Source organism: Diadema antillarum, unplaced genomic scaffold (assembly GCF_040938485.1).
Source record: "Diadema antillarum isolate AM-2024a unplaced genomic scaffold, OU_Dant_1.0 seq00000838_RagTag, whole genome shotgun sequence".
Lineage (NCBI taxonomy): Eukaryota > Metazoa > Echinodermata > Echinoidea > Diadematoida > Diadematidae > Diadema > Diadema antillarum.
Window position 1 is genome coordinate 1 of NW_027271714.1, and position 67,157 is coordinate 67,157.

Consider the following 67,157-nt stretch of genomic DNA (forward strand, 5'->3'; position numbering starts at 1 on the left):
CTCCCCTTAATTTCCAAAGCAAAAAAATATATAACTACAAACGGCAGTTTGGAGACTTAAAATTTCAAAATTTTCAAGCTCGCTCGCTTCGCTCGCTCGCATTTAATCGTTACGCCATTCTCCTGATATTACTGCCAGCAACTGCCAGCAGTTGCACCCGGTGCAACCCCCTTAATTTCCAAAGCAAATATATATATATATATATAATATATATATATATATATATATATATATATATATATATATATATATATAGATGTACATAATAGCTACAAACGGCAGTTTGGGGACTGTAAAATGTCAAAATTGTCAAGCTCGCTCGCTCCCCTCGCTCGCATTTAATTGTACAGTTATGCAATTCTGATGTTGCTTCCATGAGGTGCGCCCACCGAACTAAAACATAGTGGAATGCGTGTCCCTATTCCCAACATACACGAGACCGTGCAGCCAAATTACCATGTTGCGTCGCCATCTTGTTCGGTCAATTTTTCCTTTGGTGGCTGCGTATTTCCTGGGAGAACACGCATTCCACCATGTTTTAGTTCGTTGGGTGCGCCCCCCCCCCCCCCCAATGTACGTCTTGACCCACGGTACGCCACTGAACACCCCCCTCTAAAAAATCCTGGGTACGCCTATGTTTGGAACAGTCTCTCTTCATCAGTAATCTTGATCCTTCGTTTGAATTTCAAATCCAGATCCCTTTAAATGATTGACCTGAAAGATCGGTCTGTATCTTGTAGTCTTGGGTGTGTTCTGCACGGAGACGATCTCTGGCTTCACAGAATCCCCAAAGGAGAGCCATTACCGGTGTGTCAAAGAAATTATTGAAAAAATTCTTCCAGACCTTGACAGATTTGTCTGTCTAATCAAATGGAAGGTGGTATTTTTAGGGGAAACCTTCAAAAAGATTTACTTTCAGTCAAAGAGTGGTTTAATCTTGGAACAGTCTCTCTTCATTAGTAATCTTGATCCTTCGTTTGAATTTCAAATCCAGGTTGGGCAGGCACGGGTCCTCCCTACACCAATCTCTTCCCTAAAGAATGTAATTGTCCATTCACCCACCTTGCAGGTACGCTGTAACTAGTAAGTTTTAGTTAGGATCATGTACAACTCGAAAGAATGACTGGAAGTCTCGACAGGACTACAAGTACCTACAATTGTACTGTAGAAGGTATACTGATGCTGATGCTGATTCTAACTTGGGTTTACTTGAGTGTAGAGACATAGAACAAACACCCACATACGTACGTAGCTGCTTAAAGGTCCTGTTTACCTTTGGGAGCAGTGATTTGAAAAATGTTCAAGATATCACTTTTGATGCATCAATGTGTAGGTCAGTTGTATCACAAAACATCCTACCATGTAAATTTCTAGCTATAAAGCCTAAAATATAAGGAGATATCACTATTTTTCTCATTAAACTGTATGGAACTGTAAATGGTTTAGTCTGGAAACATTTTTATTTATCTATTGTTAAAATTTTGTATATTTAACAATACTTAACATTGATTATACTGGTTCAAATTTTTACATTTGTTGTTTCTATCCCTAACTCACATTTTAGAACTATTTTGAAGCACCAATGCTGGGTTTTCATTTCATCTGCAAATGGTAAATTATGCCTTTGAAGAGCTGCTATTGTTGAGGACTCGTTAGCGGTAGTCACACTGGCAATAGATCGCAAAGTGCAAGATTGCGAAATCCTCGCACAGTTTGTTCGTTCGTCAACACTGGCAGCCAGAATACTCCAAGTTAAAGGTCTTGAATCTAAGGTCGCTGGTACAAGTGTGCCAATTCATGAGCTTACGATTCCATGTACAATTTGGAACTGTGACATTGTAGGTGTACTGTATTGTGAGGCAGTTTCCTGCAATAAGCCCATTTTTGAACACCTAAATGTAGAGCTGAGATGTCAGTACATGTGTGTACATAAACTGAAGTACATAATGCAGTCAACCTCGCATAATATGTCTCGAATCAGTTGGAACTGAAAAAAAAAAATGGTCAGACTTATAAAAAGTGACGTTCAAGATTTGTGTACCTAGGAGTATCTGAAGAATACATGCAGGAAAATGCAGAAATTTTATGTGCTTTCGAGTTTTAAGAGTAATGTTCATCTAGAGGGAGACAAACTGAAGAAACTCACACTTGAACCTTCACCCCTCTGAATAATATCTGCCCAACGGAGGAGAAGACGCGACCCTTTCTCAATGCTGTCCTGTCCAACAAGAGCTTTCTAGTACCGATGTGTTGGCTCAGTGAGTAGAGCGGCTGCCCTCACAATCGGGAGGTCGTGGGTTCAAACCCCGGCCGCGTCATACCAAAAGACGTTGAAAGATGGGAGTTGCTGCTACCTTGTTTGCCATTCAACAGTTGAAAAGGTTAGAGCAACGTCGATCTGGCGCTGCTCAGTGGCTGCCGGGCCCACGATCAATTGGGCAAAAAGAATTTCCATTCTCGGACAATGAAATTTGGAGTTTATATCCAAAACAATTATTATTATTATTAGTATTAAAAATATCTTTCTTTCATTAATGTTCAATCTAATCCGACGTCAAGGTATGCAAGATTGACTGTGTAGTTTCGCATCTCGTCTCTGCACAGTTCCTCAAGATGGAGTGGCCAGAGCTCATCGAACTCTTCATCACCTGCGGCATCTTCGATGTCGTAAACCTACTGCTGCGCGTCCAGGTGCCCGAGGACGTCGCCCAGAGCGACGCCAGCAGCATCCTGGGGGACGCCTGGGAGTCCGTCCACCTGCACAGCCTGGAACTGACCAGCAACATTCTGGGCAGCAGCTACATCTGCCCGACGGAGGAGAAGACACGGCCCTTTCTCAATGCTGTCCTGTCCAACAAGAGCTTTCTGGACGTCGTGGTCAAGCATGCCATGGGTAAGTTTCGCCCCTGGAGGGGAGTTTCTTGGTAGATTCATCTGATATTGGTGCAAGTTGGGTGATTTCTGAATCCATTACCAAGTACCGTATGTCCCCCAAAAAATTATAACGGGACCCTCCGCAACGATAACTTTAAAAATAGTGAATCAATCCACATACAATTTCAGGGTATAAAACTATAACTTGTTACTCACATCTACAGAAAATCCTATTTGATTTGCTTCAGTGGTCGGAGAGAAATAAGTTTTGTAGAGCATGTCGGGAATCCCTTCCCTCCAAGTTCTATGACCCTGTTTACAGTGCGGGGCTGGGCCGAGCCGCGGCCGAGCCCAGCCTCAATTGCGGGGCCAAGCCCCGCAATTTTGTCCATTTACACTGCCGGGCTCGGCCGCACTTTTAATTCAAACCTTTCAATATTTTGTCGTAGTGGCGCTCTGCTTGTAAACAAACGCAATTTGGTACAGTCCGGTTTTCAGACCCTTTGCCAACTGGATTCCATGGTGACGAAGTCGTTCGTGCAAAGGCCTTTGCCGAAGGAAAAATCCTTTGCAGGACAAAACCACCTTATACTAAACTAGTTTTCGACATTGAGGGGGTTAATATCCTGAATAACGAGATAGTACGGGCAGAAGGTTTGGAAGCCAGACTAAAATTGGCCGCGCATTTGTCCCAGTTTGCGTTTACACTGAGAAAAGGCCGGGCTCTGTTGCGGCTCGGCGGCGGCCGAGACCACCTCAGATCATGGCCAAATGCGCGGCCAATTTTGGCCCCTCATTTAGCCTTTTGCGCGTTTACACTGAAATGAAGGCGAGCCTCGCACTGTAAACGGGGTCTATGTGTTCACATATTATGCAGTTCCAAGAGCATCCAAGTGCTAAACTTGGGAGAATCAGACCCATGACATGCTTTACAATGATCCACATTTCTCTGTGACCACTTAACCAAATTGAATGGGGTTTTCTGCAAAATAAAGCTAAGATGTAATCTTGAAATATTTAGACAGTTTTATCATATTGGAAGTTATCAATGCAAAAAATCTGATTGTAATTTTTAGGGGGACATCTGTACTGTATAAGCGATATTAGCATGTCTATCCTTTTTCGTGAATCTGGACTTCCCAACAGTTTTGGCGGATGTATAAATCTGCGATCTTGAGCAAAGTCATGAACTCAGAAATGTATTTGTGCAATTCGCATTCTTGTTAAGAACAGAATGAATGATTTCGCTTGTTCTATTCGCAAATAGCACCCAGCTTACAAAATTCATGCAAATTGAAACCTCTTGAAGTACTGTGGTATATGCCATAAAATGGATACACACAAGGTGTAGAATACCCATGAAACTATGACAAAATCAAGAAAAACAAGAGAAAAACAAGAGCATAACAGTTTTTAAAGGGATCGTATGGTTTTGGTTGGGATCTAACTTCAGGTTTCTAACATTTTTTGGGTGAGATAATGAGAAATCTCTCATGAAATATGAAGTCCGTGAGCATGTAATTCCAAGAGAAATTCAAAGTTTATTTTATGAAAATTGGTTTTGAAAGAGTCGAGATACCAGCAATAAGTCCCCTAATAAAAGGTGGGACCCATTTATTACGATTGCTTTGATTTATAGTGACCTTTACTTTGTTTTTGGATGTCTCGTCCATTCCCAAACTGATTTTCATCAAATAAACTTTGAATTCCTCTTAGAATAATATGTTCTGTACTATTTCTCACCTTGGTTTCTTGATACACGTTTCTCACAAAAAGTTAATAGCACATTTCTCATCTCTACCAATACTATACTATCCGTTTAATACTGGCTTGAGAGTCATTCATTATTTGCTTTTGCTTAATACAATGTACGTATCACTGAACTTATTCGCATGGTGGAGAGCTTCATTTTGCAAGGGGATTCCATTGTTTGCCATTGACTTTTGTCCTGTGTATTGTACGTGCTAATCTGTGTATGTATTTCATCATTAAAGCTGTTAATTGTCACAGGAAAGCCATAAAAGTGCGAGAGAGTAACACATGTCTTTCTCATACATAGAGCATGTGTCATTTGTTTGACCTTTCATGGAAAATAATTGTCTCTTATATGACATAGAATCATCCCCACTGATAAACAATTTTTGCTATCGCCAATATAAATGCGAAAAAGTACCCGGATGTGGCTTTTTTGTCAAGATTTAGTGCACTTCCGGGACTCGGGCACTTCCGGTGCGGGGCATATTTTGAACAGCTCTAGCATGCGCGTACGTATACGTATCTAGCGTCGTGTTGGCCACGGATAGGCACCAGGACCCGAGCCAGGCCTGTGATAGCTAGCCTTGGTATATATAGTAGCCCTAGGCCTTGCATACAAGCTAGACATACTGCTTGATCATAGCGATCAACTCGCACATCAGTCATCTCTGCATGCCCCACGACAACACGGAAAATAATACTTGAAAATATTCACCCCCCTGGATATCGTCATGGAAGGTCCTTCTCAAAACTTCGAGAGGATGACCTTTCCCCAGCTGAAAGCGTTTTTGACGGAAAGAGGCATTCCTTGTCATGGAAACGTGCTGTGGAGTCACCCGGAAACTTCACCCATGTCATGTCTTGCATCCAGGGATGTTTCTGTAGATTTTTTTGTTTATTGTCGTGCGACCAACACATGGCAGCTTTGCAGTAATGACCCATAGTCATATTTACAGCAATTTCTCTAGAATGGAGAAATTTCAAATCATATAAATGCTAAAATTTATGTCGAGGAAACAGTAAGTACATGCCAGAATACAGTCAGCCGGCTGTATAGCTGTGAGCTGTATGTAAAGAGCATTCGCGTATCACGCGCGTACGAACAGAAGTGACTTGGCTCCTCAAACTATCCCATAATGCACCATAAATGATGCTTAAATCAACACTCTTGTACTTTTTGCGTATTGGCAATAGCAAGAATTCACAGACCCTTGCTTGTGTAGAAAGCGAGACTACAAGGAAGTAAGCTACAAACTAAGTCTCAATTTACATCAAATTTCAGTCATCCCCTAACTCTACATTTCTTGCTTTCATTTCTCTTTTTTTCCCCCTCAGAATCAACAAGACCTATGATGATTTCCTTTGCTCTTCACATTTTATATCACTGTGCTACGGCAGACGTTGCTGCAGCGAAAAAGGTAAATGGATGGGTGTTCTCCTGATTTCTGGGGGAAAATCAATGTACTGGAAAAAGTTGTAGACACCGTTAAAATGGCTGTCAGAAGTGAGGCCTTCTAGTTTTGGTATAAAATTCATAAAGTGGGGAAGATGTGAGTCATTAAAATAAATACATGACTTTTACTGTTAAAAGAAAAAATAGTTGAAAGTACCTGGTACTATAAAAAAAGATGTAGTTTTTATCACCCACTTCCTGCACAGACAGTGTTTTGATTTCAGCGTTTTGTCACAATCTGTACAGTCAGTCGTGTACAATGTAACTAGTAAAGTAGTCACTGTGACAACCAAACAACTGTCAACCTTGAAAAACAGTATGTTACATATCGTTGCTGGGGTAGCAAGACCTTGTATCTGAAATTTTGGTGAAAGTTACTTTTTTGGATTATTGGTTAAATAATCAGTTCGGTGATGTCCTGTCCGTATCCTAACTGTCTTGACCCAAAAATGAAGCCACCACGCCATGTCCAAGGAAAGGCTGTCCCATTCACTACAGTGCTTTGGCAGCCATGTTTTTTGGCTCTCCTGAACATTTGCCTTTTTGTTGATACAAGGTTCTTGTCACCCCAGCGACAATTTTTTTTTTTTTGTGGTGAAAGTTAAGACAAACATCACGGCAGGCAGAAGTTTGTGTTTGGAGTGCAAATGTGGGCGGAGTCCTTAGCTATTGTCCAAGGAGGCCGAGTATAAGAGAACTGAAAAGAACTATGCTCTCCCACATCCACCCACGCACACATAGAAACACACACACACATGCTTCACAAACAAAGAAAAAAAAAACAATTGTGGCTGGCTTGCAGCTGTGGTTTCTGACAAACAAGAAAATTATCAGCCACAAAGTCTCAACTAAAGACAGGACATTTCAAGTGCAGTAGCCTCATTAAGGAGAAAGACGAAAACATCTAACAGTAAAAGAGGAAAAGTAATTCAAGACAATGAGAAGTTTTACAGAGGAATCAAGAAAACATACATACTTTTTTTTTTTTTGCCATGATAGTGATCTCTGGCCTCGACGAAAAATTTCTGGGTAGCCTGTAGATTTTATTGTATCTCCTGGGTGTGAGCATTATGCTGAGATGGTGGCAATATGTGACCCTGCATCACAAAACCGACAAAAAGTCGCCAGACATGGATTTTTAGTTTAGGGCAGATTCTAAAAGAGAAGACTCTAAGCTTTAACCCTAAAATAAAGGGCCGGGCTTTTTTGGCTATGCTAAAACAGGGGGGCCGGATTCCACCCCCACCCCCCCCCCCTCCCTCCCCAAGATCTCGGCCATCGGTAATACGATGGTGATGAAATTTTGCATGCATGAGACCCACGTGATAATCTACAAAATTGTGTCATAAGATTTTTTGGAACAATCAATCTCTAATTTTAATTAATTAATTATGCAAATTAAGCTCAAGATTGTATTTTAACCTAATTAAAAGCATTGAGAGTCTAATTTTAGGTCTGTAAATCTGTTTTAGCATATTCAACAATTGTACATCACAAAAACTTCCAAAACTCATTTCAATTCTTATGTATTTTATTGTTTTCAGAATTTCTTATGTACCAGGGTATTTCCTTGTTTTTCAACTTGTGTTTTTTCCTTGTTTTTTTAATTAGGTGATCCGAGTATCCTTCGGATCACCTATTGTATCTGTACGGATTCTTTATTTCTGGACAAAAGTTGTGCAGCGATTAGCTCAGAAAGTGCTACTCCTATTAATTTCAAAATTATACCATATATGTATCATGTCACGAAGACGACAGATCTAATAAGATCATAGTGATCAGTCGACCGTGACGTCACTATGACGTCATTATATGAAAACACATTCTCATTCATATCTCATTAATGGAATGGAATTTTTCAATGAAATTTACGTCACATATATTTCAAGTCAAGCGGATTGTACCCATATTCTCAAAAATCATCTCTACCTTAAGACGTGCGCGTACGCGCGCGTTGAAATATTTGTATGCTCCAATCGAGCTCAAAATATTTTTGCATCCGTTTCAGACCATTTGCAGCATTTTTTGAAAAATTCAAAAAATTGGACGGACGCGTACGCGCGCGCACATATACGCACGCACAGCTCATATGCAATATAAATTTAACGGTTTTTCACACGGATCGGATGTTTGAGATGTCAAGGAATAATTCTACCAAGTTTCAAATCAATCCGACTCAATATGACGTCATACGGGCCCGTCAAAGTTGAAATTCCGCGCGCGCGTCAATGGCGATATACAGTTCAACTATGCAAAAAAATCGCCAATTTTAAATCCGATTTTACTCGTCAGGATGAACGGTGACCCCCCATTTTCTTTACATATTCTGAAAGCTGATGAGTTGTACATGTCATTTCATGCGGTGGCAATGCTGGCAAAATGATTAAAAGATATCAAATTTCTTAATAAAGTAAAAAAAGCAAATTTTCAAAATGACGTCATCAAAATTCAAGTTTATTCGAGCGTATCTCACTAATCCTTTGCCAATTTTCACTCAGATTTCAGTATGTTGTAGCTTATTTTTAATGTTCTGTCAAACATAAAATTACAAAATTTTGATTGGATGACGGTATCACCTCGTAAAAATGGATTGAATGTAATCTTGTCGAATTTGACCAGTTTACGTGTTATCTCTATGGGAATGCAGTTTTTCTGGAAATGAAAATTGACATGACTATCTTTATCGAGCACTAGCTCCCTTACCCTTCGGTAAATTTCTCCCAGATTTTAATATGTTGTAGCTGAGACTTTACGCTACCGTAAGTGTGCCCTTCGTTTTTTCATACGATGTCAGGATCACGTCAAAAATTTTGGTTGTAATTAAAGCTTATCTTCGATGTATTGAGATATTTCTTTCTTTCTGCAACTTTCTTTGCAATAACTCAAGAAAAACAGCCTCTATCACCCCCATATTTTGCACATGTTGAGTTCATGTCACGTACATTATTTCATAAAATAACAACTACTTGATCGCACACCATCTTGGGTATGTAAATTAGAGTGAAAGGTCATAAAAGTTTCATCCTGTATATTGGTAAATACCTGTCCTATCTTTCCCATATTTTGCACAGGCAAAGACCATGATACAAGGATCATTTCACAAAATAACCACTTTTTGATCAGATGCCATCTTGTCTGTGCAAATTGGGGTCAAAGGTCATATGTACTTCTTTCTGTATCTTCGTTATGACGTGTTATCTCTATGGGAGGGAATTTTTTTAAATGTGAAAATTGACATGATTGTCTTTATCGAGCACTAGCTCACTTACCCTTCGGTGAATTTCTCCCAGATTTTAACCCGTTTAGGACGGTTTGATTTTGCTACAACACGCATTTCCCATAGACACCTGCCCGAGTATACTCGGGACTCGTCCTCAACGGGTTAATATGTTGTAGCCGAGACTTTGCGCTATCGTTAAAATTCTCTTTGTTTTTCATACGATGTTGGGATCACGTTAAAAAACTTGGTTGAAATTAAAGCTTATCTTCGATGTATTGAGATATTTCTTTCTTTCTGCAACTTTCTTTGCAACAACTTAAGAAAAACAGCCCCTATCACCCCCATATTTTGCACATGTTTAGTTCATGTCACGTACATTATTTCATAAAATAACAACTACTTGATCGGACAACATCTTGGGTATGGAAATCAGGGTCAAAGGTCATAAATTTTTCATCCTGTATCTTGGTGAATACCTGTCCTATCTTTCCCATATTTTGCACACTCAAAGACCATGTTACAAGAATCATTTCACAAAATAACTACTTTTTGCTCAGATGCCATCTTGGGAGTGCAAAGTGGGGTCAAAGGTCATATGTACCTCTTTTTCTATCTTCGTGATGACGTGTTATCTCTATGAGAGGGAACATTTCTAGATGTGAAAATTGACATGATTGTCTTTATCGAGCACTAGCTCACTTACCCTTCGTTGAATTTGTCTCAGATTTTAATATGTTATATGCCTTCGTTTTTTCATACAATGTCGGGATCATGTTAAAAAACTTGGTTGAAATTAAAGCTTATCTTCGATGTATTGAGATATTTCTTTCTTTCTACAACTTTCTTTGCAATAACTCAAGAAAAACAGCCTCTATCACCCCCATATTTTGCACATGTTTAGTTCATGTCATGTTCATTATTTCATAAATTATAACTACTTGATCGGACAACATCTTGGGTATGTAAATTAGGGTCAAAGGTCATAAATGTTTCATCTTGTATCTTGGTGAATACCTGTCCTATCTTTCCCATATTTTGCTCACGTATAAACGATGTCGCAAGAATCATTTCACAAAATAAACACTTTTTCGTCAGATGCCATCTTGGGAGTGTAAAGGTGGGTCAAAGGTCATATGTATTTGTTGCTGTATCTTTGTTATCTAGTGTATACAGAATTTGGTACCAAAGATGGCAGACTTCCTTTTCTAAATGAGAATCCAAACATCACACGGCCAATGTCTCTAAACACAGATGAAACCTGTATGGTCATGCCTATTGCGATCAGGACTGGAATCATTGATTACAAAAAAATCGGATCACCTTAATTTGTCAGTAATGACAAATTAGGTGATCCGAGTATCCTCTCGGATCACCTATTGTATCTGTACTGAATCTTTCTTCTTTATTTCTTTCTCCTCAAATGTTGTGCAGCGGTTAACTCAAAAAGTCGATCACCTATCACTTTTAAACTTACACCATATATGTATCACGTCATAAGGACGACAGATCTAATGTATCATTGTGATCAGACAACCATGACGTCACTATGACGTCATTATCTGAAATCACGTTCACATTCGTATCTCATTAATGGAATGGAATTTCTCAATAAAATTTACATATCATATAGTTCAAGTCAAGTTCTATCGATATATCTCATAAAATTTGATCACGATCCTGGTAAATGAGCGCGTACGCGCGCGTTGAAATTTTAACATGCTCCAATCGAGCTCAAAATTGTTTTGCACACGTTTCAGGTCATTTGGAGTGTTTCATAAAAAATCGACGGACGCGTACGCGCGCGCGCATATACGAACGCAAAGCTCATATGCGACAAAAATATCCCGTTTTTTCACACAGATCGGATGTTTGAAATGTCAAGGAATATTTCTACCAAGTTTCAAATCAATCCGACTCAATATGAGGTCATACGGGCCCGTCAAAGTTGAAATTCCACGCGCGCGTCAATGGCGATATACAGTGCAACTATGTCAAAAAACCGCCAATTTTCAATCCGATTTTACTCGTCAGGATGGACGGTGACCCCCCATTTTCTTTACATATTTTGAAAGCTGATGAGTTGTACATGTCATTTCATGGGGTGGCAATGCTGGCAAAATGATTAAAAGATATCAAATTTCTTAATAAAGTAAAAAAAGTAAATTTTCAAACTGACGTCATCAAATTTCAAGTTTAGTCAAGCGTATCTTATCAATCCTTTATCAATTTTCACCCAGATTTCAGTATGTTGTAGCTTATTTAATGTTCTTTCAAACATAAAATTACAAAACTTTGATTGGATATCAGCATCACCTCGTAAAAATGGATTGAAAGTAATCTTGTCAAATTTGACCAGTTTACGTGTTATCTCTATGGGAGTGCAGTTTTTCTGGAAATGAAAATTGATACGACTATCTTTCTCGAGCACTAGCTCACTTACCCTTCGATGAATTTCTCCCAGATTTTAATATGTTCTAGCTGAGACTTTACGCTACCGTAAGTGTGCCCTTCATTTTTTCATACGATGTCGGGATCACGTCAAAAATTTTGGTTGAAATTCAAGCTTCTTTTCGATGTATTGAGATATTTCTTTCTTTCTGCAACTTTCTTTGCAATAACTCAAGAAAAACAGGCCCTATCACACCCATCTTTGGCACATGTTTAGTTCATGTTACGTACATTATTTCATAAAATAACAACTACTTGAGCAGACACCATCTTCGGTATTTAAATTAGGGTCAAAGGTTATAAATGTTTCATCCTGTATCTTGGTGAATACCTGTCCTATCTTTCCCATATTTTCCACACGCAAAGACCATATTACAAGGATCATTTCACAAAATAACCACTTTTTGCTCAGATGCCATCTTGTCTGTGCAAAGTGGGGGCAAAGGTCATATGTACATCTTTCTGTATCTTCGCTATGACGTGTTATCTCTATGGGAGAGAATTTTTCTAGATGTGAAAATTGACGTGATTGTCTTTATCGAGCCCTAGCTCACTTAACCTTCGGTGAATTTCTCCCAGATTTTAATATGTTGTAGCTGAGACTTTGGGCTATCGAACGTGTGCCCTCCACTTTTTCATACGACGTCGGCATCACGTCAAAAAACTTGGTGAAAGGAAAGCTTATCTTCGATGTATTTTCATATTTCTTTCTTTCTGCAACTTTCTTTGCAATAACTCAAGAAAAAAACAGGCCCTATCACCCCCATCTTTGGCATATGTTTAGTTCATGTCACGTACATTATTTCATAAAATAACAACTACTTGATCTGACAACATCTTGGGTATGTAAATTAGGGTCAAAGGTCATAAATTTTTCATCTAGTATCTTGGTGAATACCTGTCCTATCTTTCCCATATTTTGCACACGCATAGACGATGTCGCAAGAATCATTTCACAAAATAACCACTTTTTCCTCAGATGCCATCTTGGGAGTGTAAAGGTGGGTCAAAGGTCGTATGTATTTGTTGCTGTATCTTCGTTATCTAGTGTATACAGAATTTGGTACCAAAGATGGCAGACTTCCTTTTCTAAATGAGAATCCAAACATCACACGGCCAATGTCTCTAAACACAGATGAAACCTGTAATGATGGTCATCAGGATTCGAATCATTGATTAAAAAAAAATCGGATCACCTTAATTTGTCAGTAATGACAAATTACAATCTCTAGTTGGAAATTGTCCCTGACCACTTTTCTACTATAACTACCATAAGATTAATCAATGAAAGTGATTAATTGTAAAAATAATCAGGTTTTTATGACTTTCATGACAGAGCACTGTTTTCCATAGGGAATGTACACAAAATCACAAAATTGTGCCCATTTTGGGGCGACATTCCGTTACAAAAATGGGCGTGGCTTCGCAAAAGTATGCACGGACGTTGAAAATTTGGTCTCAAAAGTTGCGCGAGACTTGAACAAACAAAGTCAAGAAGCCTTGCGACGAGGCCTTCTCGCATTACAGAATTATAGCGCGAAACGTCGAGGGGGCAGATTCCGCCCCCCCCCGCCGGCTCATTTAGGGTTAAAATTATATTTCATAACTCAATTCAAGTGGACTCCCCTAACTTATCTAAATATTGGAAAGAAGTCACCCGCTGTTGAAAAGTGTAAACTGAGAAAAGAGGCTCCAAAGTACGAGTGCATGGTCTGTTCATGCACTTAACCCGTTGAGGATGAGTCCCGAGTATACACGGGAAAGTGTCTATGGAATGTGCATGTTGTAGCAAAATCAAACCGTCCTCGACGGGTTAATCGGTACCACACAGTGCTAGCTGGTGATGAATGGGACAAAAATGGGATCTAAACCACAGGAGCAACAACAATGAAGGAATTCTCAGATTAAGCTGAATTTGACCATGCTCTGGTAACACATTCTGTCCATGATGCCAACTTTCATAGCAGGAGCATTATCCTTTCAAAAGTTATATTTGAAAGTGAACCGTGTGTATTAGGATTTTCAAACAATAAGGGGCTTCTTAAACATATCTAATCTCACTACTTAATACAAAAGAAGAGCAGGGGCGGATCCAGGGAGGACCGCAACCGGCGCACGCCCCCCTTTATTTTTTGTTGAAACAAAAGTAGTAAAAAAAAAAAAATGGGGGAGGGGTGCGTGCGCCCCCCTTTAATTTTGTAAACACGCCCCCTCTTTACGGAATTCCTGGATCTGCCCCTGAAGAGGGTTGTAGAAAAACTGCTGAAACACACTTTCCCGTTCATTTTATGATCCCAAACTTAGGAATAGTGTACATGTAAAAGAAGAACACCTCTTTCAGAAAATATGGAAAACTCAATATTGACTAGGTTGACCCGTTTCTCCCTTTTTGAGTCCTAATGTAAATTCATGTAAAAGTCATGACCTGCAGGTGAGTTTGACATGTCGCACAATTGTTTCCGCGGCAGATTGCGAGGAAAAAAGAGCTGTTTCTGCGGCTCTGCGAGTACGTCACCAAGGGCAACGCGGTGAAGATGGTAACGGACTGGTTCCGCGGGGGCGTGGAGCAGTATGAGCTGGACCTGCTGGGGGACCGGCCCCAGGGGCTGCTCCCCATCTTCCACCAGGAGCCCTTTACGCAGCGTGCAATGGACGAGATGACTAAGGAGGAGCAGCGAAATGCTGCCCTCACGTTTGCTGACAGCCTTCAGCTCTTCAGTCTTCGAGCCATGGCTATGGTGAGTGCTCTTTGTCACTCTAGACTTTTGATTTTTTTTTTTTTAATGACTGAGGTTTTTTTTTGACAAAGGAGGACAAGAAGACTATGAAAAACAAAGTTTTTGCTTCTGTCAAGTGCGTTTGTCACCTTCGCTGACAGTCTCCCAGTTCTTCAGCGTATGAACTATGCCCCTGATAAATGTGCACTTTGGTTCCAGACAGGAAAGTTATTGCTGATAAAGAAACAAGGTAACAGAAGCGAGTCAAGTGGTGATGGTGATGGTGATGATGGTGATGATGATGATGGTAGTGGTGGTGGAGGTGATGATGGTGATGACGGTGTCTGATGGTGATGGTGGTGGTTATATGGATAGTGAAGGTGTTGATGGTGTTGGTAGTGATGGTGGTGGTGAAGATGGTGATGGTGGTCATGATGGGGATGGTGATACATGTAGTCGTGGTAGTGTTGATTGTGATAGTGGTGATGATGATGATTGTGCTTGTGGTAGTGGTGATAGTTGTGATGGTGGTAGTGATGGTGATGGTAGTGGTGGTGGTTATGTCAAAAGTGCCGATGCTGATGGTGTTGGTGGTGATGGTGATAGTGATTATGGTGATTGTGATAGTGGTGGTGGTGGTGATGGTGATAGTGGTGGTAGTGTTGATAATAGTAATGATGATTGTGATGGTAGTAGGGGATGGTGGTGGTGGCAGTGATAGTGGTGCTGTGATGATGATGGTGGTGGTGGTGGTGGTAGTGGTAGTGATGGTAATGGTGCTGGTGGCTGCCGTGGCAGTGATGGTTGAAGGAATGGTGGTGAAGATGAGGGATTGTCTTTTTATCTAGTTTCATTTTGTTTTATTTTTATCTAATTCCTCGAATGATAAAGTTTGATGAATGCGCTCCTCCAGTCACATACAGTATCTTGGGGAATTTCTTTAAAATTTTTCTGTTTACTCATGGCACAGGAAAATCTAGCAGCTTATCGTTTCTAGTGAATGCACTCCTACTGATCTATCTCTCGTAGGGGTCAAAGGGCACTGACCCAGATTAACAGTTACGGAAATACTTAGCTTTGATTTCATTGATGTGTTGCTTCCCAATGGATTTCATTCAAAAATTAATAACGGTGCTGTACAGGTTGTCATACTAATAAAAGTCTGTGTAGTTTTTGGCTATGCAAACCCAAGTGGGTTGATCTGTACATCCTGTTGTGTCTTATTTATTTTTAGTTGTTCATAATTATCAAGTATTAAAAAATTCCGACAGGTTTAAACCTGCAACAGATTTCAAACGCAACAGGTATCTTCTATCTCAGTGTTATGTTTTTCATTTCAGATGTGTAATGTGGATACTGTTGGAACAGATTTAGTCGCCAAGGATCCAGATCTTTTAACAGTGAGTATGAGGTGTTATTTCTATTCTTCACGGGTGGTATTCTGAAATCCTTCCTAGGAAGAAATTTCTTCCTAAGTCAGGAATTTTACCTAAGTGGTATTCTGAAAATCTTCCTAAGTAGACTTAGGAAGAAACTTAGGAAGGGGGCGGGAATATGCAAATTTCTGACTTAGGAAGAAGTTGGTATTCTAGAATGCACTTAGGAAAGAATTTTTGGAAAATATTTAGGAAAGCTCCACCCCTGTCCTAAGTACGTTGTTAAGAATAGCAAACTGCAAGCATCGTGATAGGCGCGCTTGTCAGTCATTGCGCGCACATGTACCATGATGCGCGAAATGAGCGTGACAAAGGGGACATGCCGTGCACTCGTGTATTTGACCCTACGTCATAGTAATATGCGATTGTCGTTGGTTAGTTCCTTATGATACGGCATTTCGTATTGGCTTAGGAAAGGACGTGGGTGGGGATAAGGATGGCCTAATTTGCATTAAGAAGTGCCTAGGAAGAAATTTCAGAATACCAATTTTGTCTTTCCTAGGCACTTCCTAAGTTTCTGACTTAGGAAAAAACTTAGGAAGAAACTTAGGAAGAAACTTAGGAAGATTTTCAGAATACCACCCCACGTCTACATCGTCCACTCAGGAGCAGACAGAGTAAAACCTGCATATGGGCAATTCCATGGGAATGTGGTCATGGCACTAAAATTTCAACTTTATCATATTGCAAAAGAATTACTCATTATGTATTACCCATATATTGAAGTTAAAGAAACTCAAAGAATTATATCAATCGGTCAAATATTTCCCGAGAAACAGCTACAAATGTTGAAGACAATTTTTCTGTCATCCAAATTGCTAAAATGCATGCTTAACTTGATATAACTTTTTTTGATAGAAAAATTCTGCTAGCACTTCAATTAATTCATTTTAAAGAAGCAAATTGGTTCTACTTTAGTCTCCCATGAGGAAATTTTTATGCCACCTTCAAAAAATTCTAATCACCACATGAAAGTTCAGCCCTTGAGCCATGTAACGCGAGTTACCGAAACAAGAAAATATTTTTCATTCTGAAGGAAGCAGTGGAGGTAATTTGTTGGGAATCATAATTTTCTAAATTCATCACACCCTGATACTGTACACAGGATGTTGACTTGAATAAACACTGTTATCACATTAAAAAATGTCAATGAAAAGTGTAACGCGAGTTACCATGTAACGCGAGTTACCGGCATGTAACGCGAGTTACCAACTATAAACACAAGTTTCCCCCAACATAAGCAAATTTTAGCACTTAATTGAGCTAGATTGTGGTGAAAACAATCAAATGCAGTGCTATACACACTATGCTTGACTGAAACAAAGGAGGGTAGCCTAATAAACTGTGATTAGCATCAAGGCCACTGATCACATGCCACATTGAAGAGTCTAGCCTGGCTTTCACTGCATGTGTACATTTATCCAGCAGTGAATGAGACCATCAGATTTATCTTTTGAATTTCCTGCATCAGTATTACAGAATTTTTATTACAGAATGCTATAAAGCACAGGAAGTGTTGGTTCTAATCCTTGTTCGGTGGTTTACTGAAGATGACACCTGTCCGGAGATCAGGAGGTTGTGGGTTCGAATCCTGCTCAAGTATGTATGCCCATGATTTTTTTATCATGGCTACTAATAAAACACTGATCAATTCAGTGAGCTTATTAACGTTGATGTACGGCAATTTGTCAATCAGTTGCAATGAAAACATCTCAACGGAAGAATTTCATGAATTTGAATAATTACGCAGTACCCACTGCATGTTATAAGGATTAGAACCAGCACTACTTGCTGTCGGGCGAAAGCACGGTGGTCTAGTGGAGATGACACCTGGTCCGGTGATCAGGAGGTCGTAAGTTTGAATACTGCTTGAGTATGTACGCCCATGACTTTTTTATCATGGCTACTACTAAAACACTGATCAATTCAGTGCTTATTTACGTCGATGTAGGGTAATAAGCCAGTTCGTATACACTGTAGCTCATGTACACATTGGTACAAATGACCTTTCTTTTTTCTCAGTTGGTTCGGCACTTCACTTGTTTTCAAAGCAGCATAATGCATAAGCTTGCATGACATAACAATTTATGGAACTTCTGTTCAAAAAAAGAATGAACTTGCATTTAGATCAGGGGATCAGAACACTCCCATCAGTTTATAATTTAGCAGGCATCCATTTCATTGTTATGTATTAAATGCAGTAACAGCTTATTTCCGTTTATATTGCAAAATACCATTCTTGCTGTCAGGTGGATGTGCTGGCAAGCATCATTTAGATAAGGATCGCATGAATAATCATCGCATCACAGATGCTAAATGTCAGTGAATTTACAAACCAAAATGCCTGTTCGTACAAATGATCTTTTTTTGTTCATGCACAAAGTGGAATTACGAACTGGTCTTTTTGTCAATCAGCTGCAAAGAAATGTACTAGTTTTCACTCCTCACAAAGATAGGATTTGAATTTTTGAAAGATTGTAAGCTGTTTCGTAAACTTGTATATAGGGTTTGATACTTTTATGTTTTGTTTTAAAAAGACTTTCAACATTTTTCATCTTTACACTCTGAAACTTACGATGTAATAATACACCCATATCATCTAGTATATATTCAAACATATTCAAGGTCTCTATGAGGAGTGAAGCTCTTACTAGTCTTAAACACACTCTTCTATTGGGTTTATTAGTAAAATATTTGTTTAACATTTATTCGTTTTATTATCTACACATATAAGCATCTCTCAGATTATTCAACACAAGATTCAGTGCCATCAGAACAATTGTATGTCATCAATTTGTGTCACCCTGTGTTAGTGGACATAATGTAACGCGAGTTACCGTAACGCGAGTTACCGACATAAAGGCTCCTTACATTTTTCCAGGTCATTGTTACTCAACTTTGATATTGTTAATTTATGAGTCCTAACCCACTATCAATTCAAGGTAGGAAAACTTTTATCAAGATTGTCTAGTATGAGGAGACTTTCCAAAAAGAGGTCTTCATAGAATTGACCATGTCCTTTTTGTGTAACGCGAGTTACCGAAATTAAATGATTCAAGAATCCCAACATGTTTGTCCTTTATTTTTCTTTTTGGATTCATTTAGTTGGTGTATGTCTACTTAACCCATGATGAAAAAAGTAACTTGTAGATCCTACCAATTACAAAGATATTGGCACATTATCCCAAAAATGTACCCATTATTTGTAACGCGAGTTACCGTGGAATTGCCCATATAGTTGCCACATGTACGTACAGAAAAAAGAAAGAAGAAGAAAGAAATAGACTTTATAGAGGGATGACCGCTGTACACAGTCTGGGACGAATCAAATTTTGTCACGTTGTATCTGTAGAATACATTCCGTGCACATCTCCCAGACTGGCATAAATTCAATAAGGACACAAGATGGTAGGAATTGTCCTTTCTCAAGAACTATAAAGTTAGATTTTGTGGAAATCAAACCATTTGTTCAAAAACTGAAGTATATTGAAAGCATCAGTCACTTCAGTGTGCCACCATATACACTGTGGATAGGAATCTTCCAACAATTTGTATGAAAGCCAACTTATGAAAGATACACAGCTCTTTGGAAAAGGAGGAAGGAAGTGTTGATGTTTGTCTGCCTCTAACAGCTTAAAGGTACAGTTTACGTTTCGGAGCAGTGATTTAAAAAATGTTCGAGATATCACATTTGAGGCATGTGTGTAGGTCAGTTGTATCACAAAACATCCTACCATGTAAACATTTTGCAATAAAATCTAAAAATTTAAGGAGATATCACCATTTTTCTCAATAAATCATAACTGTATATAGTTGTGTCTTGAAACGTTTTATTATAACTATTCACTATTTGTATATTTAACAATGATTCAAATTGATTATACTGATTCAAATTTGTACATTGGTTGTTTCTATCCCTAACTCTCATTTTATAACTTCTTTGAAGCACTAAAAGCTTGGTTTTTCGTTTCATCTGCAAATGGCAAATTATGTCTTTAAATCCTATTAAACTAGGCAAGACTATTATTTATGCTAATTTATGCTAATTTATGCTAATTTATGCATAATACCTGCATCAAACCAGACCATTTGACATAAAACACTAAAGGGAAGCTCCAAAAAGGCATACTTTTGGTGTGCATACTCTTAACTTAAAAACCATGCTCCCAAGTGTTGCAATTTGATGTCAAAAGATGTAAGAAACTCGAAAGAAAAAAGAAACGTTGTGGCAATACCTTTTCGCGATGGCGACATAGTGCGCCAAATGTTGAGTGGGTCACCCAGGGACCCCCCCCCCCCCCCTTGCCTAGTTAGGGTTAAATTTGCCACTTAACCCCAACATGGGGTACAATTTCTGACTTGATTCAACGCTACCTCCGTTTCGTGTCAAAGTCGGGATTGTAGACGTGGCTCAACATTGATGTTGACGGTGGCCTCATGGCCTGGGGCCACCAAAGTGTGATGTTGGGCAACCAAACTTCCAGAAAGTCTATCTGTTGGTCGCCGTACAGGGCAGCTAACATTTGAAATTGATGCTCATATAATAACATGTATTTCCTTTCATTTCAAGCCACCAGAAATTTCAAAATTTGAAGATGTCAGGGACCAAAATTGGTCAAACCAGAGGGGAAAAAAAAGTTAGTGTCGAGCTCAGTTTTAGATACGTGCAGAATCTCAGGTGAAGATAATTGATGAGGACAGAAATATACTCACTGTCTATACTAATCTGTCCCTGGTGCTGAAGCCCTGTATCCGTTGGTTGAGTGCGCCGGTGAACAGCAAGAACGCTGGAGCCGCCGTTAAGGAGACCCTGCACATCGTGTCGGGATTATGCAGCAACGAAGCCATATGCCACCGGCTGGTGTCGTCCTATAACCTCATCGGACTGTTGGAGAAAGGAGGTGAGAGTGCTTTATGGAGCGTGTGCAGGAGACTGTATGTCTTCACAAATGGACGAAACCCTCTAGAAAGTGTTAAAAGGCTTCTGATTGCACGTCGTGCGAATGGCTTCAATCAGAGGCCTTGCTTTCTTGAGATACCTAAGACTCGTGAAGCACAAAAGTGAAAGTTTTTTTTGGAAGCAATTTTTCTTGAATCCTTAGAATTTTGAACTTGAACGTATTCAATGTGCATAGGAAAAAAGTTAGCTAACAAAGCGTGAAATCGCATGAATTTTACACGTTATGAAAGTCTTTACATTTCTAACATGATCCAGTTCAGTTCATGAAACACACACAAAAAAGCTTTGACATAAGTGAATAAAGGCATATCCCATCATACGCTGGGAGCACCATGTCGTAGAAAATACAATGTAGATGTGGTGAGGTTTTGCTGCATCCTATATAGTTTCATCAATTTTCAGGCAGTGTATATTGTCTTAATTTATTTCATTTTTTTAAAGTTATTGCAATTCCCAATATCAGATGATTGTCTATTGTGTCTAGTAGATAGCAGTGCGTTGAATGGTACATGCGTGCCAGTTGCTGTGCAATGTGCAAAATCTTGCTGTATCATGCAACTTGCATTTGTAAGCTGAAATTGAGATATCATTTGAATGCGTTGTCAGCATAGTTGTAGCTCAGTGAGAGTAGCAGTAAGAACTAGAGAAGCACTCTGAGAACGCAGACCTCTGCCATAGCAGCTAATTTCCACCAATAATCATTATGTTCTTCCAGAGATCAGTAATTTCCACTCATACATGTACGTATGGCATGCTAAAAATCATCCAAATTCCCAAATATCGAAGGCTTTTGTTACGTCATCAACCTTTAGCTGCACGGCGCGCCTCACAGTAGAGCACTCACTTTAGTGCGTGTATGAAAACCTCAAAAATACGCAGCTTGAACTCCCAAGGTAGGGTCAAGTTTATTGACCCTTCCTGCCAAAATATGGAAAATCCTTCATAAAATCCATAAAAGTTTCCAGATTATTGCCAAAATGTAATCATCTGTTCCATGTGTCATTCTCAACATTTCCTGCAAGTTTCATCCAAATCCGTCCGCAACTTTTTGAGTTAGTTTGCACACGGACAAACAAACAAACGCTAACAAAAACATAACCTCCTCCCGTGGCGGAGATAATTAGGATAAGCCCAGATGCATTACATTATGGACTGGATGATGCAATTAGCAGATTATGCTTATTCTGGAGCCATTAGAGTGTGGCTTATGTACAGGTTTGAAGATCAAGACCAATTTTCTTGTCAAAATCTTAACCTGTTCCTTATGGGAACCAAGTATCCCAGGTTCACAAAATGTAGACAAAAGTGTCGTTGATCAAAAGATAGAATTTCTTCTATCAATATCCGTTCTTTATCTGTATCAGAACTGTGTGTATTTTTGTCTATTACAGATTTACCAACTTGGTAGCACTTTTGTTTTGCTATAAAACTCATGAAGACATACATAAGCAGTCAAGGCTGAGCTCACTAGATTTTGACTTTCGCTGACCCCATTTGGGTGCCCTTATTACGTCCGCCAAGGGAGGAGGTTATGTTTTCGTTACTGTTGGTTTGTTTGTTTGTTCGTTCGTAAGTTATTTAGTTTGTTAGTTAGTTAGTTTGTCCGTGTGCAAAAAACTCAAAAAGTTACAAACGAGTAACTTTTGGTAATGATCCGTGAATTTTGGGGGAATTTATGAAGGATTTTTGATATTTTGGCAGGTAGGGTCAATGAACTTGGGAGTTCAGGCTGCGCGTATTTGAGGTCTGCCTGCGCGCACTAAAGTGCGTGCTCTAGTTTCTGCTGGGGCGAGGCGCGCCATGCAGCTGAGAGTTTATGACGTAACAAAGGCTTCTATGTCGGGAAATCGGGCGACTTTCAACACCGATGCTGTGTGTAGGTATGATATCTCTATGGAAGAACAAGATGAAATAAGCTGCACGCTTCTCAGAGTGCTTTTCTAGTTGTGTATAACATAAGAGTTTGTGAGCGCAGCGCTCGCTCTATTCATAACTCACATCCAATCAATATTCTGCATTGTTCGAAGGCACATGCTGTTGATCGTGGAATGGGGATAAATGTACTGCTTGACTGTTGTATTCACTCTTGTGGGATGGATTATGCAATGACTCAATATATAGAAATAATTGTAATCAGTTATAAAGCATCAACCATGATCTGGAATGCTCTGAGATTAAATGATTCTGTGGTATCTTTAGGGATAATTATTTCACCCTTTCTGCACTTTCACCACTACCCAACTGAAATCATGTTATCTCATCGTTATTAATTTCTTTTGCACGCAAAAAAAAAAAAGATTGGCAGTTTCTACTGTCATATGGAAGCAATGCTTTATCTTTAACTCTCTCCTCTTATTTCATCTCCACAGTATATTACTCATCTTTTGAGTTCGTGAAAGCATATTTTGTCGTCGCCACAAAAATTGCCTCTCATCCAGGAATGCTACGCAGTAAAATTGGTGCAGTGGAGGTGAGTGATGTCCAGGATGATCAATTTGCTCTTTACTATTATTTTTACACGGATCTTGACAAATTAATTACATGTACAGCGATAGCAAGGCAATGGGTGATATCAGGTGGTGCTAGTGCTGTTTCCCAAGCCGCTGCATCGAATCGAGCTCCAACACCAACGGTCAGATTAACGCAAGTGACACTGATCACAGTTATTGATCCCCAACACTATGTTTTGGCATCAAACCATCGCAAAGTCCGCAGGAATTGCGCAATGAAGAAAGTGATGCCGCATGGTTCAAATTAGATATTAAAAGATGTAGTCATGACTGCTTTCATAGTTTTAGACAGATAATGAGGAAGATAGATTAAAATGTCACAAATGTCATCCCTTTTCCAAAACACAACAATCTTAATTTTGCTCCCTATTATAGCCATGTCTGGAGTGTTTGTGTATGGTATGCGGGCATATACTTTGCACATACAATGCGCTTCTATTATGGACATGAATGTTGGTCCTGCACATTGACGCTGACACCAGCACCGAACTTGAAATGACAAAGATGATAATCCCTAGGAGCTAGTGTTGGCCAGTGGGGGAAAAAGCACTTGTTTGTTTGTTTGTTCATTTTCCATCTGAGAAGATGGCTGGATAGCCCATATTCAGCTATACGTTAAGCTGGTCGTCCATGGGGTCCAGTTGGATTTGAGGTGGGACCACTTCACCGGGTTAAATACCCTGCTCTTTACGATGAATGAATGAAGCGGGAACTTTTATGTGCATGAGTTGTTACTCTCTCATACACAGGACCTCCATTTTATGTCCTATCCGAGGGACAGAGTGTTTTGCCTCTTGCTAGAGGGGATGGTATGCTTACACACAACATTGCTTAGTCCAGACTTGGATTCGAACCCGGGCCGCGTGATCGTGAGGCAGACGCGCTACCGACTGAGCCAACTCACCGCCCTAATAACTAATATTGCCAACACAAACGATGGAGCTCTAACTAGTGGAAATACGTCATAATCATGAGGTCAACCCCCCAACGGCGACTGATTTCAAGTTCAGTTTTGTCGCCGGTGCTGTTTGTTTTAAGATAGCACTAGCATGAGCACCGAACTTGAAATCCCCCTGTGTTGCCGGCTGTCATCTCTCATTCCTTCATTGACCCTTTGAACCAGACCAGGCTCTTTTGGCTGTTCTGTGGCCAGGGGAGGGTTGAATCTCAACCGTCGATTGCGCACATGCCATGATGAAAATTGGCGCATATATTACGTGTGGTGTAATCTACCAAACTGTAGAAAAAGAAATTGATATTTTCATTATATTAATTAATTATGCTAATATATGCATAAAATCATACATTTTCCTCTAAGTCAAAAAAGAAAACTCCTACTTGTACAATCCTAATTATAAGTGATAACATTCTATGTAGCATTCCAAACAATGTACTAGAAAAAAAAATGAACATGAAAATCATCAGTTCTTTTCGAATAAGGTGAGAAAACTCCATTTGCATTGACTTCGTATGCAAAATCATGTCTTTGAGCCATTTTTGGTCTGACAAGCATGTACGTGTATGAAAGGTCGTTAGCTATGCAACAGTATGCCCGATTTTAATGAAAATGGTGCAACAGTATGCCCAATTTTATTGAAAATGGTGTCAAAAGATGTGCGAGACTTGAAAGTAAAAAGTCAGCGAGCAGCGAGGTCAAAAAAGTTCGCTCGGCGGAACAGGCGTGGAAAATCCTGGCCGTTTTGGGGTTTTAAAAACAAGAGATTAAAAATAACAACTGGAATTACCCGGCATACAATGTATGTCTTCAGCTTTGTATGACTTCGTTCTCGCTGTGTAAACAAAGAGAAAACAAGGACAAAAACGAGTAAGTGCTGATGCGTCTGCAGTAAACAGGCCCATTATATGAGCTGTAATCAGAGGCTGTGGTGAACAGTAGAAAGAGTGGCCTCCACTCGCAATTGTGTTTTGCCTTTTTCAGAGAGAGAATGTCATGCCTCTTCTTCATTTGTGACCGTGCATCACAAAACCCACGGAAAGTCGCACAGCCCAGTAATATGTGAGGACTAAAAAAGGATGAAATCGGTCAGCCTAGTCTTTAGTTTGTTTGTTTTTTGTTTTCTGAAAGTGCAATTCTTCCTTTAAAGGGATAGTACAGTATTGGTGGAGATGAAAATTGGGCTTTATCTTTTTTGCAAGATACCAAGAAAACACTTATGAAATAGTACAGAGCATATCATTTTAAGAGAAATTCAAAGTTTATTTGATGAAAATCGGGTTTGGAATAGCTGAAACATCCAAAAACAAAGTAAAACAAAAAGATCGTAATAAAATGTGGGTCCCACACTTTATTAAGATCACTCTGTTTTGGATATCTCAGTCATTTCACAATCAATTTTCATCAAATAAATGTTGAAATCCTCATGGAATTACATGCTCTTTCATATTTCATAAGAGGTTTCCCACTATCTCACCAAAAAATGATAAAAATCTGAAGTTAAGTCTCATCCAAAACTATACGATCCCTTTAAATCGTTTGTAAGTATGGGATCATGAATCAAAAAGGAAAATGTGTTTTTTGTAGTTTTTGTGGAGCACCATTTTGTTGTTATATCGTCAAATTACACATATCTTTGATGTCCCTTTTCATTTCTAAAAAACCCTTTACACCTTTACACACTCTTCTCTTTCAACTCTACGTGGGAGTAGCTAGTGATTAGCCTTCGTAAAATGCAGAGTGATGTATTTTTCTTTTTGTCTCATTTTTCTTTTTTGTCTCCAGAGCATAGCCAGGTCAGCGGCCATTCACATGTACTGTAACTCCCAGGATCTTCAACTTTTCGTCTTCGCCTATCTCACCCACATCGTTGAAACGGAGGGCGTGTACCACATGATCAAGTATTTCGGCCCTCACCATATCCACCACTACCCCATGTATTACTTCAATGATGTTGTGAGTAAAATGTGTACGCCGACTTTTCTGGCAGCGCCTCACTCTCTGTGTTCCGTGTTGTAAACCAGCTGTGTGTCACATTATTCCAAGGGTGCATTTGAGCGCTCTCCTAAAGCGAACTGAACCATACCGAACCCGCGCCAGAGGAGTGCTCAAATGCCCCTAAAGTGTATCATACCGAACTGAACCAAGCCGAAAGTGGACCACTTCACAATGTGCTCCAAAAGGGTACCAAAAGCCTACCAAATGTCTGCATGCGAAGGATACGCATATCATGATTAACATACGTCATAATGCAAAGGGTTCATTCTCTTTGTTCAGGACATCTGTAAGCATGTTAAACATGTCAGGTGAATGACCCTCTTGCTTCAAAATGCTTGTCCCCCTTTAAAAATAACTCATGAGGTATACTTTCTCCAAAAAAGCGCTCGAACGCTCCAAATATAGCACAGTGCAGTAAGGTTCGCTTTGGTTCGCTTTTGAGCGCTCGAATGCACCCTGAGAGAACAATTTATAAGTGCTTTGGAAAGCATTCTATTTTTTAAAGGCATGGTAATAGCATTGACAGCTGTATTGTATTCACCAGTCAATATATTTTATTTTTATATAACACCTGAAGAGATCCTTGTCTTGTGATTGGTTGTTTGACATTGATCATTTGGCCCATTTCACTATGACATCATCATCCATGCAATTGTGGCTCCACTTACCATGCTATTTTGGATCCATATGATTTGCTCCATTGCACGCTCGTTGATGATGAGAGCCCGGCACACTACGCGTAAATTAAAGCGCTTGCGTTTGCAGTGTATACATGCATGCGACAGCAGGCTACTAGCGTAAAGCGCTCAGTGAGCACTCTCGCAATCTCAGATTCTCTCTTGTTTCTAAATTAATAAAACATGAAATGATAAGGATCTCTTTTAGGCATTATATGAAACAAATTTTGTATGATGTTTTCATTCATGCAATGGACAGAATATTTCATTCGGTGGAAGATGAAATGTTTGATCCATTCAACTCGGCTGCGCCTTGTTGAATGGATCATTTCATCACGAAATATTCTGTCCATTGGACTCAAAAATATTTATTATTTGTTTACCAGTTAATATTACAATATGCTGACTCTGGTATACCTGAATACAGACTTGTGCAAATATACCTTGTAATCTAATTCTATTTTCTCCCTCTCCTCAGCACGATCTTGATATGGCAGTGACTGATCTGCTGAGGGGATATGAACACTATGCTAAAGGGTAAGTCCAGAAAGTAGTGTAACTCTCCTAAAATAGTGTTGCCAGTTTTGGGATCGGATATACAATGTAGCAATTAAAGGTATTGTTTACCGTTGGGAGCAGTGATTTAAAAAATGTTCCAGATGTCATATTTGATGCATATGTGAAGGTCAATTATGCTGATTTAAATTTTTATGTTAGATGTTTCTATCCCTAACTTAGTATTTAAGAAGTATTTTGAAGCACTAAATCTCGGTTCTTGTTTGATCTGCAAATGTTAAATGATGCCTTTAAGAGGCTTTGAAGGTTCCACAACTAAACGAGCTATTAGACGTGAACACCAAATGGTTCAAGTTAAAGAGATATTCTTTTTATTATTATTTGTCTTACCCAGATGAAACACTGACAGGGAAAAGTCAATATTATGATGAAAACATGCATCTCCAAACCACCAAAAAATGTGGCATTTTAGACTTTTCAGGTCAACTTTAAGGTCAAGAGTCAGCCAAGCAGCATGCATGCAAGATTTTTTCTTTCCTCACCATAATCTAAATGAGGGGGCGATGCATGTTATCTTGCCCTTGGACAGAGAGGAAAGGGAATGTATAATGGCTTTCCTGAAATGCAGCAAAACAAATCAAATTCTGTGGGTGTGCATCTCTCCGCAGAGCTTACGATCAGGCCACCGCCGCATTCCGCCATCGTCTTGCCACGAGTCCAAAGTTGAACCAGCAGAGAGCAGAGGTACTGAAGGAGGAGGGCAACACCTTCTTTAGGAAGCAGCTGTACGCTAAGGCCATCGAGAAGTACACCGATGCCATCGTAATCTGCCCGCCACTGGAGAAGAGAAAAGACAAAATGTTTTGGTATGTATGACATTGGAACTTTACACCAACACCTTCCGTATTCATAAATCTTGCCTTGAGTAACCGTGGGTGACTGTCATTACAAGAGGATTCATTTGTGACCCGCTATAACAAAAGGATCCTAAAGTCGCTGACGACCGAGCTGAGAAAATTGCCTTTGAAGTTGCATCATCAAAATTGGTCAAAACAATCGGATTTCTGTTCTTTGCACAAATTTGTAGTCTAATGTTTTGTCTATCATCTGCTGAAATTTCGAAGCGAAATAATCAAAGGAAAGGCAAGAAATCGGTGTTTTTCTGGGCCACGATTTTCCGACTTTCAATGTAAGAGAAACGTGTCCGAAGATTTGGATTTAGCGACGCAGCTAGACTCCGCCCCTAGGCACAAGGGAGTGATCGTATTGGTCAGTGCGTGGCATCCTGATTACTGATTGGTCATGCGTAGACCGCTGGCGCTAAGCTTGAATGAACATCGCGGTAGTCGCTAGGTGCATGCATTCTATTGTCAAGTGGTGAAAACTGTCTCGCCTCGCCTTGATCATGATAGCGTTGGAAGGAAAACTTTGAAGGTGTTTTTCTTGAAACTCTGATTTCCTCAACCTCTTGACATGCGCTAATAAGATCATCGATATCTCCGCAACCAAGTACTTTTATGAGTTGTGGTATATATGAAATTAAAGTAGAAGAGCAAGGGAATGATGTCATGCCATTTTCAGAAAATTGCCCTCCCCCGACTTTCGGATCCTTTTGTTGTAGCGGGTCACATTTTGTCACAGTCTCTCAAGCCACTGCAGATTAACCTCTGAAGACTAAACCCAGAGAATACTCGGTCAAGTGTCTGTCAGAAATGCATGTTTTAGCTAAATTAGCCCATCCTCAATGAGTTAAGTTGCACATAAGTATAACATCAATAGTATTAAGAGATCAGCTTTTGTGATTATTTGAATACAAGAGGCATGAATACTGCATTCAATAGTGTGCTATGAATATCCATAATTTATACAAATTTTGACATTTCCACCGACGTGTATTGCTTATGGATATACCACATACAGATATCTCTTAATCTTCACATACAATTTGTATTTCTGATGTCACACAACATTTGTCTGTGGAATTTCTCCACAGTTTCAAAAGATCTGTCAAAAGAAAAATATATTCACAATGCAAGTTTTTCTCCCCCCCCCCCACCCACTATAAAATTTGAATGACTCCAAATTCCTTTTAACAATCTCACTAGGTATGATTTACCTGTTACCCTCTACTCTAATCGAGCCCAATGTCACCTAATGCTTGAAAACCACGCGAAAGCAGTCATGGATTGTGACAAAGCAGCTGCCAGATGTATTGATGGTAAGTTTCATTTGTTACCCTGCATCACAAAACCAACAAAGTCACCAGATATGGACTTTTAAGTTGAGGGCAGATTCTAGAAGAGCAGACTCTAAGCTTTAAAATGATGTGTAACTCACTTCAAATGGACTCTCTTTAAGGGGATGGCTAGTAACTGATCAGTGGGAATCAGTGGGAATGCTTTGGGATGATTGTTCCAATCCTTGTGGGATTCATTTATAGAGTACATTTTATTTTTATATCTATTGTTGTGTGAAAATTATTTGCTTCAGAATGGTCTCATATTCAAGTAATGTGCAGTTTAATGTTTCGAGGTTGGCATGCTTGTACAGTGACGGGGGGATCGTTAACGGCCTGTTAACTGATTGCCCCGCTGTTTTTATTACTAAACGCAGAAGATTTTACCTAGTTATGCAGTGTTTGTTTGAGTATCAGTATTATTACAAATGTCATTATTTTTTGCCCTTTTCTTTTATACAGCACTGTTTAAACATTCAAATTAACAAGTTAGAATTTAATATTCTGTGAAAAAATGGACATGTTAGTATTTTACTAACTTTTCTGTGAATTGCAAAGGAAAGTAATTTCATTAAGCTCGAAAGTGCTTTTGATTATCTTACCGAGAACGGTGCTTGAGTGTTTATGATCAACCCAGTGGCCCGAATTCACGAAGGTGGTTTAAACTTAGACCATGGTACAAATTTAGACCATGGTCTAAAGTAAGCGTTAAATAGGCGTACCAATACATGCGAGCATCAATGCACGTTTTTTTACTGGTTGCCTATTAGCGTACGCAATGTGTCAATCATATCTACGCAGAAGAAATATACATAAACCATGGTTTAACCCTAACTAGGCCGGGGGGGGGGCCTCCGAGGCCCCCCCCCCCTCGATGTTCCGCGCGATGTATCGCTAACGCGAAAAGCTATCGCCGCAACGTTTCATTACTTTTTTCTTTCGAGTCTCCCGCATCTTTTGACACCAAATTTGCGATGCCCAGGCACGCGGTTCTGAAGTTGTGCATAAATATGTCCGTGCATGTCAGACCAAAAATTGCTCAAAAATGTGAATTCGTGTACAATTTCAATGCAAACTGTGCTTACAGGCAAATTTCATAAAAGTGTGATTATTTGGGGGTTTTATTGATTAAAATCAACTAATAACACATTTTCTTGATCAGAACAATGTCACGGACAAGTTTCATCGAAAAAACAATGAAAAACATAAAGTCGAAAAAACAATGAAAAACATAAAGTCGAAAAAACAACGAAATACATAAGAAATTAAACAATAAAATGCTTAAGAAATCTTTCCTGATGGCACAATTTTTTCTCTTATATTTGCTCAGGACACTAAAAAGAACATTTACACAAAAAATGTGCCCATTTTTAGCTTTATTTAGTGATTTATACCAAATTGTCTGATTTCCTGCATCATTATGCATAAATTAGCATAATTTAGCATAGATGATAATTTTTTTAAAATTTAACTTTGTGGTACTGTAGATTACATCATAGGCAATGTGTGTGCCAATTTTCGTCGCGATCGCGCGGTCGACGGCCGAGATCTGGAGGGGAGGCCTGGGAGGCCCCCCCGGCTCTATGATCTATCTGAATAGCCCGGCCTAGTTAGGGTGAAATTTAGACCACCTTCTCGAATTTGGGCCAATGTGTTCACATGTCTGATCTTGTATGCTTTTGACTGAATGTGAACTTTGAGGCCAGTTTAGTATAAACCCTTGATTTATTTTGATTGTTTTGCATGTCATACAGGCGTCTAAGCAGGTACGTATCATAGAAGTTCAGCGTAAGCTGGTATTGCTGTTTGCAGTACTCTGCATTTTAAGATAGGAGAAAAGAAAGAGCGAGAATGAAGAAAGAGACAGATTTCTTATTTTTCATGAAAATTGGGGAATTTTTGGTCATAACTTGCCTTTCCATCATGCCCATTTCTCCCTTCTGCAGTGTGTCATGCTGCTACGATCGGCCCCAACCGCAACAACATTTTATTACGAAAAGTTCTGTTCCGCAGAGCCAAAGCTCTCTTTACCCTACGTGACTACCACAGGGCGATATGCGACATTTCCCTCTGCGTTCGCGGAGAACCGACCAGCGACATTTTTGTACCCTTCAAAGACAAAGTGAGTAACCCTCTTGGGAAATGAGGAAAGTAGCCACCAATTTGAAGTTCTTCTACAAGAATTGATTGCTAGTAGCACCAGTGTAGAATTCGTTGGCTTAAGTGAGAGCACACCGTGGCCATATACATGTAGTTGCATGTGTTTGCATATGTACTGAAACAGTTTCCAATCTCAATGTCTCAAATCTCGAGAGAGAGAATGTCAGAGGTTATAATAAAAGAATTAGGAAAACATTTCAAGGACAACAAAGCAACAGAGTTCACATATTCTTCCTCTGCAACTCTCTCTGTTCTCGATTCGCCCATCTCCACAAGTGCTTCTTCAACTTCCAGCTCTTTGCTGCTCCTTGGTTGTCACTACAATGTATTTGCCTTCCCTTTGCCTTCCCTTTCCCTATGTCGTTTCCCTCCTCAACTCTCCTCCTTCTGGTCTCTTCTTCTGCCAAGCAACGGTCCCTGCAAGGGCTACATACACATGGCATTACTACAAACCTCTCTTCCCCATTTACTTCATGCAAACCTTCAAACAACACTGATATATTCTCAATTGTTGTGTAGTCACCTAGTATACTCTACATGAAGCTAATTTTTTACTACACAAACTGAATTAAGCTACAATCTGTATTACATGCGATGGTTTTCCATTTCAACTTGTAAAGTTATCAAAGCATAGTAAAAAGTGTTTTTTCAGAAACAAGTAATAGAATGTGCCCAGTTACCTTGAGCAAACTGTCATATCCCTGGTCAAAGTATTGTAACTTGAAATAAAAGAATGTGTGTTGGTGTTCGTAAACAAGCAGTGACGGTCAAACATAGTAAAACTCAAACTTCAAAAGTACATTTGTAACACATACTTTGCTCACACACTTCCTGCACACAGGTCATGATTCGGTTCCGCCAGAAGCACGGCACCGAGCCCGTCCCGTCCTGCGACCGGTGCGGCAAGGGGACGGGCAAAAAGCTGAAGCGCTGCTCCAACTGCACCGCCCTCTATTGCTCACGCGAGTGCCAGCTGGATGCATGGGAGAAGTTCCATAAGGTGAATTGCAAGGAGTTTATGTCATCGGAGCCGGAGAATGGAAGAAAGCGTTGATCCGCCATCGTCGCAGAATCCTGTCGAGAGCACCGACAGATTCGTATTTGTTTCTAGCTTTTTTTCTATTGACTAATTATTTCCTTTTTACTTGCCTTACAGCTTTGCAAAGGCCAAGCATTGAAAAGGGTTATCATTTTTTTTTTCGGCTTTATCGTAGTTATTTAGCTATAAAAAAAGAATGTGAGGGTTTCGACAAAGATGTTTGTAGCTAGGTGGCAGTGTTTTTCTTGCTCAGACTTTTATAGCCCTGTTGTATGCAGAGCAAGCTTACGGCACTTAGCCATGAAGCAAGAGGCTTGTCTAGATCTCACTCTCGTTTTTCATCTGAGGGATTTTCAGATGAATATTTTTCTTCGTGATTGCCTGTCAATGTTTTGATGGCATTTTTTGTGAGCTGATGGAATATGTATCTCTGTGAGACTGGATTTGTAATTTGCGTGGGTAATTTCAATGTTGTTAACTGTGAAGTCATTATGAGTTGAGAGATGTTAACCAGTGGTAGAATTATGCAAAGAATCAAGATTTTATGAAATGTAAAAACAACTCTGCATCAGATTGCATCTCTAAGTTGTGATTTTTTTTTTTTGATTTTTTTTTTTTTGCAAGTAGGGTGTGACTGTCGAATGAAGTTGGACTTACTTTAATGTTAATGTATGAGATGCTGACATGCCAACAGAAAGCCATTTAGCCATCGCATGTTCAGTGACCTGGGAAATAGGGGGAGGGGGACTGGGGGGAGGGAGGGAAATGGGGTGGGGGGGGGTCCAATCATGGATTCTCAGAAATGGCAAAATGTCTGAAGCTATTTTGTCTTCAGAATAAGTCTTATACAAAAATAAGACTTTCTTCTTCTTTTTTTCTTTCCAATTTCCAAGGGAAAAAACAAATTTCAAGAGAATTTTTCTGTTTTTCGTTTTATTTTACTTTTGTTACATTTTGTCTTGCCCTTGTTGGCACGTGTAGATCTGAGCCAAGGGTTTACCCCTCTCGAGCTCTCAGCAAATTTTCATATGTTGGAAAATGTGTGCATTTTTTCTTAACCAGCTTGAAACGTTTGGGTGGGTGTCGTACAGAGTGATTTACACTCACCTCTCGTCGTTCCAGTGTAGCTATTCCGATGTTAATTCATTCACAAATGTGAATTTCTCTTCTTCTTTGTTTTCAAGTTTTCCTGAATCTTGAATGAATGTACTCCTCATCGTTAAAGGGTAATTTTAGTTAATAAATGTCCAGTCTATTATATCTTAGGTTATGACATAATTGGTTGGACAAGTCCATGCCTTGTGATTGCTGTGACAAGTTCTATGTTATTATTTAGTTTGTTCATGTTTATTTTTTTTTTTTGTAGTTTCTATCATACACTTTTTTATAGTATTACCAAAACCATGATTTTCTTGTGATCTGCACGTCTTTGAGTGTATGCTGTTAATCATATCATCAGTGCAGATCATAAATACTGACTTGAAAGTTATCTTCACTCATTTCATCAAAATTATTATCCATGGCATTTTCAGACAATCAGCTAGTGTCCATTTCGGGTGATGTTCATCAATTGTCATTCATTACTCTGTCTGAAACTTCTTATTTATATCAGTCATTGTCATTTCACTCAATTTCAAAGTAACGTATGATTATGTGTAATATTTCGTGTTTCATGTTTCAAACTTTTGCATTACTGTATTTCTCGCTTAGGATATTTTTTATTTTAGTTTTTTATTATTGGTATTATCATTATTATTGTATGATCATTATTGTTATTATTATTACAATTATTGTTTTGTATTAGAAGGTTCTATACTATTTCGAGTGCTAGAAGTGTGAGAGAAGATCCTGTTATCAACTACGGACAGATAGTTTCAGATTTTGCATCCATAAAGTAGGTTTATTTCCTCTTTTATGATGGATGTTATTATTAGAAGTAGTAAGATAGAACTAGTAGGACAAATTTAATTGCTTTTAAAATTTTTACTTGAAATGTGTACATTGTTACAATTTAGTCCATTATGTTATTATTATGATTGCATGGTATTATTTTGTTATTCATTTTTGTGATTATTATTATCAGAAGTAGTATTCTACAATTATTGTTTTCACCTCTTTTTTTCTTTTCTTTCTGTCTTTTTTGGGGGGAATGATTCTTTTTACTATTTCATGAATGGATACAGAGGAAAAAAAGAAAATATGTAGAGAGCGGACTCTGAAATTTTGTGCAACTGTCTGTATCCAGACTGATGTGAGCACCAGTGATTATTGGAACAAAAGGAAAACTCTGCACCTTGGCTACCAGGATGGAGTGAACTGTTCCTGAATTGTTGGTACATTGCACTGCAATATTATTGGAGAACAAGCTTCGTCGTGGGCAGGATTCGGCTTCCATGATTTAAAGTGTGTTTTTAACATGCATGATCTTATTATGACCAGAAAATTTATATCCACACGAGGGCAGTGTAACTGTTGTGACTTCAAGATATTTGGATAAAATCTTACTGTAGGTCACCAGTGAAATCCTTCAGGTTAGGTTTTTTTTACTTTTGTGGTACCTGAAGTATAAGAAGAAATTTCTATTTTTCAGTCGCTTATAGTGGAAAGTGTTGATCGCATGTAGTGTAGCATGATTATTTCAATGCTGAAAAAAAAAATGGGTCATTTGAAGAAAGTGTGGATTCAAGATTAGATCCTCTGATAAGTCAGCTTTATAGAGGGTATTATGAGTTGAGGAGGGATATAACTGATGTGATTACTTGCCACAACACATACACAATAATGATGGCATTGCAAGGAATTGATTATGTTTAAGTTGGAATATACCAATCAGGGGCAGATGCATGAATTTAATAAGGGTGGGTGCCTTTACAAATTAAAGGGGTACGAATGCCCCCGTTTTGTTTTTTTCATTTATTTTGTTTTAACAGAAAGTAAATAGGGGTGCGTGCCCAGTGCGCCCCCATCTGGATCCTGCGCCATTGCCAATGTTCCCCGGTCCCGGGACTGCGATTGTAAATTGAAAATTTGCTGATTGCTCAAATGCTAGATCAGATCAGCTGACTCCTTCCATGTGATGAGGATGGAAGGGCAGTTAACATCTGGGGCAAATTTTGAGAAATCCATATATACCATGGATCTTCATCAAATGATTCAAAACTACAGTGAAATCTGGAAAGGCAAATTAGCATTGTATTGTGTGAAGGGGGGCGGGGAGGGGGTAAATTACTGCTGTTGTCTCACCCTTTAATTATCAGCAGGTAAATACTCTTTAAATTTGTACTGGAGAAATGAATAATGTTGCCAAATTCTTCACTAGCTCTGACTCTGATTTCTTGTACATATTGCCCATGGTTGAATCAATACTTCTTTTCTTCTTTTAATGTAAGGCATTGTAACATAAAAAAGGGGGAAGAAAATGTATTGTGTTCTTTATGTACTCATATAGTTGTGATGAATATAGAATGCCTTCACTTGGAACACAGGAAAATGACCCAGTAATTTACGATGGGTATAGTGTGGTTACTTGAGGTGGCAGATTCATTACCATTAGGCACTTTTCTGTAAGTGCAGGAAAATGCAAACCATGCCTTGCTCAAAGTGATCTGGCAATGAAGGGAGTAGAGATTAGAGAAATACTTCTTGGAATGTTTGAGGAAAATCGGAAAATTAATTAATTCAGTGAAGTAATGATAAATGTCATGTGCCCCACCATCCCAACAGAAAAGTTACTCCAGTCAGTTTCTGATTTTACACCAGAACAACAATATTTTTTTTTAAAGCAAAAGTATGCGCTCCCTGGGACTTTTTGGAGAGACAGACAGTTGTCTTAACCCTAACTAGGCCGGGGGGGGCTCCGAGGCCCCCCCCCCCCCCTCGACGTTCCGCGCGATGTATCACAATGGCAAAAAGCTATCGCCGCGACGTTTCATGACTTTTTTCTTTCGAGTCTCCCGCATCTTTTGACACCAAATTTGCGAGGCCCGGGCGCGTGGTTCCAAAGTTACGCATAAATATGTACATGCATGTCAGACCAAAAATTGCTCAAAAACGTTAATTCGTGTACAATTTCAATGCAAACTGTGCTTACTGGCAAATTTCATAAAAGTGTGATTATTTTGGTGTTTTATTGATAAGAGTCAATGAATAACATATTTTCTTGTTCGGAGCAATGTCGCGGACGAATTTCATCGAAAAAACAATGAAAAACAAAGTCGAAAAAACAACGAAATACATAAGAAATAAAAAAAAACCAATAAAATACTTAAGAATTTTTTCTGATATCACAATTTTTTTTATTACATTTGGTAAGGACACTAAAGAGAATATTAACACAAAAAAATGTGCCTGTTTTGAGCTTTATTTTGTGATTTATACTAAATAGTCTGATTTTATGCATCATCCTGCATAAATTAGCATAATTTAGCATAAATGATGATTTTTTTTTTTTGTTGAAAAATTAACTTCATGGTATTTTAGATTACATCATAGGCAATGTGTGTGCCAATTTTCGTCGCGATTGCGCGGTCGACGGCCGAGATCTGGTGGGGGGGGCCTGGAAAAATACATATATTATGTAGTTGTAGGATAGATGTAGAGATGGAGTAATAACCAAATCAGGGAGAAGTCGTGATTTGCTTGCTGTACTTTGTACTGTCAACCTCGGCTTTTTGGAGAGATACATGTATACAGCTGTATTAACATTATAGGGATGGTACAGTGCACTCCCGTTACAACGAACACGGTTATAACGAAATTTCGTAATAACGAAGTAAATCTTCTGGTCCCAAAATTATCACCATTAAAGTCTATGGTACAAAATTCGCTTATAACGAACACGGTTATAGCGAAATTTCCGTTATAACGAAGTCATTTCTGAGCCCCACAGACAAAGAAAAACAAAAGAAATGTGCTCCGTTATAACGAAATGCGAATTGCATTCGAAAATACGTAGCGGAACAAGCATTTATAGGGTCTCTGCATGGGTGAATGCTTCACACCACTGTGTGTTCGCTCCTTTTGTCACGCACAGTTTTTGAGGGGAACTTGCGTTTATTATTGTAATACAATATTATCCCATCACATTTCATGTACAATGTAGCTTTCCAGTGTATGATGAGTATTCAGCAAACATAATATGATATACATACGTGGTTCCTTGTTTTCGTTATATATTGTATTTGTTCGGTTATAACGAAATTTCGTTATAACGAAAGAAAACTGCCGGTCCCGAGCATTTCGTTATAACGGGAGTGCACTGTATGATATTGGAGATGAAGACTGAGCATTTAACTTTTTTAGAAATACAAAGAAACCACCTATGAAATGTTTCAGAGCATGTCATTCTCAGAGGAATTCAATGTTTATTTGATGAAAATCATTTTTGGAGTGGCTGAGATATCCCAAAACAAAGTAGAACAAAGTGATCCTAATAAAAGGTGCTTCCCACATTTTATAAGGATCGCTTTGTTTTGGATATCTCAGCCATTTCAAAACCAATTGTCATCAAATGAACATTGAATTCCTCTTGAAATTACATACTCTTTCATATTTCAGAACAGGTTTTTCATTATCTCATCTAAAACATTAGAAACCTGAATCCAGGTCTCAGAATGAAACTATACTACCCCTTTAGCACCATTATGGGTACACTCCATTCTGACGGAGGTTAATGAAGTGCTCATTGATGGTTTACACAAATTTTGTGTTGGTGTGACATCACAAATTGTAAAATTTCCAACTGAAGAGGGCAGCAGACGGAATTGACCCAAACTTTACGAGGCATAGCATTTGAACTGATTGCCCTTGTTTTCTTCTGAATTTCCACTGATGTGTTTCAATGTGTTTATTGAGCATTCACAATCTATGTGCCACTGTGTGTTTGACAAGAACTTGCCCTTTTACAACTCAAAAAAAGTGTAAATTGTGTGTCCGAGCTCATGTTACTAATTTCAAAGGACAGTACCATAATTGTGTAATTCCAACTCGTCTCTAAAGTCAAAGGGTGTAACCACATGGAGTAGAATCTTTGCAACTCTAGGTATATGGCCATTCACAGTGTAGAGAAATTGAAAATTGGTGCCACCCATTTAGATTGTACAGTACAGTGTTTTCAGTTTTTGATCTGTTTTGTAAAGCAGCATTCCCAATTCTTATCTCGTCTGTAGAATGTGATCTTATACTGACACTTTAGATTAGGCAGGTGTGGTGGAGTCTTTAAACTGTTAATGCTGTCGCTTTACATTCTGTGTAGTGAGGTGTGGTGTATATGAAGAGTTTGTTCACAAAAACCGATAAGTCCATATTTGCCAAATGGAGATATTTGCGATTAAAGGTCAAGAAAAATAAGGAGAATAATAAGAAAATTTTTGCTTCTTTTGATCATAACTTCAAAAATCTACCTTTATATGTAGTGACCAATATATCATTTAAAAGGCATTATTTTGTACTTTATTACAGAGACCGTACTTCAAAATCTTCAAAAATGGACTTATCGGTTTTTGCGAACAAACTCTTCATATATTTACATGTAGTAAGTATAATATAAATGTAAAAAGGGAGTGTTAGCCAAATCAGAGTGATGTTGTGATTTGCTCATAAGGTTGTACCGTCAACCTCAGCTAATTCAACTCAAATGGGACAGGAGAAATTTTTTCGACTTTGTGAATTTGGACTGACACAAGTAAATCATTCAAACACATGTTGGGGAAGAATTTGTGTTCCTTGTGACTTCTTTGAGGTTGACTTCGGCAAGGTTGACTGTATTATTTTTTTTTTATTTTTTTTGCCAGTGGTTTCAGAGCAACATATTATTAACCAAGCTGTGGCACCCATGTGCTGGAATTGAATGGACAAACAAGTGATATACTCTCAGATGACTGTTGAGACCAAGGTGCTGGAGAAAAAAAAAATATCACCAGCACTTTGTGTTTGAAGATATCTTTCTATCTGCCCATCCAGCTTTACTCGTCCAGTGTGCACACCCCCACGGACATGATTTAATCACAACTTTGTGATGTAATGTCCTCCATAGGCGCAGTCAGGCTGGCAAAAGATTGAAAAGTTTAAGATCGCAAACACTTTGTAATCTCAAACTTCTCAATCTTTTGCCAGTCTGGCCGTGCCTTGTGTAACCTTTGGTGTCCTTCAAGAGATCTAGTTCTGCTGCTCCTATTTTACGGCATGGTCACTGAACCATAGCTAAAATTGTCACAGTGACATTTGGCAACAACCTTCCCTCTAATACCCACATATTCATGCTGTTGAACTTTAAAAAAGAGAACATAAGATATGATTGCCCATAGACTGCAAACAATCGCCATGCAGTTGGAAGAACGTTGGTGTCATGACAGAGTACAATAAAGTTACAACCATTGGAACAAGTTGAATTATTTATTAAAGGGATAATGATAAAAAGCTGGACCAAAAATACGTCCTTGAGGTGAAGTGATCACAGTGAACTCTTTGTGGCTCTGGCAAGTTGTAAGGTGACTTGGGAGGAAGGTTAGGAGTAGATAACAAGTTGTGTGAAATGAAACTCATAATACTAGTAGGTCAGAGTTCAACATTGGGTCATCCAGACTGGTCATCCCTGTCTATATGCTTTGCGAGAGGAGTTTGTTCATTTCAGCAAAGGTTCTGTGTCCTATGAGTATTTGAGGACTTTTATCCCAAATTGAGCTAACTATGTACACAGTAGCCTTTTGCAAAGGCAGCTCGCAATAGACTCGCTAGCGAGCAGTGGACACGCACGCACGTCGTTTGTGCGAGTCCATTGCTCCCTGTGTGCGTGTGCTGAAATTTTAGCGAGCTGCCTTTGCGTAAGGCTTACTACACAGTAGAATTCTTATTTAGTTGACATTTGTTCAAGCTGCTAACAAATCACGAAATATGTGATGTTTTTAATCATATAACTTCAAGAATGTTCCTCGTTGTGATACAAGTGAGATATCACTGGAAAAAGTTCCGTTTTGCTCTATCTGATGATGGACTTCGGATCCTACTTTGAAATGTTTAAAAATGCCCATTTTGCGATGAAACTCTTCATTTACTGATGAGCAATCTGTGCTATTGATTCACTTCATCTCATAAACAAATAGTGTAGTTACTGGGTAGGGCCTATTACTGTGCTCAAGCATACTGTCTATTAAAGGTGATCTTTGCTTATAAACAAAAACGTAAATGCCTATTCAAAATTGATTCTTGTTTCATTGTGTCAATTATCTATCGATGAGGTCTAAGTATGTGTTCTTCGTGCAGTTTGCGTGTACATATGTGTGTTTGTATGTATGTATGTTTGTGTGTATATGGTATATGATAATCAAGGTCCTACTGTTCTAGAATTTGGTTCCCGTTCTTGTGGTTGTCAGTGACGTTGGGTGCAAGTTATAAAACGTACTAAGTGTAAAACAAGCAAAATGATGGCTCTGCAAATGATCACTTGGTTGAAAGACTTTTGCAGACTTCATAGAGTCTAAAGTAAGATGTAGATAGTCGAGGAGCTACTGTACCGTATCAAAGTTAGGTAATCAGCATCGTAATTGGCACGGAAGAGTTGTGAACTGTGCCACCTGTTGTAGATTTGCGAGCAAATGCTAGTACAAATATGAATCGAGATAAATGGAATTTTGACGTTCATGTGACTGACATGTGAATGGCAATCACACACAGCGTGGTTATAAAGAAGCTAAGTCTTCCACGTCGCGTGCTAAAGAGTCATTTGCATAATATTGATTATCATCCATAAAAAGTTTGCAATAGTGATGATATCAGTGTTTGGTATGTGTATATTTCTATACCTATCTAAACAATATTATATGTTAGCCCCTTATAACCATCTATCAATAAATTATCTATCTATCTATCTATCTATCTATCTAGCTGATATTTGGTAGTTTGGGGAAATTTCGATAAAGGGAACAATGCTTTTGGTACGACCGTCCAAAACACGGTGTATAACTCTTGACAGTGATTTCTTCTTTTTCTTCTTCTTTTTTTTTGCATAGAAATCTTATTTTTATATTTTATATGTTCTGCAACAAAACCCAAATCAAAATTCGTTGATACATTATACATTGTACCACAATTGCATAATGGAGTCAATACCGTTCATTCACCCGATCCGACCCGCCCAGGCACGCGATAAAGCGATAAGAAGAAAGGGACGTCATAATGTACGTTCCCACTTTCCCGTCTTGAAGTCGTGTTCAGTTATTGTAGGATCTTGATTATCCATCCATCGGTTATCCGGATCCTGTGTTATCCGGACGTCGACTGATATTTTTTCCTTATGTATCTCTTGTGTTTTTAGTGCCAAATCTCATTCAAAACAAAATATGCAGCCATTGTCGTGGGAATGCACGACGGGACTAAGACCCCGTTTACAGTGCGGGGCTTGGCCGAGCCGCGGCCGAGCCCAGCCTCAATTGCGAGGCCGGGCCCCGCAATTTTGTCCGTTTACACTACCGGGCTCGGCCGCGCTTTTGATTCAAACCTTTCAATATGTTGTCGTAGTGGCGCTCTGCTTGTAAACAAATGCAATTTGGTATTGTCTGGTTTTCAGACCCTTTGCCAAATTAATTCCGTCACGGGCAAAGGCCTTTGCCGAAGGAAAAATCCTTTGCAGGACAAAACCACTTTAAACTATACTAGTTTTCGACGTTGGGGGGGGGGGGTTAATATCCTGAACAGCGAAATAGTATAGGCAGAGGGTTTGAAAGCCAGACTAAAATTGGCCCCGCATTTGGCCCAGTTTACGTTTACACTGAAAGGCCGGGCTCGGCCGCGGCTCGGCCGCGGCCGAGACCACCTCCAGAGCGAGGCCAAATGCGAGGCCAATTTTGGCCTCGCATTTGGCCTTTTGCGCGTTTACACTGAAGCGGGGCTGGGCCGAGCCGCGGCCGAGCCGCGGCCGGGCCTCGCACTGTAAACGGGGTCATATTCCAATCATCGCAGCGGACTGTAACTTTTAACTTTACTTTCAGTTCGTGACTAAGACGATGTACAAGACTGGTGCCGCACTAAAATATCACTGGCACTGTGTACATAGGCCTACATGTAACAGTGGTTACAGTGCAATCCAGTGGCAGTAACTGACGAGTCGCAATATCGATCTCGTTGCTGGTCAATATCAATCAAACAATACATGAGGGGATACCGTACTTATATTTCGTTTTATTTCCATATCAAATTTAGAAGAATGAAACATGACAACGCCACGCAGATAATCATGATATTAGTGAATTGGTACTATAACATGTGTTTACCCCTAGCATAATGTGCTGTTGTTGAGCATATATATCTTTCTTATTCGGCCAAATCGATTATCCGGACGCTCGCAGGTCCCGACGTGGCTGGATAATCGAGGTCCTACTGTATACCCCACTCGCCGCTCTCCTGGCACCTACTTTATGATAAACGGACGAACTCTTCTCGTCGCGTGTTAGTCTTGGCAAACATTTCATTATCTCTGATGATCGAATCGAGAAAAAAAAAATTATTCAAACTGCATACCCTTAATGCTTTACCTCTCCCTCTCTCTCTCTCTTTCTTTCAGTTTGTCAATGCCTCAACTCAGGCCCCTCTCCAAACGTTTAAAGGGTGTGTACAGTGTTGGTGGAGATGAGAATTGGGCTTTTAACTTTTTGCGAGATACCAAGAAAACACTTATGATGTAGTACAGAGCATACCATTTTAAGAGGAACTCAGTCCCCTCTCCAAACGTTTAATGGGTGTGTACAGTGTTGGTGGAGATGAGAAATGGGCTTTTAACTTTTTGCGAGATACCAAGAAAACACTTATGATATAGTACAGAGCATACCATTTTAAGAGGAACTCAGTCCCCTCTCCAAACGTTTAAAGGGATGGTTCAGTATTAGTGGAGATGAGAGTTGGGCTTTTAACTTTTTGCGAGATACCAAGAAAACACTTATAATATAGTACAGAGCATACCATTTTAAGAGGAACTCAGTCCCCTCTCCAAACGTTTAAAGGGTGTGTACAGTGTTGGTGGAGATGAGAATTGGGCTTTTAACTTTTTGCGAGATACCAAGAAAACACTTATGATGTAGTACAGAGCATACCATTTTAAGAGGAACTCAGTCCCCTCTCCAAACGTTTAAAGGGTGTGTACAGTGTTGGTGGAGATGAGAATTGGGCTTTTAACTTTTTGCGAGATACCAAGAAAACACTTATGATATAGTACAGAGCATACCATTTTAAGAGGAACTCAGTCCCCTCTCCAAACGTTTAAAGGGATGGTTCAGTATTAGTGGAGATGAGAGTTGGGCTTTTAACTTTTTGCGAGATACCAAGAAAACACTTATAATATAGTACAGAGCATACCATTTTAAGAGGAACTCAGCCCCCTCTCCAAACGTTTAAAGGGTGTGTACAGTGTTGGTGGAGATGAGAATTGGGCTTTTAACTTTTTGCGAGATACCAAGAAAACACTTATGATGTAGTACAGAGCATACCATTTTAAGAGGAACTCAGTCCCCTCTCCAAACGTTTAATGGGTGTGTACAGTGTTGGTGGAGATGAGAATTGGGCTTTTAACTTTTTGCGAGATACCAACAGGTGACCAAGAAAACACTTATGATATAGTACAGAGCATACCATTTTAAGAGGAACTCAGTCCCCTCTCCAAACGTTTAAAGGGATGGTTCAGTATTAGTGGAGATGAGAGTTGGGCTTTTAACTTTTTGCGAGATACCAAGAAAACACTTATAATATAGTACAGAGCATACCATTTTAAGAGGAACTCAGTCCCCTCTCCAAACGTTTAAAGGGTATGTACAGTGTTGGTGGAGATGAGAATTGGGCTTTTAACTTTTTGCGAGATACCAAGAAAACACTTATGATGTAGTACAGAGCATACCATTTTAAGAGGAACTCAGTCCCCTCTCCAAACGTTTAAAGGGTGTGTACAGTGTTGGTGGAGATGAGAATTGGGCTTTTAACTTTTTGCGAGATACCAAGAAAACACTTATGATATAGTACAGAGCATACCATTTTAAGAGGAACTCAGTCCCCTCTCCAAACGTTTAAAGGGATGGTTCAGTATTAGTGGAGATGAGAGTTGGGCTTTTAACTTTTTGCGAGATACCAAGAAAACACTTATAATATAGTACAGAGCATACCATTTTAAGAGGAACTCAGTCCCCTCTCCAAACGTTTAAAGGGTGTGTACAGTGTTGGTGGAGATGAGAATTGGGCTTTTAACTTTTTGCGAGATACCAAGAAAACACTTATGATATAGTACAGAGCATACCATTTTAAGAGGAACTCAGTCCCCTCTCCAAACGTTTAAAGGGATGGTTCAGTATTAGTGGAGATGAGAGTTGGGCTTTTAACTTTTTGCGAGATACCAAGAAAACACTTATAATATAGTACAGAGCATACCATTTTAAGAGGAACTCAGCCCCCTCTCCAAACGTTTAAAGGGTGTGTACAGTGTTGGTGGAGATGAGAGTTGGGCTTTTAACTTTTTGCGAGATACCAAGAAAACACTTATAATATAGTACAGAGCATACCATTTTAAGAGGAACTCAGTCCCCTCTCCAAACATTTAAAGGGGTGATACAGCATTGGTGGAGATGAGAATTGGGCTTTTAACTTTTTGCGAGATACCAAGAAAACACTTATGATATGACCGTAGCACAGAGCATACCATTTTAAGAGGAATTCAAAGTTTATTTGATGAAAATCGAGTTTGGAATGACTGAAACATCCAAAAACAAAGTAAAACAAAGCGATCGTAATAAAGTGTGGGTCCCACACTTTATCAGAATCACTCTTTTTTGGATAGCTTAGCCATTTCAAAACCAATATTCAAAAATGTTAGAAACCTGAAAATAGGTCTCAACCAAAACTGTACGATCCCTTTAAAGGGTGTGTACAGTTCTGGTCGTGGTGAGGATTTAGCTTTTAACGTTTTTTGCGAGATATTCAGAAACCGCTCTATGAGATGTCAAAGAGCATGCAATATTCTAAGGGGTATATCAAAAGTTTATTTGATGAAAATTGGTTTTGAAATGGCTGAGATATCCAAAAACAAGGTGAAACAAAGAGATGGTGATATAAGGCGTGGCCTGTAGTCTTTTATTATTATCACTTTTTTTGATATCTCAGCCATTTGAAAACCAATTTTACTTTGTAAGCATGGAGATTCTTTCTTTGTACTTCTGTGGTTGAAGTCATTATTTTCATGCTATAATGGTGAAAACACTAAGTCTAAAAGATTTCATTTTTTTCTTGTTTGGTTTGCTTTTAGTTTTAAACCTGTTTTGGTTTGTGTTTTGTTTTTCTGTTTTGTGTGTGTGTGTGTGTGTGTGTGTGCGTGTGTGTGTGTTTTCTTTTTCATTTTTACTTCAAATCGATTCAAAAAAATGTGATTGTTATAACTTTGAAAACTATCGGTGCAGGAATACGAACTAGCAAACGACTGCATTTCATTTTACACTAACATAAAATCAAACCACCTTTTCTTGTTAGGTAGTATCTTGCTGGAAATAACACAATTGTTTTAATATGAATATATCAGCAGATATTTTCAGTTGGATCAGATTAGTAATGATACTTATGCAGTCATTCAATCAATGTGTTAACTATTGATCATTTTAGTTACGTTCCAAGCAATACAATCTACCCCATTTAGTACTCCGCTTTGACGCATTTCCCATATAGTGGGGTGGCTTAGTGACAAATATACTGATAATCGTGACACGCCGGACAAAAGTGTCATTTTTTCCTCAGACATTTGTATATATATGAGGATCAAAATTAGGGGGTGCTCCAAGAAATCCGCTAACAGAAAAAATGAGAAAATGCCCTTAATTTGTACATAACAATAATGTCTGAATTCAAAGACTACACACAGGGCATTCGCCAGGTTTCTGTACAATGCAATGCAATGTACATGGTTGCTAGTCTTAAAATTCAGACCCATAATACGACATATTATGTGCATGTTTACAGTAATACACCATTTTTACTGGTTTTCCTATGGTAACAGGTGGTTAATCTGTGCTGCGGACCTGAGGGAGGTGTGTTGGAATAGTCCAGTTTTCTTAAGCACCTTTTCATTAAATAATTTCATATAATTTCTGGTAAAGGATTTTTTTAGTACTGTCTACCTCCTGTAGAGAAATGGCAAAGAGTGACATGTGACTCTGGCTCAGATACTTTAAATCTTGGGCAATGACTGAGCCAGGTGTAGGACTATGTCACAGTTCATTTTTTCTCCCAGAACTACTAGTTTACCAGTAGAAGAGCTGCATATTCCATTGAGAACTTAAGGTTTTGGGTATTGCCTTACATATTTCCTAACAAATTTAACCCGTTTCCTCCAAAATTGTGTGAATTCCATAGGTTTAGCGCAGGGATTGCCTGGTTCCCGTAAGCAATTTTTATAGTCGGCACCTCCCCTCTTTATATGTTTCTTATTTCTTATGGGGGTATTCAAATGTTTAAAAAGGTTAAAAGTCTGTTTTCATAGATGAAGTTGAATTTAGACAATTTGAATATTTTTAAAGATATATTGATATTTGTAATTTCACTCATAAAGACTTAAAGCGGTTTGAATATTTTTGGTCTGATAGCTATGTATAGACATGTTATTAAAAAGTAAAAGCAATGTTTGATTGGTTCACATTATCCAAAGAGGGTGGGATGTAGTTGGCTGGTGAACAAAGTCTATGGGGAAGTTTAAAAAGTTGATAGAAATGAAACAAAATCGGCATAGAGCAGGATCTAAATCACAATATAATATGACAAAATTCCCGACCCAAAGGCGGTTGATTCTATGATGCTTTATGTCAAAATACATTCCACCCAAAATACATGTGATTGATAGGAGGAAAAAGTATAGTACATTAAAAACAATATAGTTCAACTAACCCCATTAGTCCAGCAGCATAATGAAATGATTGTTAAGTTTTATCGCCTTGTCAATTGAAGATGATGTTACATAATTACAATTATCAAAGTCAGCTAGATCTACTAGTATATCAAGAAACCAAAAAGAAGGGGTGGGGTGGGGAGAGAAGAATGAAGTAAGTTATTAGTATCTGTAGTTTTGGTTTTCAGTATATTCATTTTAATTTCCTTAATTTCTGTTTTGTGTACTAGTAATCTGCCAGGAACAAACACAAGAAAAACTTAAAGGTCCTATATATATACACTTTTGGGAGAGTGACTTGAAAAAAATGTTCAGGATATCACATTTTATGCATAATATGTGTAGGTCTGGGGGCATTTCATGAAGCATTTTGTCCGACAAGTTGTCGGACAAATTTGCTCTCTGCCAATCAGATGCAAGGATTTCTGTAGTTTGAAACAGTTTGTCAGAAAAATATCTGACCAAACTGCTTCATGAAATGCCCCCCTGTTGTATCACAAGACATCCTACCATATACAGTTTTTACAATCAAAGCAAACATATAAAGAGATATCAGTATTTTTCTCATTAAAGCATAAATGCGGACGGTTTAGTCTGGAAACATGTTATCATAGAAATATTGTTCACATTTTGTGTTATTAACAATACTTAACATTGATTATACAGATTCATTTTTTACAGAGGTTCTTTCTATCCGTAACTCACACTTAAGAATAATTTTCAAGCACTAATTTTGGGTTTTTGCCTTTAATTATCCACAAAAAGGAGGACTCAATGCATAAAAGGTGTATGCTTTATTTTTGGAAAATGTTGAGGAGATCAGGAAAATAATATATATAAATGTAGATTTTGGACCTGAAGGAGCAGTTGAAGCATTTTTAAGAAACAATGCCTTGTGGCATCGTTCTTATCATCAAAAATTAATAATGACAAACTCAAATGAAAATTGGAGGGGGGAAGAAAAGATGAACATAATGACATGAGACAGCTTGGTAAAGATTGAACGCTAAAATAGACAATGCAGCCTCTTTTCTCAGTTCATACTTATCCAGAGTGTGTGCTTTCTTTCCAGTACCGGTATTATTATTTAGATAGGTTAGGGGAATCCCTTTGGATTGTGTGATACATCATTTTAAAGCTTACAGTCTGCTCTTTCAGAATCTGTCCTTAAAGGACAAGTCCACCTTCATGCACACGTGGATTCAGTGAATACAACAATATTAGTAGGACACATCACAGAAAGCTTGGAAAAAATCGTACAATCCGTTCAAAAGTTATGATTTTTTAAGGTATCTGCACAGTCGCGGCTGGATGAAAAGACTACCACAGTGTATGATGTCACATGTGCACATTCTAAGGAAAATGAAATGAGAATTTCACAAAACCATACTTTTTGAATAAAGTTCACATAGTTTCTTTGACTTGCTACTGACGTATGTCAAGGGTAATATTATTCCCCCTGCCTTCTGAAAGAGAAGTCGAGTATCCTTTTGTAAGCGAAAATAATTTATGTTGAATTTTCTTTATTCATTCTTTATATCGTTGTACACATGTGACATTACAAGGTATAGTAGTCTTCTCATCCAGCCTCGACTGCATGAGCAGAAACTTCAAAAATTCATAACTTTAGAACAGATTGTCCAATTTTCCTCAAACTCTCACTGATGTGTTCTACTATTGTTGCTGCATTCACTCAACCCACATGCTATATAGGTGACAAATCTTTGTCTGGCTACTTTTTTGTTGATCAATTATACCAACCCTGATGGAAATCTCTTCAAATTCATAAGTTCTGAAGTCTCCTTTAAGTTTAACCAAAATCTATATATGTAGTTGCCATGGCAACATACCACTTAACACTAATGAAAAGTATTTCAAACCTCTATACATCCCGTTGATCAGTTGCACCTATTCAAATGGAATCTCTTCCAAACTGGAAAATAGCCTCCTGTAACTAACTTCAATTAAAAACCCTAGTTTTGGGTTGCCATGGCAACGCACAAATCAACAATAATATTTGACCCCTGGTTTATACTCTTGGTACCTTCTATACAACGTTCATATCAAATTTTGTGAAAATTGAATCTTCCTACCTGGAGAAATAAACAAAAACATGATTTTTAGAAAAAGTTCATTGACCTTTGACCTTTGACCTTTGGAAAATTCACCCCAAATTCAATCAAAATATTTTACTTGTTCTCAATATTCTTCCTGCCAAGTTTTATCCAGATTGGATATTCCTGACCTCAGAAATAGCCAACAAACCTATTTCACAAATAAAGGTCATTGACCTTTGACCTCTGACCTCCTTCCCAGCATCAATTTTCTTGGAGCACCCTATTTTTTGAGAAGGTACATCATGAAGTACCTTTGGTGAAAAAATCATGCTTTTGTCCGCCGTGTCACGATAATTTCACTAAGCCACCCCACTAATAGAAGCATGCCCGAGTATACTCGGGACTCGTCCTCAACGGGTTAAGGCGCTAAATCCACTGAAATGATGGATTAAGCGCCTTTTGGAAGCTTGCTCTTCATTTTATCGATGAAAGTGTGTTATTCCAGACATAATTGTTCAGTTCAGAAAAATCCCACCAGGCTTCGCCTGGTAGTGATTCTGCCTGTCAGCAGTGACTAAGATGGACCTGGTACATGGGAAAGCAGCCAGGTGAAGATGGCCTATCTCTCATGGTACTGATCCCTGGACTGACGGTGGTTGGAAGCTAAGAAAGAAGGAACATGCCCATCACATGATCAGGATGTGACTAATTTTATTTATTTATTTCTATTACCTTTTATTTTTGTTGGTTTTGTTCTAGATTTTTTCATTTGTTTAGGCTCTGGTTCATTAACCTGCCATGCACCGCCCTTGACATTTTGATATAGGTTTTCTCCGGAGAGGATGGTATTATAAAAGTTAGGTGCGACGCCATAAGAGATGCATTATACCAGAGAGGTTTAAGGAGGCTCATTGTGACCACGCCTTCGTTATCCAGTAAAAAGCCACCATGCAGCTGACTGCGCCCATACTTTCCGTCATCTGTGCCCTGCTCGCCTGCCGGGCAGTAAGGGCAACGTACCGCTTAGAGCCCTTGTCGACAATCTACATACCCTACGACTATGACAACAATGACGACGGCCTCTACGACATCGACGCCGCTGCGGTGGAGCAGAGTGCCTATGATTCCGAGACTGGTTTGCTGTACGCCGCCGGTGAGTTCTATGCAATAATGAATCATTATATTTTGGCCATGGAACTGCTTTATTAACCATTTTGCAGATGAAACAAAAACCCAGCTTTAGTGCTTCAAAATAGTTTTAAAACGTGAGTCAGGCATTGTCAGGGATGGAAACAACAAAATGTGAAAATTTTAATCAGTCTGATCAATGTTGAGAATTGTTTAATATACAAAATGTGAACAATAGGTAAAATGAAATTGCTTCTAGACTACACCGTCCACAGTTATGGTTTAATGAGATAAATAGTGATATCTCCTTATATATTTTAGGCTTTATTGCAAAATTTTTATAAGGTAAGATGTTTTGTGGTAAAACTGAACTACCCATATGCATCAAATGTGCTAACTCAGACATTTTTAAATCACTGCACCCAATGGTAAGCTGTAGGCCTACCTTTAAACACCTGATGGAATGCGCAAGTTTTCGCCGAACAAGGGGTTCATAGAAAAAAAAAACCACTTCGTCACTGTGCCTATTTAGTGTGTGTGTTTGTTTGTTTGGTTTTTTTTTTCTCTCTCTCTCTCTCTCTACGATTATGATTATCTTACAGTCTTAGGCAAAACTGGAAAACGGAAGAGGGTATTGTTTATAAGCCAAGACCTACGCAAAGTTGTGACCAATGAGTCAGAATATGCACAAAAGGCTTTGCATAGACCTAGTGGCGAATCTGAACCCTTATATTGACCCTCTTTTGGGCTATACAGTACTCTGTTTTTTGCTTACATTTCATCAAGGCCAAAAAGTGTTGAAAAACTAGATTTACATCTTTGAATTTACACCTGTAAATATAAGATTTCAATCAAAGAAATAGAAAGTTTATACATGCATCTAGTCTATGATTTTTGTTTACTCCAGACATCATAATGTATTATTAAAAACTGAAATTGCATTTGTTTTCTTTGTCCTTTCATCAATAAGATTAAATAACCTTTGCCATAGGGGTAAAACCTTAGGGCATTGACAAAATAAAATGAGAGTTGTTTCTGGGTTTTGGTGACACAATGAGCAATTAGGGTTGTCTTTTTTTCTTAATTTTATGTAAAAATGCATTCAGACGTAGGGCCTATTGTCTCATGAAAAATAGAAAAATAGAAAGAAGTTGAGTCTCAATTGAACAATTGATTTTCTTTTATGAAGAGAGGACCAAGTTAACATCTCGTTATCTACTTCCAACACTTCATTCCATAACCCTACCTTTTTCACATGAGTGTTCCTGAGAACTTCTGAACATTGAACTAAAAAAACAATCTTATAGGTTTTCATCCACTGTATTTGATACATCAAACCATCTGAGGTATATATCATTAATCAAAGAGTTATATTTTCTTCTATCTCTTATTGATATATCAAATTCAATGACAGGTCCTCAAAGGTTTTTACAATAGTATTACAAACTCTTAAATTAGCTAATTAGTTCACCCTCAAACTAAAAGACAAATGTTATCCGACGAATTTGTTTGAAAAATTCATGAAATTGTGCGAACAAAGACGAATCTGATTCTTACATTCTCCAGTCGATTGGCGGCGAGAACGAATTTCAGTGACAATCGACGATCTTGAATGCGATGTCTTTGAAAATGGTTGACGAAAAACGAATTACAATGACTACTGACTAAACTGAAGTTAGGATTTACATTCTGTGAGATTCTCGGGACGGATTTGAATGAAAAATCTTTGAAATTGAATTCTAAAAGTGCGAAATTGGACGGGAAATGCACGCTAAAAAATGAAAGCCAAACGTAAATTTCACCCACAAATATGACCCTAACCCCCTACCCTAATCCTCACATCAAACTAAACCTAAAACCCTATATCACAACTCTCTAATTCCTTATACCCTAAGTCCACATAAGAAAATGTGACCGGAGCAAAAATGTCACAGGAGGTATTGTCTTGTGACCATATATCACACACACACACACACACACACACACACACGCACTTTTTTTTTTGTTTTTCAACGATGTTTATTCTGTTCCATTCAAGTAATAGAAAAAAATAACAATTTTCATTTGCTACAATTGAAATGACTAAAATATACATTTGTGATCATAATAGCAAATTTGCTATTACACATCAACACACACACACACACACACACACACACACACACACACACACACACACACTAAAACACGCTCTCTGGGGTATCCCAGTTTGCGTAATCAATGACATTCTCAAACAGATTCATGAAAATGTTACTCTCATTGAAGGAGAGTTGAATGCAAGATCGTTCCATTAAAATGGATCCAGTCAAACTTTTTCTCATACATCTTCTTTCTCTTCTTCAGAAATGGTGAAAAGAAAAGAGAGAGAGACAGAGAGACAGAGAGAGAGAGAATGAAATGACGAACACAACAATAATAAAAGTGAATTTTTTGACATATGAAGAGTTTCATCTCAAAACGAGCTAAATCCATTCTTGTTAAAGGGTGTGTACAGTTCTGGTCGAGGTGAGTATTTAGCTTTTAACGTTTTGCGAGATATTCAGAAACCACTCTATTATGAGATGTCAAAGAGCATGCAATTCTAAGGGGTATCAAAAGTTTATTTGATGGAAATCGATTTCGAAATGGCTGCGATATCCAAAAACAAGGTCAAACAAAGAGATCCTAATAAAAGCGTGGCCTGTCGCCTTTTATCACTTTTTTGAATATCGCAGCCATTTGAAAACCAATTTTCAACAAATAAACGTTGAATCCTTTTTGAAATTACATGCTCTTTAACATTTCATAAGCGGTTTCTCATTATCTCACTTAGGAATGTTCAAAACATGAATACCCACCTCAACCAGTACTGTACAGTCCCTTTAAGTGTTGAGGTATTTGTGATTAAATCTGCTAAAAAACAATGAAAATACATTAATAAGAAAATACAGGATATTTATAATCATAACGTCTAGAACATTCCTTGTTATGTTACAAGTGAGGTATTCCTCAAAGGATTGATTTTGCTCTATGTGATGATGGACTTACTTTGAAATGTTTGAAAATGGCGCTTAGACCATTTTGCAATAAAACTCTTCATGATTATATACTTGTAGTTCGTGTTTCTCGACAACACAAACAGCTTTGCCATGTCGCCATTGTTTAGTATATGGTCGTCCAACCGACGTATAACTTTCTCAAATATCTATTAACGTACTATTATTTCCTTAATACATGTTATTGTGCATTGTTTTTATGGAATAGATTGCCATACCATTATAGCATGCCAAGATTACCAGAGACTTTTATTGTTAAAAGCAATGAACGTGCGTAAAAAAAAAGCAAATAAAAATACGCAATATATTCACGGCAAACACATGGCAAAGCTAGATATTTCAGAGCAATGAATTATAATAGAATATTCTTGAGCAAGATGTCTGTTTCCAAGGTAACTCAATCTTTTGAAGTGTATTTCTCATGTATAAGGTGAAAGGACAACTAGATATAGCTGTAGTGTTATCTACTCCGTACATGGTGCGCCACTGAAAACTTATAGCTACTAACACACTTCTCCATTCCTCTCGTCACTCTACACATTTAGTATTGATGTTGCTGTCATATAGCCCCTGCATAAGTACCTACAGCTCTTCAGAATAATGATGATAACAATAATAATTCAAATCTATAAAACACATAATAATTATCATAAATTCTCTATGCGCTTGACATAACATACCTCAATCATGATATAACATTATTCAGTACATCAATGTTTGAACACGGAAGTGTAATAGTTACTAACTTTCTCGGAAGAAGCAAAGGAACATAATGCTTCTATTTGAAAGGGTAATGAACTCCAGAGAGTAGGAGCTGATGATGTGAATGATCGGTTACCATGTGTGTTTGTGTGTTTACAGGATAGACTGACAAAAGATGCTGTGATAATGATCAAAGAGTTCATCTTAGAATGATGTGATGAATACGTTCTGTAATGTAGGAAAGCGAAAGATTATTCTGAGCTTTAAACACATAAGTATTTCAAATACACACGTTTTTTCAACCGACAACCAATGAAGTTTACGCAGAATTTGTCTCAGAAGAATTTTTGTGAGAAGAAAATTTTGTTCGTGGTTTTATTCATTGATATATATTCCTCAACAGGTGATAAGTATGTCCACATTCTGGACTTGACCAACCCCTCCAAACCCAGCATCATTTTCAAACACGAGTTGACCACTCGAGCCAACGATATCGAACTCTGCGGAGACTACGTCGCCTATGTCGTTGAGGGCGCTACATCACAGGACAATGGTTACGTGGTCGTGCATCAGAAGTACAGCGGCTACCACTGGCCCGAGTATCGAATAATTGAGGGTAGGCCTATAGAGACATTTACAGTACATTTGAAAGGCGATATATGAGATTATAAATGAAGTGATTATGTACTACGCAATGGAATTATCATTTTTATCTTACTTTTTTATCTCTATTTGTCAACAATTTACTTCCTTCCGATCGGCATAGTTTTGGCTACATTATTGTACTGTCACTGTCGTATTTGGTTGTTGCTGTTGTTTGATTGATTGTTTCTTTGTTGTAAGTTGGCGTATGAAGATAGTGATATGCATTTTCTGAATTAGCATTACTAGGTTTAATCTCTTTTCTCTGTAATATGACTATGCATACTTTTGAAAATTCTGTCATATTCGCATTCAAACGATGCTAACGCTTTTTTTTAGTATAAAAAGCGACAGAAATAAAAGATTATGACCAAAAAGCGAAAGCCGAAGAGACGATGTTTTCTACGATTTTGCTCACCAAGTCCTCTCTAATGTGTTGTGCATCACGTGTCTTGTTGCCATGGTGACGTAATATTTAGTTGGTAGCAAGCCAGACATGCTCAAGTTCAGCCACACCTGCGACCTGATCATCACGGCGAACGAAGGTGAAGCGGCTGAGATCGGTTCACAGTTCGTCAACCCCGAGGGTTCGATCTCCATTGTTCGTGACTTTACAACCATCCGCCCCGATGTCCAGACCATCGACTTTACGTCTTTCAATGCTTAGTGAGTATTGAATTAACAGTAAGTACGGTGTCGGGTTTGATTATTTGTCTTGCGTAAAACGCAACTAACAGAAAAATTCTACCGGAAGCGTGCCTGGCGTAGACGGTTCCATGGCATTTTGCTCCTGCTCCCATGAAGTATCTTATTGCTCCCATATTGCTCCCATGAAGTATCTGCACGCCAAGCCGAACATTAAATTCTATCTACAAACATAAGCCCAAACCCAATCCCAAAACGTTACCCTATCACAACCGTAACTCTAAAACTATGTCTTGGGCGCAAATAAGACCAGATTCTGAGCAACTGTCGCAGAAGCAAAATATGTCGTGTCACCGACGAAAACATAGTTCTTTCTCTTTGCCATTTTTTGTTCTCCCGAATTTCTTCGTTTTTGTCTACTTCCAATGCCTCCTCCTCCTCTGATTCTATAATCCTTCTTTTCTTTCTCCTTCTCTCTATAGAAGCATCGGAGTAAACAGCGTGTATATACGACTCTGTTCGTGTACTCACAGAGCGAGGCATCCTCTATATAGGTTCAGACAGATCTTGTCCATCATGTCACATCCTTGAACTAGATGCTTACAAACAATGTCCCTCTTGAACCGATATGAATGAATGGATACCTGCCAAAGCTAGTTTGATTGTAGTGGTTAGGTCATTTGAGAGATCAGTGCTAACCAACACTATCTAGCAAGATAAAGTATGATTGATTATGACTGTTTAACGTTAGTGTTACATATCATTACCCATATCAGACATCTGAGCTTTGCTTCTACGAAATAATTCCCCTCGTTTCGTATTAAAGATGATATTATACACATGGCCCGAATTCACGAAGGTGGTACAATCTTGTCCATTGTTTAAATCATGGACAAAGACCGTACTTTTTTATCTGTTTATGGGGCGCCAAGTGTCGTATGGCATATTTCGTTACGAAATCAGTTTAAGGAAAACAATCTGTCCAACATAAGTTTACCTCAGATATTTCTTTTATTGTACCAGTAACAGTGAGTCTATTCTCTTTCTCTTTTTTATATCCGTTCCTATGCATTCATACCGGCATATGCACCCAATCAATCGCAGTTTCAAACCAGGGAGCGTTGTATTGTTTTGTTATTGCATTTTCATCATGAAGTACAGTATGCTTGTGTCCACGATGGCGTGTGTTGTACCATAGTCTCATTTCCCCCTTTTTTTGTTCTTTTTCTTTTTTTTTTTCTTTTTCTTCTTTTTTTCCCCTTCCTAAGTTAATTTCATGTCAGTTGACATTGGTTTCTTTGACTTTGTGTACGTATTTTTTTGAGGGTCCCATACCCTACAAGCTTTGCTTTTTAAGTGGGACCCACCATTTCCATTCTAATCTTTGTATTAGGTATATACCTTAGAAACGAAATTCTGTTGTTACTCGTGACCACTTGTACGTTTTCTTTGAAATTGTTATAAATTTGTTCTGTAAATGTATTGTATATTTTTTTTCTGTTTATTCAATGGAAATGGAAATAAAATTGAATTGAATTGAATATTTTCGTCGACGAAATGATCATTTCGTTATGGAATGTTGTCATTTCGTCGACGAAATGACTGATTTCGTAACGAACTATAGAAATAGGCCATGCGACACTTGGCGCCCCATAAAAACTGCGATCTTTGTCCATATTTTAAACCATGGACAAAATTGTGCCACAAAAAGGTCAGAATCTATCATTCCGGTGAATCTTCTCGGTTTAGGATAGGATGGTAGTTCTAGTTGAAACAAACTAATTATTATAACATCTCATTTCAACACAATAATAGCGCCTCCTATTACGAGTGGCTTGGAGTACGCGCCCCTTACAAGGGTCAGCTGAACGGTGACGTCTACAACACCTTCTCCCAGAACTTGGAACCGGAGTATATCGCTATAGACGAAGAAGATCGGTACGCCTACATCTGTCTCCAGGTAACGTCCTCACACCTGTGGGAGCTTTCGCGACGTAGACGTTCAGAGGAGAGAGAAACAAACAAACAAACAAACAAACAACCTGGTCTGCGCATGCACAAATTTGCTTATAAAAATCGTCTGAGTTTGCATGGTTGGTTCAGGACTATTTTTGCGTCCCCTCAAATTCACACCGCAGAGAGCTGCTACTTGATGCAATGATCCTATAGAAGGCGTCATTTTACTGTGGCTGCATTCTCGCGTTATCTAAAGCTACTTTTGCAACACGACCCAGGGAGAGAAGAGAGCGGTCAACTCAATCGTTGTCTTAAACGTCCGCTTCACAAATCTGTAGCTCCCTAATAATCTTTAGCGATCTTTAGATCCGCGACGCTATAATGTTCACGACGCGCTTCCTCCAGGGCTGACAGCATACGTTCGCGTCCTAGCGATCTAGCTTCGCAGATAAGCTCGCCTGTAGCGATCTTTAGATCTAAGACACGAACGCTAAGACGACGCAGCCTCCCAGGTTGGACAATGGACCCAGCTTTCTCGCGCATGTACAGAACACTTCTTTCTTCTTTTTTCTTTTTCTTTTTTGCCTAAAAAGCGTCGTCTGAGGAAGGTACCATTTACCTACTCTAGCTACCACCACTGCCTTTACAGAGGGATCTAACATAAGGATTGGCCCATCATTACCACAAGTGGGTCTATACCTAGACAGAAAATCCGTCTGTCCGGAGGAGTCTTTTATTTTTATGACTTTATCGGCTCTCCTCCGTATAAGAGGGGATCGGTGAAGCCATAGACGCAGTCTCTGCGGAACTATCCCTGACGACCAGATACGGACCGATCTTTCGGTCAAGCCTATACCTATTGTTACGTCAGGGTCAAGTGATAAACCCGATGAGGACGGGCTGATATGGCTACAACACACTCGGGACTAATAATAGCCTTACCCGCAAGTATTTAGGGCCTACCGTGCCATTTCCTGTCTATAGGTATTTTTTTCACCAAAAAATGATATCTTACAGGGCCGACTTTATGGGGACAGGGACGTCGATACGTTTTCAGTGTAGACGGGGGACATTTTGCTGGCGCTTCTCTAACAAAATCTCCTGAAAATCAATAAAAAATAAATAAATGTAAAAGAATAAGAAAAAAAGAGAGAGAGAGGAAAAAAAAAAGAAGACGTTTCAGCATTTTCTGCTGTCAATCCCCTCCCAAAATCGCCCGACTTGCAACTTTAAAAAAATTCAGATCCTACTTTTTCCAGAAAGAAAAGGAGGGCCCTAGAAGGTAAGACCCTATATTTTCTGGGGAATGTGGAGGCGATCATTGGAAATGATCCGTGAAATTCAACCCTCAGGATCTCGGAGACCGTGTTTGTGTGAATTGTAATCAAGAAAAGTTAATTTGAATTGTCATGATCTGTCCATAATCAGATGTGATTCACTCTAAAAAAAAAAAAAAACGAGTCAGAACTGACCCGGAACTGGGTCCATTGGGGTCATACACCGTTCCGGGTCAAAAATGACTTGGAATTTGGTCATGAAGACCCCGAATGGGGTCACCCTGACCCAATTCATGACTCTGAATGGGTCATATCTGACCCCATTCCTTCTCATTTCTGACCCGGAACGGTGTATGACCCCAACGGACCCAGTTCCGGGTCAGTTCTGACTCGGATGTTTTAAGAGTGTTGCTTCTACATATTCGGGATGAATATCTATCATTAATTCTATATGATTACTGAGAAAAAAAAACTGCAGGTACCTTAGTTTGAAAGGCAAAATTATCATTAAAAAAAAGAAATCTTGTCTCTTTTGTCTCATGGAATGAAACAACATTCGCTGTTTTTAGGAAAACAACGCTATTGCCATGGTCGACATCCAAAGCAACGCCATCTTGGAGCTGCTTCCATTGGGCATAAAGGATTGGAGCAACCTCGACTTGGACGCCAGCGACAAAGACGGCAGTAAGGATGCCTCATTCTTGTTTCCATGACAACAAACTCAACCAACCAATCAACCAACCAATCAACCAACCAACCAACCAACCAACCAACCAAACAAACAAACAAACAAGCAAACAAACAAACAAACAAACAAACAAGCCTAGGGAAACTTTCATGAAGAAGATATGTCGCGTTTGTCTATTTCAATATTTCTTTGCTTTGTTTTGTTACTTGTTGTGGTGGTTGTCGGGTTTTTGTTTATTTGTTTGTTTGTTTGTTTGTTTGTTTTTCAAGGCAGTCGACTGCAGACTGTACACTGTTACACGTTGTGGCGACAATCAAAAGGTCATCATGAAAAACGTCAAGATGGTATTAAAGGACAAGCCCACCTTCATATACATGTGGATTGATTGAATGTAGCAATATTAGTAGAACACATCAGTGAAAATTCGGGAAAAATTGGACAATCCGTCCAAAAGTTGTGAAATTTTGAAGTATATATATCTGCGCAGTCACTGCTGGATGAGAAGACTACTACAGTGTATGATGTCACATGCGTAGAACGATATAAGGAAAATATAAAGAAAATTGATATTTTGAAAAAGTGCACATTTCCTCGAGTTGTCACTTTTTTAATGTTAAAGGGAATATTATTCCCCCTGCCTTCTGAAAGAGACAAGTCAAATGTTCTTTTATTTTGCCACAAAAGCGAAAATATGTTCAATGTTCTTTATATTTTCTTTATATCAGTGTACACATGTGACATCACAAGCTGTTATAGTAGTCTTCTCATCCAGCACCAACTGAGAAGAAACTTCCAAAATTCATAACTTCTGACTTTTACTGATGTGTTCTACTAATATTGTTGCATTCAATCAACCCACATGGCTATGAAGGTGGACTTGTCCTTTAATAATAATCATTCCGTGACTGCCTGATATTGCACCATATTTTTGTAGAGTCAAATCCAGCTATTTCTAGCTCTGTTAATAACGTATACATAATGTACTCTTATCACACTGTGACAGAAATAGAATTTTGATTCTTCGGGGGAAAAAAACAACACTATGTGCCATTCTGAAACTAGCGTGTGGGAATAAGTCTTCCCACGCTGCAGACACAAAAACAAAATGGCCTTCTGCCATCTCCTCCAGTTTTTATATCATTCTTGTTTTGTTTAGTCTTTGAATTCTTTATTTTTGTTGTTTTTTACTGGAAACTATCACTGCGCCAGTAATCAAACCTCGCCAAATAAAGCTAAAGGACACTTCATTGTCAATCGATATTACACCCCCGCACGAACAAGTACGAGGTTTTGCTTTTTTTTTTATTCATCTTGCCTTTAATAGCCATGTTTACATCACCAAGTTGTACTCTGTTTTAGTGAACAAAATAATCTCTGTAGGCGTTGCTTAACCATAGCCTTATCTTTCTTACCGTTCGATATTATTCCTCAGATGCGCATGACCTTCATTTTTGTAATTCGTGGTAACAAGGGAAGTACGTTCATTCATTTTCTATTTGAAACGATAATCAATTATTCTCTAACACTGTAACTGTTAGCTTGTTTGTTGTTTGTCTGTCTGTTTGTTTGTTTGTTTGTTTGTTTGTTTGTTTGTTTGTTTGTTTGTTTGTTTTGTTTTGTTTTGTTTGTTTTGTATCCCTTAGAAATCGCCACAAAGAGTTTCGACATCTACAGTCTGTACCAGCCGGACGCCATCAAACTTTACAGATCGCAAATGACTGGAAGAGACTATCTCATTACGGCCAATGAGGGCGACAAATTCGAATATACTCTGGGCAGTGATGACTGGGACGAGGTGAAGCGAGGGGAGGATCTTCATGACGGTAAGGCCATCGAACTCTTCATGGTAGAACCAAAGATCCCCCCCCCCCCCCATTGCCACCGGCATTTAAAGAGTTTATTCGCAGTCTTACAGAGATCAGGCGGTCGTAGGTTCGAATCCTACTCGAGTACGTGCGCCCATGATGTCTTTTATCATGGCTACTACTAACACACTGATCAATTTAGTGCTTATTTACGTCGATGTAGGGCAATTTGTCAATCAGTTGCAATTTTGAATATATTGGTAAACAAGTCTAATATACAGATGTTACCGTTGTATACATGTCTAGCATCCGCGTATAATGTCGGTAACGGTATTCGCTTACTCGTGAGGTTAGTAGCCTGACTTTTTATTCCATTTTGTTTTGTTTTCGCAACAGATGGCGATCTGTCAGACAAGATATCTTCCGATCTTGACGATGAAATGAATGATGACGACAAATTGGGTAAGACTATCAGTTGTTGATTGTTTTGTATGCTTTTTATTTTATAAGAATATGCCGATTATTTAGATAGTAAAAGTTAGTACAGCCTATTCATTGAGTTGATCACGCAGCGTACGATGATGTTAGTACTACCCGTATATACCTCTCATAGGCTCTTTATACCAAACTCACAGATCGTTATAATCATTCAGACTTTGGCTTGCTGTTGCATTAAACAAAATAGTGAAAGGTCTTTATTATTGAAATGAAACAAGAGTTCGCATGGCATTCGATGAAGGATGAGACACTGTTTGAAATATGACGTCACCTGTCAGCCTGATTGGCAGTTAGGAGAGATCTTTTGCCACGACTCAGTCCCAAACCTCGTGTTATCGAACAAGCAGTGACCATTTTTTCACTCTCATCACGAGATTGTATATACTACTGATGTCTGCAGGACGACTCCAGTTCAGTAAGTTCGATGGCCTGGACGACGACGGAAAGGTGGAGTATCCTCACTTCTTCGGTGCCCGTGGCGTGTCCGTGTTCCTCCCCGGCTCCCAGACCATGGAGTGCGTATGGGACAGTGGTGACGAGGTCGAGAGGATGATGGCAACCTACTACCCGGATGTCTTCAACGCCGACACCAAGCCGGACGAAGCCGATAAAGAGTGTCCCGAAGACCTGATGGACTCCCGCTCAGACAATCTGGTAAAACTGACGTCATAGTCAGATAGTGGCAATTGATTTCGTCCGAATTCGATCCGTGTCTGGATGGGGGCAGTGGGATGAAATGGGGGTAGGGGGTTAATAGAGGGCAATTCCGGACCAGGGTGAAAGTTATTCTGAATTAAAAGAAGAGTAAAATGTAGTAAACACAATAGTGACAATTTACTCAAAATCGGAATGGAAATTATGGAGGGTATCTGACTTTGAAAGCTTCGCTAATTTCACGAAACTGTTCTCAGACAGTCAATATAAATGAATTAGATGATAATGTTATCGCCCAACAACTTACCATATAGACAAGACACGATAAATTGTACGGAAAAAAAAAATCCTGACTCAAGATCCTGAAGTGGGGGCGCTGTGGCATATAGTGGATAAGACTCTCTTCTCCCAATCGGAGGACCCGAGTTCGATTCCCGCCAAGTGCTTACGTCCTTGGACAAGATGTGAAGAGTTTGTTCGCAAAAACCGATAAGTCCATTTTTGAAGATTTTGAAGTATGGTCTCTGTCATAAAGTACAAAATAATACCTTTAAAATGATATATTAGTCACTAAATATAAAGGTACATTTTTGAAGTTACGGTCAAAAGAAGCAAAAAATTAATATTATTCTCTTTATTTTTCTTGACCTTTAATCGCAAATATCTCCATTTGGCAAATATGGACTTATCGGTTTTTGCAAACAAACTCTTCATGTTTTTACCCACCATGTCCCTCTTGACCCAGGTGTATAAATGGGTACCTGGCAAAGCCAGGGTAATAATAATGGCAGGGCCCTCTGGTAGAGCAGTGGAAACACTGAAGAGGCTACCCTGGATAAATAAGGCTTTGTGATTATTATTATTTCAATTTTTTTTTTCTTCAAACGCAATTACGCCCCCCCCCCCCCCCCCCCGTTTCAAATCATATAATGTTTAAATATCTGCTGATCTTTATCTTGAAGTTATTCATCCAAGAATAACATTTTTTTTTTTGTAGGAGAAAATGGAGTTTTCGTCATTTTTTTTTCTTTTGTACACGATTACTGGATTAGTTGTGAGGTGAATACATGATTTCATTTTTATCTATTGTCCTTCAAAGCGGAATAATTTGGGTAACTTTGTTTGAGTAGGTGTAAAAATGACAATCTGCTTCCGAAGATTTTTATGCGATGGTTCCGAATAATTCTATTTCTCTCAATCAAATAATGTATACTCAGCCTCTAATTTGTCGCAGTTATTTTCAAGGATGCTTAAAATTCTCTGTAGAATCTGCATGTGGGAGCTATTCAACCTATTTATGGGACGCTGAACACGAATCTGCTTGTTGCATAAATGCATAAATTGCGTCTGCGGCCGTTGCCTTGGTAACGAATTATTCACTGAAAAAGGTTGTATTTCAATTCATACAAGTATCAAATTGTAAAATGACCAATTCTTTAGATTTCGAGTTACTTGTGCAGTTGCAATCAAAATCCTAACATTCTAAGGTCGAGAAAATGCTCGGAAATACCAATAACGCTTGAATTTCTAGAATTTTTAGTATTCTTGCAACTTGCAGTATTTTACACCATGTACCTAATTTAAAGCAGTATGGTAAAAGCAATGGTTATGACAATGATCATTGTCAGATCAACCGTGACTTCACACGATTGGACTAACAATTTAACAGGGCCCCGAGTGCGAGAGCATCGAAGTCGGCACCATCAACGGACAGGACTTTGCATTCTTCGGTGTCGATCGTTCCGCCGCCATCCTCATCTACCGAATCTACGACAGTTACTATGGTCCCACGCTCAGCTTCGAGTCCGTTTACCGCGCCGGTGGAACAAAGGACACTTTCGACGATCTCTTGGGGGCCCGAAACCTTGGAGACCTAGACCCGGAGGATCTTAAGTATGTTAGCGCCCTCTCTCGTTCGTAGGGTTTTTTTTTTTTTGTTTGTTTGTTTGTTTGTCTGTCTGTCTGTTTGGTTTCTTTCTTCTTTTTTTTCTTTTTTTGTTGTTAGTGTGTTGCGTGTGGGGGGGGGGGCATGGTTGGGTTGGTGTGGGTTAGGTGAAGGAGAGAGTTATTACTGCCATGTATACTTCGATGAGCGAGAAGTACGATTCAAGGTTTTAATTTGATTAGTAAAACGTCATTGTGAATTGCAACATTTAATTAAAACCTATAATTTATTACGCAGGTTCATGGCAAATGCGAGGGATAATAAATATCAAAGTACTTAACGCAATTCTGCAGGGACACTGTTATTGTAACACTTATCTTATGAATATACTTTGCCTTGAGGCCTTGAGAGTTTATTGGCTGAAACTAAGGGCAGAGGTGACTTCAAAATAGTACTTCATCAAGACGCAGCCCCGATGTGAAGAGTGCTTTTAGTCTGGAAGCTGGCTGCTGGTCAGTTTACCCCACCAAGCCCAGAAAGATTGACCCCGCAGAGTTACTGGGGCTACCTTCCTCATTGAATAAATAATAATAATGAATAGATGAAAAAATAAAAAATAAAAAATAAAAAATAATGCGCGTCAGCCTGACCCCTGAGGGTGGGTTCGTCCCCTAGGCCCCCCCCCCCTAAAAGGCCCCCCGGCGGGTGTAATTTATCCCATGGAGCCCATGGACCAAATTTGGTCTAAAAAACGTCCATTGGGTGTACATAATAAGAATGATAATATCTGTTTGAATGTGATCCTCTATGAATGAAAATATGACTTTTATGATGGTGCAAGGAAATAGCAAAAATTATAATAATAAAGATCAGATGATGAAACTAATAATGATACTTCCATAGGCCTAATACTATTTCTACTGCTGCTACTACTACTACTACTTCTACTACACTACTACCACCACCACTACTACCATTACTACTACTACTACTACCACTACTACTACTACTACTACTACTACTACTACTACTACTACTACTACTACTTTCTGCTTCTACTACTTCTGCTTCTTCTAATACTATTATAGTCGCAACAGTGGTAATAGCATAATCCTAACAGCTCATCAGAGATGCGAAGGAGAGCAAAAACAACAAACAAAACAAAATAAAACAAAGCAAAGCAAGAGAGAATAATGGTACGTCATTATAAACAAAGATGCGAGTGTAGCCATGTGATACACACCTTTTGCATCTTTCTTTCTTTCTTTCTTTCTTTCTTTCTTTCTTTCTTTCTTTCTTTCTTTCTTTCTTTCTTTCTTTCTTTCTTTCTTTCTTTCCCCTAGGTTCGTCTCGTCGACCGATTCGGCAACAGGCATCCCTCTCCTTATCGTCACCAGTACCGTGAGCGGCACCGTGTCCATCTACCATATCGTCGACAACTAGGGTCCTTACAGAGGAGATCACCGCGTTCCGCATTGCTCCCAGTCCACTTGCAGGGGACATATAACAGACATCTTTATCAACACGTCCATAAACAAATTAAAATCGCGATCCCTTCGCAAATCACAACCCTGTAGCTTTTTTTCTCTATAGGCCCTGTCCATTTATTGCTAATTTATTGAATCATAACTATGTAGCGTTTTGCCTCCGATAAATGTCATTTCCCAGTACGCAAGACGGCGTTTGACAAAATAATGTTCTGTCCAAACACAAGTGAAACCTTTGTCATTCAACGTTACTCTTGAGAGACCACGTAGACTATAAAGTTGTTTCGTATATTTCGTCAATAACTGTCATGATCACAAATACAAATTCGTGACTGTATACCAAAATAGTCTTGGCGAGTGCCCCAGAACAAACCATGCACGTCTACTCTTGGCGAAGGTTAGCAGTGGCGGATCCAGACTCGGAGAGGGGGCACCGGTCGCGCCTCCCTTTTTTATTTTTTATTTTTATTTTTTTTATTTTTATTTTTATTTTTATTTTATTTTTTTTTTATTTTTTTTTATTATTTTTTTTTTTTTTTTTTTGGGGGGGGGGTGGGGTTGGGGGTTAAAACAAAAGAAATCAAAAGAAAAAATGGGGGGGGGGGACTCGTGCGCCCCTTTAATTTTGTAAAGGCGCTTCCCCTTTGCGGAATTCCTGGATCCGCCCCTGGTTAGTACATAATTTGTGAATACACTGACTGAGTATACATGATGCAATGTGATACACATTATCAGATACAGTTTATCGCTTCCACGGAAAGGAAATAAATGTAAAAAATAAACCCTTCGTATTCGTGTCATCGTATAGTTGTATACGTCCATATTACCAAGGAAGCTCTTTGATT

General features: G+C 38.8%; 2 protein-coding genes across 2 annotated transcripts; both read left to right on the top strand.

Moving 5' to 3' along the window:
* Positions 1-994: 994 nt before the first annotated feature.
* Positions 995-33,482, top strand: LOC139740147 (uncharacterized; the record flags this gene model as incomplete). The annotated part of the gene is made up of 13 exons (XM_071650735.1): positions 995-1,069; positions 2,605-2,893; positions 5,965-6,047; positions 14,219-14,488; positions 15,808-15,867; positions 20,648-20,804; positions 23,233-23,333; positions 26,114-26,284; positions 27,482-27,540; positions 28,188-28,385; positions 29,625-29,737; positions 31,702-31,877; positions 32,757-33,482. Coding segments are annotated over 13 exons (1,965 nt in total), but the record flags the coding sequence as incomplete, so codon positions are not given.
* A 17,376-nt stretch (positions 33,483-50,858) lies between these two features.
* LOC139740151 (mesenchyme-specific cell surface glycoprotein-like) lies at positions 50,859-66,268 on the top strand. Its single transcript, XM_071650740.1, has 10 exons — positions 50,859-51,063; positions 55,179-55,391; positions 55,897-56,083; positions 57,878-58,022; positions 59,865-59,979; positions 61,627-61,806; positions 62,185-62,250; positions 62,687-62,940; positions 64,610-64,833; positions 66,169-66,268. Exons 1-10 carry the CDS (start codon positions 50,859-50,861, stop codon positions 66,266-66,268), a joined length of 1,689 nt encoding a protein of 562 aa, XP_071506841.1.
* Positions 66,269-67,157: the final 889 nt, after the last annotated feature.

Excerpts from the sequence above, each read along its gene's own strand:
- LOC139740151 (XM_071650740.1), top strand. The coding sequence starts at position 50,859 with ATGCAGCTGACTGCGCCCATACTTTCCGTCATCTGTGCCCTGCTCGCC. Across the intron at positions 51,064-55,178 it reads TGGTTTGCTGTACGCCGCCG|GTGATAAGTATGTCCACATT; the intron begins GTGAGTTCTATG and ends ATTCCTCAACAG. Across the intron at positions 59,980-61,626 it reads CGCCAGCGACAAAGACGGCA|AAATCGCCACAAAGAGTTTC; the intron begins GTAAGGATGCCT and ends TGTATCCCTTAG.